Source organism: Amphibalanus amphitrite, unplaced genomic scaffold (assembly GCF_019059575.1).
Source record: "Amphibalanus amphitrite isolate SeventyFive unplaced genomic scaffold, NRLGWU_Aamphi_draft 000991F_arrow, whole genome shotgun sequence".
In the NCBI taxonomy this organism is placed as follows: Eukaryota; Metazoa; Arthropoda; class Thecostraca; order Balanomorpha; family Balanidae; genus Amphibalanus; species Amphibalanus amphitrite.
Window position 1 is genome coordinate 137,723 of NW_024882485.1, and position 71,127 is coordinate 208,849.

At 46.8% G+C, this 71,127-nt stretch overlaps 4 protein-coding genes across 11 annotated transcripts in view; 3 read left to right on the plus strand and 1 right to left on the minus strand.

The window, feature by feature from the left end:
* The first annotated feature begins 378 nt into the window (after positions 1-378).
* LOC122368938 (organic cation transporter protein-like) lies at positions 379-29,286 on the plus strand. Of its 2 annotated transcripts, none has more exons than XM_043343265.1 (12): positions 379-531; positions 21,693-21,847; positions 22,169-22,409; positions 22,688-22,791; positions 23,148-23,302; positions 23,963-24,131; positions 25,448-25,577; positions 25,907-26,013; positions 27,094-27,314; positions 27,606-27,787; positions 28,110-28,246; positions 28,540-29,286. In XM_043343265.1, the coding sequence occupies exons 2-12, from the start codon at positions 21,702-21,704 to the stop codon at positions 28,643-28,645; spliced, it is 1,698 nt and encodes a 565-aa protein (XP_043199200.1). In that variant the 5' UTR covers positions 379-531; positions 21,693-21,701; the 3' UTR covers positions 28,646-29,286. The 2 variants fall into 2 exon arrangements, with proteins under 2 accessions (XP_043199200.1, XP_043199199.1); XM_043343264.1 differs by lacking the exon at positions 379-531 and adding an exon at positions 4,380-4,966.
* A 5,247-nt stretch (positions 29,287-34,533) lies between these two features.
* Positions 34,534-59,145, plus strand: LOC122368939 (organic cation transporter-like protein). The gene is made up of 12 exons (XM_043343266.1): positions 34,534-34,912; positions 45,007-45,163; positions 46,185-46,425; positions 46,979-47,082; positions 50,795-50,949; positions 51,289-51,457; positions 51,830-51,959; positions 53,085-53,200; positions 54,288-54,511; positions 56,786-56,970; positions 57,279-57,415; positions 57,912-59,145. The coding sequence occupies exons 2-12, from the start codon at positions 45,018-45,020 to the stop codon at positions 57,997-57,999; spliced, it is 1,695 nt and encodes a 564-aa protein (XP_043199201.1). The 5' UTR covers positions 34,534-34,912; positions 45,007-45,017; the 3' UTR covers positions 58,000-59,145.
* Positions 59,146-60,733: 1,588 nt separating this feature from the next.
* On the minus strand, positions 60,734-68,805 carry LOC122368942 (pyruvate kinase-like). Of its 3 annotated transcripts, none has more exons than XM_043343268.1 (3): positions 68,644-68,805; positions 62,534-63,839; positions 60,734-62,113 (listed from the first exon to the last, which is right to left on the minus strand). In XM_043343268.1, exons 2-3 carry the CDS (start codon positions 63,817-63,819, stop codon positions 61,849-61,851), a joined length of 1,551 nt encoding a protein of 516 aa, XP_043199203.1. In that variant the 5' UTR covers positions 63,820-63,839; positions 68,644-68,805; the 3' UTR covers positions 60,734-61,848. The 3 variants fall into 3 exon arrangements, with proteins under 3 accessions (XP_043199203.1, XP_043199202.1, XP_043199204.1); XM_043343267.1 differs by lacking the exon at positions 68,644-68,805 and adding an exon at positions 68,137-68,312; XM_043343269.1 differs by lacking the exon at positions 68,644-68,805 and adding an exon at positions 67,982-68,107.
* A 611-nt stretch (positions 68,806-69,416) lies between these two features.
* LOC122368943 (annexin-B12-like) overlaps positions 69,417-71,127 on the plus strand; it is a 15,868-nt gene continuing 14,157 nt past the window's right edge. For 2 of the 5 annotated variants that reach the window (XM_043343270.1, XM_043343273.1), the window contains exon 1: positions 69,422-69,577. The gene's annotated coding sequence lies outside the window, so the exon portion shown is untranslated. The other 3 variants (XM_043343274.1, XM_043343272.1, XM_043343275.1) reach the window with 3 other exon arrangements.

A 71,127-nucleotide genomic window follows, 5' to 3' on the forward strand; every position in this document is an offset into this window, starting at 1 on the left:
ATCTTTTTATAACTCGAAGGTCTTTCACACGATGTGACCTCAGTACATCGAATATCGATGACAACCGTTGATGTCAGAATAAAAGGTCAATTGGTGTCGGCCGTGCTAGATTCAACATTCTCTTGTAGTCATTGTGACGTTGATATGATTTGGAGAGTAAAGCATGTGTTATTGCCTTCAATGAGAAAGTGCGTACTGCGTACGTATGCTTTTGTGTGTTTGTGACGTGTTTGTGTGTGTGTGGGGAGGGGGGGGGGCACTTCTCACTTCTCAGATATCTCCTCTCCACTAGACCGTCACGTGACCGCCATTAGTAGCCCGACACCGACCGCGTGTGATATCACGTGACCGGTCGGTATCTGAGAGGTGAGAGCCGCCAGTCTCAGTTGGGCCGACTCCGAGAGAGGATAGGGCGGCCGCCTCTCGGTCCGAGCGAGGTCTGGGCACCTCTGACAGTGTTGTGCATCACTGTGAGAGCTGAGAGGACTCCCGGCGAGACATTGGTTTTGGAGGTTCGTCGAACTGAAACGAGTAAGTACGAGATATGGGGCCGTATTCACGTCGACTTCGTAAGTCGATTTTCTTTCGTAAGTATAATTTGGTATTCACGTCGACACTTCTAAAGTTTTTATCGACGGAATTCACGTGAATAAAAAAATTACTTAAGAAGTAGGTCAAACTTAAGAAAATTCTTACGAAAATGATCGACATGAATACGGCCCATGGTGCCCTATTATTAGCTATGGTGTTCAGTGCTAAGATCGAAAGATAGTTAATGTTAAATGAAACCTTCAATGCTATGTGGCTGTAACTTGTGAATGTGTTGAGTTTGGCCTTAGTTTGACGGACGGATCATGTAAGGTTTATAACTGGAATGGTTATTGGATGCACTTGGGTGGGGAGCAGGTATTCCCCAACATTTAAACCAATAAAAAAGTAGCGAATTTCGCTTCCGTACATAATGCATAACATGTGGCTTTCTGTACTTACATTTCATTTTTTTTTTTCTCAAATAATACTATTTGCGAAGAAATGCCAACTACGAATAAACGCACTAAAAGAATGAATGAATGAATGAACGCACCATGAATCTCAAGGCACTGTACGGTGTACACTTTTTCAACAGTCCAGAGTTCCAGACCGATCACCGGGTCATTCCGTTGCACGATGCTCGAGTCCCATTAACGGAAAATTCCGTCAGCTTTTATCCCCCTAACCTACGACAGGATGCAAGATTCCCGCACACCGTGTCCCATCCTATCCCTGGCTGAAATGAAGTGCAGCGCGCTGCGCAGCTTCGGAGCGGATCAATACACTGCTGACTACCGGCCCGGCCGGTCTCGACACGGCGACCCGCCTCTGGAAACGGGAGAAATTTCCAGGAAGGAAGTCCTCTGCTCAGTGCACCTTATAAGGGTCGAGGTCTCTTACGGTACGGGTAGTGACCTGTATCTAATAAAACGCAGGAAATCCACTCTTGCTCGTCTCCAATTTCTTGGTGGTTTTGACATGGCGTCACTGTCTACAAGCTGATTATAGAAAACAGGGCCTATTTTAACATGTTAACTGGGGGGGGGGGGGCAAATGCCCCCGCACTCAACAGAATTGCCCCCCTAGTCGTCGAGATTTGCCCACTATAAAAATGGGCATAAAGGAACAGGGTGACAAACATACTACGTAACTACTGTGACTTGTTTTGCAATGGATGTCAAATGAGTCAGTCTGTACCTAAGTAATGACCAGTGGTGTATCTAAGGGTGGGTCATATGGGTCATGACCCCCCACCCTCTTGGGGCCCGGGGACACCACAGGCCTGCCAGGGGCACCACCGGCCTGTCAGGGGCACCACAGGCCTGTTGGGAGCACCATCAACCTAGCAAGAGCACCATAGGTCTACCAGGGGCACCACAGACCTGCCAGGGGTCCCACCGGCCTCGCAGGGGCACCACCTTGGGCCTGTCAGGGGTACCACCACAGGCCCGCCAGGGGCACCATAGGCCTGCCAGAGGCACCATAGGCCTAGCAAGGGCGCCACGGACCTGTCAGGGGCACCAGAGTCCTAGTATGGACACCACATGCCTGGCAGGGACACCACCGGCCTCGCAGGGACTGGGACACCTTGGGCCTGTTAGTGGCACCACGTGCCTGTCGGGGACACTCCAGGCTTGTCAGGAGCACCACAGTCCTGTCAGGGCCCAGGGGCACCACCGGCCTCACGTGGACACCACTGGCCTCGCAAAGGCATCATGGGCCTGTCAGGGGCACCACGGGCCTGTCGTTGGAACTTCAGGCTTGTCAGGGGCACCACAGTTCTTTCAGATGCACCGGCGGCCTAGCACCATGGCACCATGTTTGGCCGAGGTCGCGATTCGGCGTATGTCGCCTCGCATTAGCCGCGCGTTTGCAGTCTTTTCGTGGTTTCAAACGTTCAAACATGGGATATGATGTAGCTCCCATGCATTAGGGTGGGTGTCAAGATCACCGGAAGGTCAGGTCAGATCATTTACCTTTGATGACCTCGGTTCACATTTTCGAGTTTTATATGTTTCTACTTTCTAGGCTAGTTTTTGGAGCTGAATTCGAATTAAGCAACCATTTGACCATTTACGAAGTAGTTCTGGTGCCTTCGTAACATGTTACGAAGCTGTCAGAGGCGGTTGCCACCTACTACGAATACCCGGCAAAACCCTTACTGGTTGACCTGACCTGACCTGACCTGGCCTAAATGCATGAAGACATCATCTATGATCATAACTAACATGATATTCGTGATCAGCACCCCGAAAAACCATAGCAGCCACTCTTTACGACGCTCTAACAGGTCCCGATTTTCCCGACTTTTGGTTCAATGACCTGACCTGGAAGGTCAACCGATGACCTAGGACCTTAAAATTAGGTATAATCGGCTTCCTTTTATCACGGGCAACACGGTCGTTTTTTCCGCGAAGCTCTAGCTCGATCAGGGGCGAAACGGCAAGGGGGAGGGTCCAACGGACCCCCCCCCCCTATACGCTCGCTACTGGAAACACCAATACGGGCGAGGGTTAATGGATTATTAAAGACAATTTTCCAGGTTGCCCCCCCAGTCAAATTCCCTTAAAATAGGCTCTGATAGAAAACCATGCTTACCAGCTGATGATAAGCAACTGAACATATGGCAAGTCTTGGATCGCCAGCTACGTCAGAGGAAAATAGTCTGAAGACTTGATATTTATCCGAAAGTAAGACAAATTACAAAACATTATAAGACGAAATGAATATAGGTAACATATAATATGTAGAAATAGAATGATAAGAAATATAAATATAAGAGAAAAGAATAAGAAATATAATAGAATACATAAATAGAAAGGTGTTCATTTGAAATTGGAAACATGAAACTCAATGTGGAGATAAGCGAGCCACTGAATATTGACTGGACGAAACCGGTAGGCGGTAGCCGTGGTCGGTTAGGACTAGGAGTAGAACGTGCAATATCAGCAGTTTGTCGGCCGGTGCGATCCGAGATTCGACTGGAGAGAACCACCTCGGGTCCAGGTGGAACAGAACCGCCTGTGATAGAGCCGAACGAACCGTCTCCGATAGACCGGAAAGATTTGCCATCGGAGTCAAACTGGAAAGAACCACCTCCGGGAAACTGGGAGAGAACCAAGGACGGAATAAAAAATAGAACAAACCACCGTCAGGGTTCAAAACAGCGTCACTGTAGTCCATAGCCTACACATGGATTAGGAATCCTTCATCCATGGTCATTATACATAGTCGCACCATCTATGAAACCGGCCGCGGCACTGACTGTCCTTGCCTATAATATTTAGTTTCGTTTAGTTTAGTTTATTTCACAAATCATCCACAGGCACAAACCCAGTTACGGTATTTTGGCGTCCCTGAAGTGCTCGTTAAAAACGTTCCTGAATGGGTCTTTTAGTTTCCCCTAGTTTTGTCATATTATGGTACACACGATTCTGTGCACGTTTTTGGTGCGGCAGCGACCAGGCAGCCCGGAACGCGCATGTCGCTTGCACCAGTGGAAACTGACCCAATACCTCACCAGGTCAGCCATGTTAAGTCCTCCCTGCCCGGCCGGTTCGAGGAAATGTCACACTTGTAAGGCGAGGCAGCCCCGCCTCACATCTGGCCCGGCTCACAAGTTTGATATGTTCGGCAGTCGCGCCTCCTCGCGATCAATCGTATTTCGATATTTGCATGATGTTTCATTGTGTAGGTATATTCCGTAAATGTTGACGCGCATTTGAATGATTGTACGCCTTGATTGATCTTATTCAACGAGTGTCATATCAACCTCCCTATAGAGCCATATCAAATGATGCACGTGTTTGTAAGTACCTATTCCGTGTGAATTGGCTTTGTTACGCCTCATAATTGGCTATTCTTATTCTGATGACGATGCAATATCGAAATACATTCTGTTGATTTTCATTATATCCATTTTGCAACCTATAAGAGGAGTAAAAGGTTGTTCATTCTCCCTACCTTGCTAACCATGCTCAAAAGACAATAGGTACCAGAGCTTATCCCAAAGCAGATGCTGAATGGTGTAGGATCCATATACTTGTATGCATCGTGGCTTTTACATCAAAAACCAAATAATTTGCTGAAGAACAATATTCACGTTAAATTCACGTTGCTAGACATGACGTTAACACGTGGTGGTCTTGATGGTGAGATTAGGTAATAAAATGCATCACCTGTGTGACTGCAGCGCCTTTCCTCAGTTCCGTCACTCCTGACAGTAAAAGTAATTAGCAATGGAATTTGAATGTTTCCATTTGAAACGACTTAACTCATATGGTTTTGACAGTTTGAGTAATATATTTTATTGACTGTTTGAAAGTGACGGTCAACACAAGAAGCAAACAATATTGCTCCACAAAATATTCCGCGAAGAAAAACACCCAGAAATAGGACAGGAAGGATGATGATGGAAGTACTTGCGTCACAAGGGGTATGTTGAATTTGATTTACAAGAAGTCATAAGTTGCTAAGCTAGCTTTGAAAAGCTTACATAGATCATAGACGGATGTTTTTTTTCTAAGTTTTAATCGCACCCGTAACTTAACATATCCAAGCATGGATCTTACATGCTTTTTAAGCAAAGTTTCAAGTGACGGGATATAGTTCTGAATATGCTGTCGAAATATTAGTATCTTGTTACTTGTATCGTGTTTCCCCGTGTCCTATCATAATAGGAACGTTTGTGTTTGTTATAGCATTTGCCACTAGTGCGCCATTTATTGTAACGTCGCTAGCATTAGGTACAGTCTGCTGCAATTCATAGTAATGCCATTCAAATTCAAATAATGTTCGGCTGCTATCATGCCAATTGCCAGGTGCCGTGCATGGCACCTGAAAACTATTTACCTACTTTTTTGTGAACTCATGTTTGCGGTGTATCCCTCTTTTACGGTAAATGCTAGTTTTGGCTATAATCCTTAAACGTCATCCCCGATCAAAAGTTATCTTTAATGCAGTATGTTGTGCATGTGCTTTCGTCCTCTTATCAATATTTGAAGTGTTATTTGACGACTAATTAGGTCAGGGCCTCGTTTCATAAAGCGAGTCCGTAATTTACGCTAGTTTTTGGTATTGTGTTGCAAGTGCATGTGAAGCGATAAACTTATTTTCCCCTTCTCCCTTCTGTTCTAACTTGCAAGATAACTAAATTCAACGATCCAAGCTATCGTCATCACTTCACATGCACTTGCAATACAAGACCAAAAACCGGCGGGTGCAGTTATTTTTTTACATCTTAGTTTTTGTTTACGCGTTTTTAGACGTTTTTCGGCGCACTGTTGTTGAAGTTATACAAGCCTATTTTACAGCTATTTTCGACTCGCAAAACTGCTGCAGTTTTTATAACCTTGTCTTTGCATATTGACATTTTGATGGAATTGGAATGCATAAAAAGATGTTTATTCTTAAAATCTGGAATGCCAATATAATTACAAGGTGAATCGAGCCACGTTCGTAGCGAAATATTACGAATCAATGATAATAACAGTAACCGGCAGAAAATATGTAGTTACCGCGATTGTATAAGATAATACTGGATATTCCGCGTAAAATTGACAGGAGATATCATAAGAATAATAGCTGAAACAAATATTCAAATAACTGAAAGCTCATAATACCCACTTAGCACTGCTAACGCTGACCATTTTCTTCAAACATTAAATGCTTACCATAACATACCATCTAAAGATAATGAACTTGAACCTCGAAAAGCGAGTTGTCCGGTTTCAGTCTCACTTCTCAGTTTGTGGGGTACTGGCCACTGGGATGCATGCATTATCAGTGAATCAAATAAAAATTGTTCGGGGCATCATGCTGTGATTATATGAACCAGTTAATATGTACGAAATCTAGTCATTGGCCAAACGTAACGGCCACGGACCGTAGGTTGACGACGACCCCGACATTTAGCAAATGAAGTGTAGGTTCAAGAATAGAGACCTTATATCATTAGCGTCGCAAGCGGGGCAGCTTGCCCCCCCAACCTCGGACCGGGCACCCCCTGAGATCGATACAGATCCGATGAGATTTTGGAGTCGGGGAAAAATGGGGGTACCTTTCTGAGAATGCCTGTGAGGTCAGACTCTGTTGGAGCCAAGGCTATAGAACTCCTAGGCTATAGGTTGGAGCGTGCGCGCAGTTCAAACCAAAGTCGGAGTCGCAGTCGCCAAAATCTTCAAGACTCCGACTCCAGACTCGGAAATGTCAATGCCATGATTCATGCCATGTTCCTAGTTGGTTCTTTATTACATTTTGTAGCTGATTTTCATAAATTTTGGAGTGCTGACACATAATTTTCGTTCAAAGCGTGACACGAAATCTTCGGGGCCTTTCTCAACTCTCGTCAAATGTCTGCGACAGGCACAAGTACCGTTCAAGTGCCGCAGGGCTCATGAGCCTGCTTTTCACACAGGCTCCTAAGGAGCTCCATTTAGCTCTAAGAAGCTTTCGGAGGGCCCAAACCGGCCTCTGAGAGTCCCACTGGTGTCCATGTTCTCTAGAGGGCCCATACAGGGATCTTTGAGGACATTATACATACGTAGACCTCTGAAGGGCCACACGAATCTTTGAGGATGCCTTCGAAAATTTCTGAAAACCTCAACTGGCCTATGATAGTTCAGCCGAACTTTTGAGGGGACAGACTTTACTAACCCCAACCCGGCATCTGAGGGGTCACAACTCACGTGTCCCTCTGAGGGTCGCAACACATGTTTCTTATGTCCCTACCAACGTAGGGTCCTTAAGGATTAGACACAGACCCCGACGGTTCACACTGTTGTTCGAGGGCTCCAGGCTCACCCTGGGCCTAGTCTCTTTCCGCCCGCCGCCCACACTGGCTTCTGAAAGCTCGTGTGCCCTAAAGGGCTTTCCGGGCCCACCTTAGGCTCGGAAAGCCCTAAAGCACCACATACCTACACGTAAATATTTGGGGTGACCCACGCCGATCTCCGGGATCCTAAGCAGGCTTCTGAGAGTCCACACTGACCCTGAGTGGCCTGAAATGGCCTGGAAGTCGCAATCCTATCTCTAAGGGATCCCTTGCCGCTATGCCGTGCGTAACTTTTGGTTCCGTTAAATATTTTTGGTCTCGTTTGCAGCGCTTCCCTTCACTCGAAAAACCAGAAACTTTTTGTTCACACTCGAGTGAACAAAACACTTCTTCTCACTGCAGCAAGGATGAATGATGTACTTCCGATTCACACTTCCGACATTCTCTCTCAGTCTCCGCTGAATGCCCAATTCTTAGCTACAATCGGCGGCTGGGATAAGCCCTATGCATTTCACGTAAAGCCTCGGCATGCATGCGTGAATGGAGGTTTTAGCGAGGTGATCCGATTCAAATGGAGCGTTTTTCACCTGCTTCTGGGTAATGATCATGACTTGAGCGACGAGAGTCTGCACAGGGGCCCTCTGCAGTGCGTCGGCAATCGCAGCCACTGTAATTAACGGTCATTTTTGTTTGGTTTTTGTCCAGAAATTTCAAAATTTTGATTTTTTTTGTAAAAAAATACATGCTATAGCTAGAAGGAAAACTTTGTCACCATCGGATTCCTCGCACCATTGCGCGTCGAATGATATGTAAAACGAGTGAGTAACGGCTGGGGAAAGGCAAGATTTAACACAAAACTTGATTTTGCCCCCCCAACCGAAAATGTCTGGCGACGCCTATGCCTTATATATGTTGCAGGCACTTTAGAAAATCAGTCATTTTGTAAAATGCCTAGGCATTTTGCAAAATGCCTGAATTTTCAGGCTTTTTGCAAAAAGCCTAGGCATTTTACAAAATGACTGACTCTCCAGTCATTTTGCAAAATGCCTAGGCATTTTACAAAATACCTAGCCATTTTACAAAATGACTGAGCAGCGTGTTGTAGATACGAGTACCTAATTATATACGTTTTGGTAGCGTGTAGGTGGACCGAGGAGTCCAGCATTATGACCAGAGGAGTCCAGCAGTGGGAAGTCCATACCTACCTCTATTTTGAGAAATGCAGGCCCGCGACATTTCCAACCCCCACGTCAGCGACGCTTCTGGATTTAAAATGATCGATCTGGAGCGTCAACAAACGACTGGCCCTATGCCGGCCTGTATCTGTAAAACTATTAGAGGTCGCGAGGATTCGATCCCACACACTTACATAGGCGTTAGTGTCTTCTGAAACCAACGCTCTCGTCCTACGCCAAGCGACCTGATGATTCTCCCGATGTGGAGCTTGATATTTTTAACTGGGATCATGCAAGTAGGTACTCAAAGCTGTTGCCACAGAACAAAATTAATCGTGTTTTGTTAATTATTGCTTTAACATTCATTGTGATCAGAGAGCTTTTTTATTCCAAAGAAAAGTTAGGAAGAAAACCTGAACAATAATACTGTAAACAATTGTGTGGACTAGGCCTAGGGTAGACTTGTTGAAGTTCCTTAGAGCCAATGAGCGCTGTCCAGTCAACTGAGGAGGGGAGGGGTGGTCCACACTGGGCTTCTTTGTTGATCCGTGGGCTGTGAGTGAGCGTCCGTGCGTCAACCTGGTCGTTACTCAGCATTGTCGTCATCACAGAGCTTCAAATCGATCAGCTACAGGCTGAACACGTACCTATAGGGTATAGGAAGACGTCCAAAAACTGTTGGCCATAGTATCTGTAGTGGGATCTACGTTCCATGCTGGTCAGGCATTTTGCAAAATGCCTAGTCATTTTGTAAAATGGCTAGCCATTTTGAAAAAAGCCTGGTTGCGTTCAGTCATTTTTCAAACAGCCGTCTTTTTGTAAAATGCCTAGGCATTTTACAAAATGACTGATTTTCTAAAGTGCCTGCAACATATACATAGCCCATATGACCCATAGAGATCTTATATGTATATAAGATCTCTATGGGTTCAAGCAGTTCAGATAATGCTGGTGCGTGGAGATTAATAGTGATGTAAATGTGCTCACAGCCTACAAACACGGTAACAAATATCGATTGCGCTTCGCTCAACCAGAGCCATGCTCGTTCTTGCTCATGAAACAGTGCATCCCCATAAAATGGAAAGTCTGAACGAATGCATTCGGGTTCCTACCACTGAATCACCTTATATTGAGATCCGTTTCTTAACAGGAACACAAACGCCGCCCATCAATTTGTCAGCACTAAGGCAACAGCGTCTGACAACGCATCAAATGGCCAACTTCTGACACTATCTACCAATACGGTATCGGCAATAAAATTGCATTGCAAAATGCAAAAAATGCACCATTTTCAAGCGCAGCTATTGACAACCAAGTCCGACCATTTAGTGTCTCGAGACACATTCCAACTGCATAGGTACCGCAGTAACCCATTAGGGGCGAAAGGAAACATATGACTCGTGTACGACCAGCGTTCTGCCAGCGTACGACGCATAAAGCAAACTGCTCAAACAACTGCGATCCCGAACAACACAACACAGAGCTCCGAAACGAATGGTTTACAAAAGTCTACGACTGACGACATCGAAACAGTACGTTCATCGGGACTAGTCACATGACTCGCTCAACCCAGCTGGGTTAGACTCACCTGTTAGACTCACCTGTTAGGTTTCCACGTCCCGTCCAATGCATGGGGATGGGAAGGAAACCAAGAATGGCAGAGACGCGCCAATACTCCCACGGTAAGATGGAGTAAGGTACACGTGAGAGCTGGAATAGTGCGTCTGCTAACAGATATTCGGGAATGTGACACAGGATTTAATTGAGACATTGCTCGTTGTCTGCCTGGACTCGATGAGCTTCACATGGTGGACTACTTGCTTGAAGCTTCCACCGTGACGCCCTCATGCGTCATATTCAAACAGTCGGCTGCCTAGAGCTTCTGCCAGGCTTGTCTTGAATTCGGATATGGATTCCGAGTTAACGACCTGATTGGGTAGAGAGTTCCATTCGCTGACAACTCTCTCCGAGAAGAAACGCGCCCTGGTATCGAGCTGACAGCGACGAGTCTTGATCTTGTACATGTTGCCTCGGGTGCGATGGTCGGTTGCAATGTCCCAGAGATCTGCCGGTTTTATCGGACAGCGTCCTCTGAATATTTTCCAGCATTTTATCAGATCTGCCCGCAGTAGGCGTCCCTTGACAGAGTACAGGTTGAGTGATCTGAGCCGCTCTTCGTAGGTCTTGTCCTTCAGGTCCCTGACGTGACGAGTCCAGAGTCTTTGCACTGCCTCGAGTCTCTTAGAGTCTTCAACAAAACCAGTGTTCCACACCACCGACGCGTACTCAAGGACAGGGCGAATATGTGTACTGAGGACATGAACCATGAAGTCCGGCTCTCTACAGAGGGTAGCTCTCAGAAAGTTGTGGGCAACTCCACCCGCCTTCCTTGCTGCACCTCTTGCTTGCCCATGGAACTTCAGGTCGTCATCGACAGTGACTCCCAGATCCACATGGGAGTGTGTCCAGGGAAGCAGTTCGTCCTGCAAGAAGTAGGTGGGTCTCAGCGGCGCATGGAATCGTCTCTGGAACCTCATGACGGCGCATTTCTTCAGGTTCATGGTCAGGCCCCATGATGATGCGGTTGTGTGCAGTACGTCGACATCAGACTGAAAATTCGACATGTCGATCTCAGGTTTGGTGATGCACATGTATACCTTCAAGTCGTCCGCAAAAATCTTGTACTGACACCTGAGCTGGGTCGCTAGATGGTTTATATAGATAAGGAAGAGCGCTGGTCCCAGGATGGAGCCTTGCGGCACGCCACTGCGCACACTTCTTGGGGTGCTCAGGGTGCTCTTCACCACCACCCGCATGGTACGGTCCGTGAGGAATTCTTGCAGCCATGTCAGAATGGTTCCTCGAAGACCGATGCACCTGAGCTTCTCGATGAGGACGACATGGCTCACTGTGTCAAAGGCCTTGGAGAAATCATAGAGAATCAGGTCTACAATGTGCCCGTCATCCCACTGCTTTGATATATAGTCATAAGTGAGAAGAAGCTGGTCTTCGGTTGATCGTCCCGACCTGAATCCGAACTGTTCGTCTGCAAGAATTGAGTTTTCTGTCAGGAAATCGCGCAGTTCACGATAGATCAGACGTTCCAGGCACTTGGATGGTACTGATAGGAGGCTCACTGGGCGATAGTTAAGGGGGTCGAGACGACACCCCTTCTTGTAGATGGGCACAACGTGTGACAGTTTCCAGAGAGCAGGCAAGACTCCCTCTGACAGTGACAGCTTGAAGATCCGGTGCAGTGGTTGTGCTAGCTTCGAAGCGCAAGCCTTTAGCAGGTGAGGGTGAAGACCATCCGGCCCCATGGCGGAGTTGACGCACAGTTGGGAGAGTATTGTCCTGACGTCTTCTACTGTGAACTCAACATGTTCAAGTATCGCGTCACATGACTGGTGAGAAGCTGGGTTGGGTAGATCCTGATTGGAGAACGTTTCAGCAAACGCCTCAACAAAAACATCTGCCATCGACTTCGGGTCGTCGATGATCGATCCCGAAGGCGCCTTCAGCGGTCCGACTGATGACCTGCATTGTTTCTTGTGGCGCAGATAGGCATGGAGCAGTTTCGGGCTTTCTTTCAACTTAGACAAGAGAGTCTTCTCGTAGTCGATCTGCGAGCGAACGGCAAAGTTGCGGAGTTGTTTATTTACGCCTAAGAAATCATTCAGTCGTGATCGGGTTGTTGGCGCTTGCTTGCCGTAGGATGCTCGGGCTTGTTTGTATGCTGACCAGGTGGATGCTCGTCGACGTTTGAGCGAAGAAGGTGGGTTGGTTTTCCATGGGACCCGGCGAGCCTTTCCTTGCTTGGCAGTTGGTATCAGTTGAGATATCAGTGGGCACAAGATGTCCATCAATCTCTTGAGTGCTTCTTGCGCAGTGAGGAATTGGAATTCGAAAACCCAGTCTATGTCTGCCAAGATGGCATTCATGTCTCCATATCTCCCTCTTTCCCATAAGAGGTGATGGAGCGAGGTGTGTTGCAATGCGATTTCAACATCAAAGAAGTACTGACAGTGGATGCTGCAGTGGTCACAGCCAGGAGGAGGAGCTTGGACCGACACCAGCCCCATTCGATCGTTCTCGTTTGTTAAGATCAAGTCAAGAATGTTCCCCGAGCGTGGGAATGTGGGCTCCGTGACCCACTGCGTCAAGCCGAGCAGATCGAACAAGTTGCTGAATCGGGTGTCAGATGCTGAGGCGTGTCTCGTCGGGTCGTCAGGTGAGCTCCAATCTATAGTAGGGAGATTGAAATCGCCTAGGAGCACGGCTTCCTTGTCGATGCAGCTACTTGTGAGAAATGATTGGAGGCAGTCATTGTCAGCAGCTGAGTATGAAGGGGGCCTGTACACCACGTAAATGTATGTGTCGAACCTGGTCATGCGGAATGACAAGACATTGCGGAATGAAGCGTTGACATTGTCGATTTGAAGATGTTCAGCCACATAGCCGCCACTCCGTGAGCTTTGGTCGTTCCGCTGTCATTTCGCATGAGCTTGTACCCCGGAATTTGAATTGCTGCGTCGGAAACCTCCGCTGTAAGATGCGTCTCAGAAACCAGGAAGATGTCCGTTGAAGAATCAAGCTGAAGTGTGTCTTGGAGAGAAGCTATCTTGCTGCAGAGCCCGTTCACGTTACAATGTACAATGCTAATGGGGTACGTGTGCGACGTTTTTCCATTCTGCCTCAGTTTCCCAGCTGAGCGCGATCAGAGGGAGCGTCGGGTGGGCTTTCGCCCTGTGCGGGTCCGTTCAGTGGAGGATCAGAACCTGTGACATTGTCCCTGGCCGAGATGTTAGGGCCGGCGGACGTGGAGACGGCATCAGAGTCGGCATCGGTCGTAGGGTGGTCATCTCGCGGCTGTGAAGGAGCTTCTGCCGAAGGTTCCGTTGGTCGTTCTGTGGTGGGCGGGGTGGGTTCCAATGGGTACTAAGTGCGCTTCAAATTGACCTCTGACAGCCATTTACGCTAGTTTGATGCATAAAACTGTACATTGAAACTCAAGCGGCAGCACATAGATCTCCATCAAGGTGGTTATATACAACAGAGCACCTCGCTAAAACCGCACGCTAAAACCGCGCTAAACCGCGAGCCGCACTGTCACACTGACAGTTGACACTGAGCTGCGAGTCGTGACAGTCGCACTGCGTCATATGCACGCAGATGTCGCACTCACGGCACCGTTGCTGGCACTGCGCTGCGGGTGGACACGCGCGGTGCAGTAACTAGCTCCACGGTGTGCGGCTCACCGGAGGGATTACCAGTCTCCGACCGGACAGTCCAGGCGGGAAGTGCGGTGTCTTCAATCATGACCACCGTCCCCGTCTCCGCGGAGTGCCGCACGGCGGCGACGCGGCGGCGTCGGATCTTGAGCTGGTGGACACTGGACTCCTGCCACAGCTGCCAGCTTCAGCCCTTCAGCATCCTGTCATCAGCAAACTCCAGCAGAGCCCCAATGCAACTGGGAAAATAAAATGTATGCTGTTAAGTGTTAAGCCAAATCATGCAAAACATTTCCTTGCACAGGATTCTCTTTGGCAGTTGAGCAAAATCTTCAGTGATATCCATGGCCATGACAAGAGGACTTGATGCCATTGTAAAAAATATAAGCTCATTGGTTCTCATTTACCCACATCGAGACTCTATAGGTACCATTCATTTGTATATCATCAAGTATGTTAACTACACAATATAATTATGCAATAGACTGACATGAAATATGTAGGAATTTCAATAAAAAAAATTGGAAGTTCAATATATAATGAAATACCCAGCTCAACAGAGGCAAATATAATAATGACAGCATGTAAGCAAAGTAAAAATAGAATTAAAGATTTCTTCTACAGAAAAAACACTTGTAATTTTACTCTATCACTTACCAGGTATTTGAATTATCAGTCATCACCAGACTTGCACAAAACTTTCTAGATATTATGCCACAAAATATAAACAAAGTATCTCAAATTGCACAACATAAGCACCAGCCACTTGCACTGGAGCAGTATGGGGTCTCGTAACTTGCACGTTCAGTCTGTAAGAGCATGCCTGACTTGACTTAACGGCTTTGAGGCATCACCTTTGCAGAAGCTCCTTCTATTCTTTTTTAACATAAACTTTAACTATTATTACCATGCTATGATGATGAGGTGGCTGGTTTCGGGCGCATGACAAGTAGCAACCCTTCTTTCATTCTATTTCTTAGTTTTCAAATGCTGCACAAAATGTTTTTTCTTCCACGTTCCTTCTGTCATTATAAAAAATAATAGGTATCACAATTGCTTCACTTCTTCTTTATATTCCAAGTATCACTGCAACAATCCAACACATCTCCCGTTAGTAAACCTCGAGTAAACCCAGTAAACCATTGCCCTATGCCCGCTAAAGTAAACAAGTGGAATGCGCCAGAAATTGTAAAAATCGCGCCAAAATAGCAAACTAAGATGTGAAAAAATAACCGCACCCAAACCGGCGTACCTAAGTTACGGACTCGCTTTATGGAACGAGGCGCAGAACTCAGAAGCGCCCACCAACAACGGCAGAACTCCACTTCAGTCGGTATCAAAGTAGGTAGGTACTGGGAAGATAAACAGTTGCGACTAGGAGCATGCTTTCCTCTTAGCGCCTCTTTGTCTTTGATTACGCAAATTGCAATCACTGCTTCAATATCGCGTTGTTTCGAAAGTCTCTTGGAGTAATCTAAATCGGTTATCGGATTATCTGCACTTGTCTGTGCGCCTGACCAATGAGCATCTTCAACAGAGATAATAATGGAACAGCGCCGTTAGGCATAAGATAAAGATAGAGCAAGGTCGTTTGGTTTGAACAGAATTAAATTTATCTACAAAGATTGCAGTTTTAAAGACTTTTTTAAGCTGTGGAAGCATATTCTCTCTGAAAGGTTTAATTTTCGACATCATGAGGCACCTATAACCTATCTGATGTTTCAATTTTTTTTTTTTTTTTTTTTTTGCTAAATTGAGGTAAGAATTATTTTGAACCAAATGTTTCAGATGTCTTGATTGGCATTGTTTACCGGTTGTGATAGTTCAGACAAGTAAAAGCACCGAACAATGAAGCCAAAAATTTGGTCTAAACTAGGTAACTTATTGGCTTTAGTGAATCCCGAAAAGAAAAAGTTAACATAATCATTTAGCTTGGGGTATATGAATTAACACTTCTTTAACATACGATAAAGTATCTGGTCTTTGCTACTTATGAAGCACAGCCACACACAGAAAGTGTGAAAAATGAAGTTATACAATATACAGCTTCATCGCCAAAAAATATTGCTTGTTTTACTGATGACGGTAAATTTTTGCCTGATGGCACACCACATAAAAACATGTCATTTTTTAACGAATTACTCGCTCTAACCATTTCAATCATTGCTGCAAGCTACTTGTTTTCTCTGGCCGATTTTAGCATCGATCGCACCGAGCAGTTTACAGCATCGACGCACTCCCAGTTACTCAAGCGTCGTTTTTACTCGGCCGGGACGATCGACACACAGCTGTGGTGACGTGGCAGACCGCTCTCCCCCTCGGGACACCTGTGATAACCGGATACAGGGTCTGCCATTGGGTCTACACCTGTGTCGCATTTGTCATGTGTCAGTGAATAGATGACAAACGTCCTGTGTGTCAAACTACCCATCTGAAATCGCAAAAGACACAAATGAGCTTCGTGAAACGCGTGAAATAGGCGCGTCATGTAATATATACTTACAAATAATTGACGACACGTCAATTGAACCACAGAGTGGTAATATAAAAGGGCGGGGAGAAATTGTTTAGGCAAGAGCTCACGCACATTTTACTCCATTCGTGCAAAGATCTCTGGTCTCTGTATTTAAGTTTTCATGTCAATTAAAGCATGTATTGCGTGACGTCGGAATTAGGTATCTCAAGTTTTCAAAAGCTATACAGGAATAAGGAATTAAAACGCCACTTGAAATATCGTATCTTAGAGTGTCTTTATCAGTGACGAAGCTAAACACGTAAAGCCCCTATCAAGTGGATGGATGAATGAATAGGCGCTTTGTACGCACATGTCGCATGGCAGCACGCTTCTGCTAAGCGGTCCCAGGGACACGAGGGCGACATCTGTTCAGAGCACTGCGTAGTTATTGAAGGGACAGAATGAGTGCATCAAACATTTAACAAAAAGTTTATGTGGATATAGCCTAACTGAGAGTGCTCGGTCAGTCAAACTGAGTGTGAAGTCGGATCGAAACCATGTTATACCTATTACACGCATCAATATGTGAGAGGTTTTATGATAGCTCTTTACGGCATCAAGTATCTACCTATATATGAGTACTGAGTAGTATCATGCCAAAAAAGAAATAAATGTTAAAAACAATGTGCATACTACAAACTAATAACAATGACCGTCTCGTAGTTGTAGCTTGTCTGGAAATGCAAAGCTCTGTTTCCATCTTCTATCTCTTTCTCTTTCTCTCTCTCTCTCTCTCTCTCTCTCTCTCTCTCTCTCTCTCTCTCTCTCTCTCTCTCTCTCTCTCTCTCTCTCTCTCTCTCTCTCTCTCTCTCTCTCTCTCTCTCTCTCTCTCTCCGTCTCTCTATCTTTCTCTACCTGTCTGGCATCTCTCAGCAGATATGCCTAATTCAGATAGAGATCTGAGTTTAGACCGTGCCGTGTGCTGACTTATTGATGTAACCGAAGATTTGCGTTCAGTAGTCAAAACACTATTCGTTAGAATTGTGTTTTCCCATTAAAAAACAAATCTGAGTTCCCTGGCAATTTTCAAAAGAATGATCTGCGGACTTAATTGTTGAAAAATGACAAAATCACAGGAATTGGCCAAGATCACCAACAAATATGTTTGTAGCACAGGACAATATTGCTTATTGCATTAGATCCTGCAAGTCAAAGTAAATGCCAAGGAATTTGAACATCATCTGGACAGTTTTTAGTTACCGATCTCGCAAGGTAATTGGTCGTTCTTGTTGATGAAGCAGTTCCTCATCAACTATGCGTTGGCTAGACATTTTCATTTCCTTGAGTCAACAAGTCATAGCACCTCGACTCCGAAGTTAACTTTACTTGCGCATCGATTTGTTCGTCGTGAGTACAGGTGTTTCACAATGACCACCATACTGCAATCACTGCCACATTAAAATTGTGCAGACAATCAGACCTTGGGGCAGAAATTATACGGAGCGAGCCGCACTTTACTTTTAAAGTCACAGAGAACAGAGAAAACAGGTCATTTGCCCCCGAAAGCCCGTGCCGATAACAAGTCGACGCAAGAGTGTGCCGTAGGGTTTTAAAGATCGTGTGAAGTGGCATCGTGCAAGTGGACAGTCAGAGGCTTGGAAGATCACCTACGTTTTAGGAACAAACGGTGCAGAAGTATCGTCTTGAAGAGGGAGGTGTTCGGGTCGCCTGGCCACATCACCTGGTCATCTAGTGTCAGCTTTCATTTACAGAGCTGAACATCGAATATGGTTCCGCGATTCTTGTCGCGATGTTTGTTTTTCACTGCGAGTCTTTTGGCAGCGAGATCCGTTAATGGATTGGAAGCCGTGGTACACGTTATATCATCTGAAACCTCTACATCTCCCCCAGCGCAGTCAACTTCAGCTCCGTCATCGCCGGCACCTTCCACGACCACTACGTCATCTCCGGGGATTCCGTCATCCACCATCGCCAGCCTCCCTCCGCAAACTGAAGGAAGCTGGTGTCGCTCTTCGGAGACCGGTTCTGACTTACTATGGCTTCGACACAACCTCAGCCGAATGCAGTGCGCCGCGGCTGCATCGCGTTACGACGCACAGCTCTTCACCTGGGGAGACAGCTGTGAGCTCTTCGCGGCGATAGTCTCCGCGCCGAATGACAGTGCGACAGCAGGAAATGTGGAGTTCACTGCGTCTCGCTGCTCGCTGCCAGGTAATGTAAATGAGGCACGTAGTGTATCGTCGACGACGGAAGTGGCTGGAATATTGACAACAGAAGAAGCGTCTACAATCAGCGAGGCAATGACATCAGCCAGCATCACGAATCCCGAGAATGTCGGACAGACGTCTGAAACGGCTGGCCAGAGGGAGTCCTCGACGGCAACGTCTTCAGCTGTCGGAGATGCTTACCAACTAGGTGCGACAGCATCAGCGGAACACCTCGCTACGTCAGCGAACGAAGCAACGCAGACCGCCCTCACAAACGCAGGAACAAGCGGAACAGGCGCTGCGTCGGATTCAACGACGGTGGCACAATATTCAACAAATTTGTCGACAAGAACTCCCACTGAAATGTCGACATCTGGTAATCCAGAAGAGCAGTCTTCATCCACTACGACCGAAAGCTTGACCTCGCAGACAGAGACGACCATTGCAAGTAGCACAAGCTCTGTCACGATCTCTGCCAGCATTCCAGAAACCAGCTCTACTGAAGGCGTGACCAGTCAGCTATTCAGCACTTCTGAAGCCGACAGATCAAGCACAGTCAGCTCAGCACCACACAGCGGAGCTTCTACATCAATTACAAGCCCTCGTGGAGACCAGCAGACTTCAACTTTCACCACCGGACCAACCCAAAGCACGAGTCTGGGATCCAGTGTAACAACTACGGGCGCACAGTCGACGTATGTGGTGACGCCAACTACAGATGCAGCATCTTCACCGTCAAACAGCATGTCGACCTCAACGATGCCCGGCGTACCCTCAATAACTACCGCTGCTGCAATCGTAGGATCCACCTCAACATCTATACCGAGTGTTACCACGTCGATCGATTCTACAACCACTACCGCGATTTCAACACGATCAACCGCATCAACAGTATCATCCCTGTCCTCGGCTGTCACTTCAGGCACTACTCTCTCCGTAGCATCCTCTATAACTTTTACAACTGTTTCACCCGTCAGCACAGCTTCTCCTACATCCCCGGCTGAAACTTCGACTACAACCACAACAGCAACACCTTCAGCCGCAGCTCCAACAACGACCACAGCTCCAACATCAACTTTAAGTTCAACAGCAGCCTCAGGAGAAACTTCAACGACAACTGCCGCCTCAACACCCAACTTTGCATCACCCAGTATAACCACTACCACAGCAGTAAGCCCCTCGAATACTACGCCAATACCACCAACTTCGAGTACGTTTACATCTCTACTTACGACAACCACGACCACTTCAGCATTAACGACATCAACAGCAACAACATCGACGACGTCAACAACAATCCCGATCCCAACAACAACAACGACAACAACAACGCCGCCGACGACAACCACCACCACCCCCACGACGACCACCACCCCAACCACCACCCCCACGACGACGACGACCATCACGACCACCCCTACGACGACGACAACCACCACCCCTAGCACCCCCACCCCCACCACCACCACGACGACCACCGCCACCACCACGACCACCCCTACGACGACGACGACGACGACGACGACGACGACGACGACGACGACGGCGACGACGACAACGACGACAACGACCACCCCCACGACGACCACCACGCCCACTACCACCACCACCCCCACCACCACCCCCACGACGACAACGACGACGACCACCACCACGCAGCCACCGCCAACGGCAACCGTTCCGTCGTCCGTTTCCTGTAGTGGACGGTACTGGGGCGTTCTGAACCACTGTTTCTGCGTATCCACAGAGCTCTCTGACTCGATGTCAGCAGCCAGTCTGACCTGTTTTTCAATGGGGTCTAGTTGCGATGGAGGCTTTGGCACATATCCAGACATTGCCACTGTGCTGAGCGCTGAAGAACAGCTTGGAATTGAGCAGCGCCTTCCAGCCAAAGCTGGTACTGAGGGACATATTCTGCTGGGCGGTTATAAAATGCTAAGTTCGTGGCAATGGTGGGGCAATACTGACTTCGTGTATTCGAATTTCGGAGGCAATCGTGTTGGATTGAATACGGGCAGGCAGGAATTCATTCTGTTGAATCTTTCGGATGGCAAGTGGGATGTCAGTAATGATGATTCGAAGAGGTACAGAGTGTTGTGCAAGTATAAACCCGGCTTTCATTAGATTTGGTCGAAAATGTGTCTGCATCATTCAGGATAAATCGCATTAGATTGTTGGGCTTTGAGTGTTTCCGGACCAGTGCACTTGAGATGGCGTGATCTCGGATCCGGATTCGTAAATTACTGTTATAGCCTTTACGGATACGCTGGTCTATTATACACGTACGGGGACCCGCAGTTGCTTCTGTACACGAACCCCAACTCTAGCCGTCTGTCCTGTCCAGTAACAACCGATAACATTGATATCGACTGCCGGTCCCTGTACAAGAGCAGCTGAGGTTTTCTGTGCGTGCTCTCTGACAGCTTATCGTTTTTCCCTGTGAGGGTGCTTGGACAATTTACTCAAGGTCGCTGTACAGTAGCAACTGCGGGTCCCCGTACCTACTAATGATCTCCTTTGTAATTGGCAACAGTTTTCCCTGTATACACAGTGTATAAGCTACAACGATTTTGAGTGAATTCTTGATTTAGGTTGGTATGTGTCATTTTTATTTGCTCGATCGTGCTAAATATAAAAAAATGCTCGTATGCTAATAAAAAGGCAATGTCTTGAAAATGCACTTTTGAGTTTTGTTCTGTGCGCAATTTGCATTTAACAAGGAACAGGAAACCCTGTTTGATTAGCAAAACACAGGAAGACATAATATTTGATTTACAGAAGCTGCGGTTAATTGCGTCAGACAATTTGACAAGGTCAAACAGCAAATAATATGGCCAGATTCTGACCAGCGCGAGAGGGGTCACTGGTCAGGTCAAATAACAAACCAATTTGGCTGAGGCAACCGATACTCATAGTGACTTTGTTAATTAGGGTTGGTTCTTCAAACACCTAGAACATGTTAGACGGTGGGTGTCATATGGTTTTATTTCATTTGTTTTGCTTATGTATAGCAACTCACATATTCGAAGTCGTTTTCTGTCGGAACGGAATTGCTACATTTCATTTAGTTTTATATCAACACCATATTCATACGTTCAATTGCTTCGTTGCACATTAACAGAAGTCAGCTACCCTCGCCGTTCCCCGAAACACGGTAACCTCTTCAGTGAGTCTACAAGCTTACACAGCTTATCGTAATTTCTGCCTCCACCCAGCTAACGGTAACCTCTGCCCAGGCCCATCGCAGCCTCCACTCAGCCAGCCGTAGCCTCTACCCAGCTGACGGTAGCCTCTGCGCAGGTGGCCACAATGCTGGACGTGGACGGCATCCTGGAGGAGATCGGGGGCTGGGGCCTGTACCAGAAGAGGATGTACCTGATCCTGTGTCTGCCGTCCATTGTGGCCGGGGCGGCGGTGGTCAGCCTCTCCTGGACTGGATATGTGATGGAGCATAGGTAAGAGACGGAACTGGCGCAAGATTACTTTGATTTGGCGTATCCAAGAATGGTGTGCGAGGGTCAATGTGCACTGCATTGTGCAATGTGCATTAGCGATTTTTTGGAGAGATGTGCCGTTTTATTTACTCCTTATTTGACCTAGCTAATGTGCACCAGTAGGTATGATGTCATCGAAAGAAGCGCAGTTTTTTATGTTCTCCTTATTCCACCTGACCTGTGGACTGGTCACCAAAACACAAGCCCGAAATAAATGTTGCATTCATTTTGCCACTCTTATCAATCGACAATCGCTTGAGGTTTCAAATATCCGGTTTTCAGGTGTTTGGTACCATCCTGCGAGAACGCCACCAGCGCCACCTATAACGCATGGTTCCTCAACTTCACCACACCACGTGATGCTGACCAGACTGACCCAGCTTTTCCGTGGAGCGAGTGCCAAACATTTCAGTCCTCGGTGAAGGGGCAGTGTAACGCCAGCGCGTTTGACGAAGAAAAGACAGAGGGCTGCACCCAATGGGTGTATGATAAGTCAATTATGGAAAACACTATCGTCTCAGAGGTAAGGTCATGTTTGGGTCGTGCTTTCTACGGTGTACTTTGCATTGCCTTTTCCCTCTAAATACTAAAGGCCATGAGAATACGGCTTCATAGTTCCTTTATATGACCCAACCTTCAGTTAGAATTCCAAAACAGGAATAAACTCATTCAAAATGATGCTGCCGTAAGATCCTTATCCAAAACCATCTAGGGCCTGTTGGATATAATTTTGATGAACACTTCCAAGTTCCATGTAGTTGGGAGTTGCGGGGCGTCACATTTTCCCCGTTTATATTCCAGTTTGACCTCAGCTGTGGCGAAGATTGGCTGGTGGACCTCGCCAATAGTCTGTACATGGTCGGCATGCTGCTGGGATCTCTGGGCTTCGGCTACATTTCAGACAGGTAACGGACATGAGTGCCAGCGTTCAGCAATAGGAGGGCTGAAGCACGCAACCCGACCGACTCCCTGGGCTTAAGCCAAGTTATTCTTAGTCATATAAGAACACCTTGCCGGTATCGGCATGCAACGCATTGTTATTCGAAAGGTTTGCTGAGGGATTAGGTGGGTTAGGTATGGATAGCTCACGTGTCTATCCCATAGACGAATACCCCTAAGTGATAAGACTACAAGAGTTTCATCACACGTAATGGGAAGCAGATGGTTCAGGACTCAGGAGTAACCGGAAGGCTAGATGCCATCACTGTAATCTGCCCGTAAAAGGCATCGTATTACTATTTTCTGTACGTTTGTTCTACAGGTTCGGTCGTAAGATAGCCCTGATGTCTGCGCTCCTTCTGTTCGGTACTGCCTCCACCATCACTGCGTTCGCTCCGAACTACGGCACGTTTGCGGCCATGCGTCTCTTCACCGGCATCGGCGGACTGGGCACGTTCATGATCACCTTCGTACTTAGTAAGTAAAAATGGATACTGTGTGAATTGTATGGCATTCACATTGATATTGCTGCTCAAGGTAAGTGCTAATTGGTGACCATATAATCACTACCTGGTGCATTCATTACCTAGCTATTGTCATTACCAGCACCAAGTGTAATTCCTCATCAACTTTGTCTTGTTTTTCGGTTTATCATTTAAAGAAATGACCTTATGTTGTTATAAAGGCAGACTTGTTTTGCAAAATGTAATTCAATTCAACTTGGTGCATCCGGGATTTGTATGCACATTGCACGCCTACAGGCCAGGTCAACATTGGCCCGATGCTAATAAGTGGTCTGAGTTCCGCAGCAATCCAATCCGTCTTGACATTGCGTATACCTACATTGCTAATTTGCTACTAGACATTGCTACTAAGCATCGAAATTAAAACTTGGAAATCGAGCTAGAACTAGCAGTGGGAGTGGCAGGACGAAACATATTAACATAACAGTAATCATTCGCCCTGTCTGATGCTCACACGTATTCCTTTTTCTCTTGTTTTTTTTCTCTCTCTCTCTCTCTCTCTCTCTCTCTCTCTCTCTCTCTCTCTCTCTCTCTCTCTCTCTCTCTCTCTCTCTCTCTCTCTCTCTCTCTCTCTCTCTCTCTCTCTCTCTCTCTCCCTCTCCCTCACCCACAGGTGTTGAAATGGTCTCCAACGACGTGCGAACGTTCTGCGGCTTTGCCATCGAGCTGTTCTTCTCCTTTGGCGAGTGCTTGGTGGGCGTGCTGGCACTCTGGATCAAGGACTGGTGGATCCTGCAGCTGACCATCGCGCTGCCCATCTTCGTCTTCGTCTCCTACTGGCTGTAAATAGAACGTGAGGCACGCGCCCGTGCACGGGGAGGGCAGACGATTTCTTTAGGGAATGTTGTTTTGAGATAGGCTTTTGTTTGACACATGGGTTATGGTAGGTGTAAGTAGGTGTAGGATACAGGGAAGAGGGGGGGGGGGGAGAGCGAAACTTACTTCAGAAATGAAGCTACCGTAATACAAATCCGTAATTGGGGACAACCAGATTTTGGCGCAAAATTTTACGCACCTTAGCATTGAATTACGATGGCAAGCTAATGGGGTAGCAAGTAGATAAATTGGAAGTTTCCAAACAATATTGTGAATTTTGTCATTCGTTTTTTTTTTGCACTACATTAGTATCATATTTTAACCCGGCAGTTGCTGGGGTATTTCGCCACCCACCGTTTGCTGGGGGGGGGCGTTAAACGCCCCCAGCCGATAACTCGAGAACCAATAGGCGCAGCGAAACGCACGAGGCGGCAAACGAAAGAACGCGACGAGACGCTTCAGATGAGTACTTTAAAGTTGAATTTTGAGGTCACAGGTGGGGTCAAGGTCAGGTCAAACACCTGAAATCGGGCTTTCAGTAGCATGGACTTCAGGACTTCGCAATTGGCACCTCTCGTCATAAACTCTGTCAAAACGGTGCACAATCCATCATATAAGGCCTACAAGAGTGTCAGCTCCATGTAAAGGTCAGTCAAGCATAGGTCAGGGTCAAGGTCAGGTCAACCGGGTAGGCAAATATCCCCGAAAATCAAAACTGGTATTCGCAGCCTGTGACACATGTTTTATGGGTAATTTGAGGCGTAGAACACGATGGTGACATTCATTTTATCATATGTGTACGTGTTTGGCTCAAAAAGTTAAATTTAAAAAATGCATGTATCATGGTGGTGAAGTAGTCACGAGAAATTGCCGAGATTCAGTTCAAGATTTTGGAAAATGCGGAACGATAATCAATAATCGAAGATAGCCATTTGATTGTTCATGGTATTGGCAGTCTAATGGCGTTTACGGCATGTCTGTATGTCTATTCTGTGATTTTATATGATTTTTTGAACATATGCCGTTTTTGGTCGAAAACTCAGAAATCATGACGTCACTAAAACCTCGATATCTCTAAAATTTTCCAATCGATTTTTTTGAAACTTTGTCACAATAAACTTCAATCAATTCTCTACAGGTACCCAAAATTTGGCGCGCCTACGGCGCGACGTTTTTATGCTATGGCCCGGCGAAAAAAGTGGGGGCGTTTAACGCCCCCCCCAGCAACTCGCGGGTTAAAACAGAATGTCAATATTTGATCACGTGTATTTTCTCCGCCCAGTTTCGTTCCGGAATCGATCCGGTGGCTGGCGGCGGAGGGCAGGGACGCCCAGGCCGAGAAGATCCTCAGACACGTAGCGGAGGTGAACGGAAAACCGTTCCCCGGACGGATGCTGCAGCAGTTGGATAAGGTAAACGCGAACGCTCTCAAACCCATGACAGTTAGGGCTTACATGCGTCTGGCTGCTGGGGAAAGACGATCAAAGTAGCCTTGCCACTTTCTGGCTCCGCATTTAAAGAAGATATCTATGCTACGATATTGACAATATTGAATATCTACAAAACCATTCCAGGCCCAATTAGATAAAAAAAAAATATTTGTTGACCTGAAGAGCGAGCTAGATCGTGAAATTACAGGAATGAAAATGATGTTGAGACTTGAGGGTAAGATATTGCATTATATAAGATGTGTTGCCCTCGCTCCAAACAGTGCTCAGTACCTATAATCCTGTTTTGTCAGAGTCAGGCATCTGAAGAGAAGGCCGAAGAGGTCGCCGCCGCTACTGTTTCCGATCTGTTCAGATCACCGGCGCTCCGGTGGAGGACCCTCATCGTGCTCTACCAATGGTAACTATAATGGTTGTTATAGTTGTTATAGTTATGCTTGTTATAGTTGTTATACTTGTTGGACTTATCTCATTCAGCATGTTCGTTGTCGGTATATGCAAATCAATTATTATGTAACGAGTGATTTCGAACCGGTAATGACAATACCGACGCCTGAGCAGAGCCCATAATGCCAATGCCAACAATTGTGCTAACTGCTATCAGTGGCCCGTCGTGGTTGTCCTGGTAGCATTGTGTAGAATGCAGTCAGTCCGTTCACTCCCCAGTCCAAGAAGTTGTCAGAAGCCCGGTGTAATAAGAGCTGTCGGCTCGTATTCCGATTCACCCGATGGGATAGCTCGGCAGGCGGCGCCAGACCGACGAAATACGAGTCACTGGGGCGACTGAATGGGTTGTGGGGTGGTGTAACATGACGAATGATGATTCCATGTAATGTGAGGAACAGGAAATGCTAGACGGCATTTCAGGCTTGACCAACGGTCAGCCGAAAGCAATAACTGTGATGTGGTTTCCATCTGTAGTGTTATAGGCAGGCAATACAATTATGTATTGCCTGCCTATAACACTACAGATGGAAACCACATCACAGTGTTATAGGCAATAGATTTTTTCATATAAATTTAGTCCGAACCTTTTGATGGGAAGGATTCACAAGGACAGAGCCACCGCTAAGCGAGGCTTGTTGCGATGACCCTGCCCTCTACCCTCCGATCGCGCAATTCCGATTCTATGGCAGAATTTAGAGTCCAAAGTTTAACGTGCGCACAAAGCCGCGCACGGCCGGTCCCCTCGCTGACTTCGCCTGGCTACGGCCTGCCACCAACCGCAACCATACCTGTCAGGAGGCCCATAAATGTCGAGCGCCCGTCGCGCTTCGAACCCGGACTGTCATAACCGGGAACGCGTGCTCTCACCACGCGGAGTCCAACGCTCTAACCAACTGAGCTACGGGACCGGCTGAATGATGAATAAATAAACAAATATAAGCACAGCAACTGCCTTATAATATAACTGCCACATTAGCCTACGATCGCTTTATCAATCCACCCCTCAGCCCTCTGACGTCACCATCCTTCCCAGGTTTGTCACCGCCATGGTCTACTTCGGGCTGGCCATGAACTCGACGAACCTGGGCGGCAACGTCTACCTCGACTTCATCCTGGTGCAGCTGGTCGACTGGCCTTCCATCATCCTCTGCATCGTGGTGTTGGACCCGTGGGGACGCAAGTTCTGTAGCAGCCTCTGCTTCCTGCTGGCTGGAGCTGGCAGTATAGCCAGCGGTCTCTGCTCGGGAAATGAAGGTGGGTCAGACGTGGCGCTGGCGTCGCTGGGCGCTGGGCGATGTTGCTTTACTGGCGCTAGTGGCTTAGCGAGCAGCCTCGTGAAGACAGCGAAACGAAGTCTGGTCTAAGAGGGCGCTAGTTGCCAGCCGGCGGCGAAGGTAGCTCTTAGATGCCGCTGACCTGGTTCGCGAGCGGTGGATAGCCCACCATCTCAGTCTCAGTTTCTCTTCGGAGCTCAAAATGATCATTGTGGGTCAACACTCTCTCTCTCTCTCTTACTCCCAGTAACTCTTCCGTCTCTCCCTGCAGGTCTGGAGATGGCCACGGTCGGGTTCGCGCTTCTGGGCAAGTTCGGCGCCGCCGGGATGTTCGCCATCGTCTTCGTCTACGGCGCAGAGTTGTTCCCCACCGACGTCCGTAACACAGGCATCGGGATGTCTTCGGCGGCAGGCAGAATCGGCTCCATCCTGGCACCGTTCATCGCTGGACTGGTGAGTGGTGTTCGAATCGAACGTCTGGTCAGCTGAGGGATCACGACTTACGAGTAGCTTGTTTTGTTGGTTTTGTAGGGTTAGGCCCTTTTGGCCTGACAAGACCTCTTCAGGGTCGTCTTACCCACGAGTAGGTACAATGTACTGCATATAGCAACTATTACCATCTGTATGAACAACACGAAACGGAACTCTTTTTTTCGCACATTCGCTGTCACCACTTACATAAGCATTCGCTGTCACCACTTACATAAGAAGCGCTGACGCTTGCCTGACTGCTTGACTCGCAGCAAACTAAGATGCTGTTCTTTTCTGACCACAGGGCAAGGACAGCCAGGTGCTGCCCATGTCCATATTTGGCGTGCTCTCGCTGGTTGCCGGCGTTGTGACTCTGAAGCTGCCGGAGACGTATGGGGAGAACCTGCCGGAGACCCTGGAGGAGGCGGAGAACTTCGGCAGGTATGAGAAATTGAGCAACACACAACAGCATTGGTCAATAGGGAACCAGAAGTACAGTACCTGATAGGATACCTGGATGGGAGGTAGGATGCTCTACGGTACGGTCTTGGTAGGTAGAAAAATCGAACTCAAGCCATCACGAACTCTTGCATGCTTCAATTGTGCCATATTACAAACCCTCGCAATGTACTCGGGCTACATAAATGCACTTTCAGTGATCGTCTAACCTCTTTTGAGCGCCATCATCATCATTCGCCCATTTACTCTTATGTTGACGTCTATTTCGTTGACAGGAACCAGGGGCTCTGCTTCATCCCATGCCTGGTGGCCCGGAGACGAAGGAAAGTGGAAAACATGAATGCGGGCGGAACTAGCGCAGCGCAGGGATGCTCATCATGATTGTACCATAGCGGTAGGATGTCCTGTTGATGCTGTCCTGAGGACGTCCTGTCTGATGGTGCCAATGATTATGCACTGATGGTGAGCTGAGTAGAATGATGTGGTGACGTGTTCTGATGGGCTACCACTGATGTAAGTGGTATTGATGTTACTTGTCTGACTTGTGAATACCGAGTATTCACTTGTCAGTCGTTTAGTATCTAATGTAAGTAAAGTGTGATTGTAAAGTGAAGATCATGTCAGAAAAGTGTAATTAGTTTGCTGTCTCTGCACAAATCATCACCAGATGTAGCCACCTAACTAAATGAGATACCAATGAAGTCCAAATGAAAGAAAGACCCTCCTGTTATACGGAAGGTTTGTTGAAACATCGTACTTAACGATGAAGTGAACGTGGTCTACTATGTATATGTGATAATACATGACATCACTTAGGTATTATCAAATGAAAGTGGTGTCAGACGCCAGTTTAAGCTGGCTGATGTAAATAGGAAGAATGCTAGGAATATCGACTCAACTAGCATGTACTCATAAAATGCGTGGACTTGGATTGTGGTGAATTGTGTTGTATCCATTGTTGTGTGAAATTTATTTCACAATCACACCATAAAATAATCCAGAAATACAATCAATGAAACAAAGTTTGAGTGTGGTTACATACGCTGCATAACTACCGAATGACAAACAATCACATTTCAGGTCAGGCTAACGGTCAGCATCAAATGTTTCAAGATCAGCAAGGTGTTGGAACTGGGCCAGAATGCGTCTAGACTAGGAAGAAAGTTCCTATTTTCGAAACACCACACAGTCCATGGTCTACTATCCCCAAACAAATGAGTGGGATAAATCAAACATTGACGATCTCTGGGCTAAGCCCTTGTCCGATGATGTATGTACTATGAGTTTTTGAGCCCATTTCGCGCAGGTTACTTGAGCCATTTTTTCGTCCAGTTCCGTACGTCCGTCAACTTCTTTCGTTTCTTGAGGGGCCAAAGCCAGAGCCCTGAACAGTCCAACAGACTGGCGCGGAGAGTCAACTATTCCTTTTATTTCTTGTAGGATCACAGTCCTGCACAATCCAAATCCAACGAAGGAACCAAGAGCCCTCCAAGGCTCAGTCACTGAGCCAATCCATCCCAATCGCTGACTCATCTTTATCGTTGTTACGCATTTTTCCGTATTTTTTATTGACGATTCTCGTTGTCCGTTGATCGACCGCTCACCTAAAAATCGCTTTACACGATGAATTACCTGCACGGAACGGAACCCCTAGTGCTGAGCCTTCTGGTGACATTTCTAACAACTCTTCCATGTACCATCGTTGGCGTCACGGCACAATGGGTAGCCTGAACCCCAGCGGCCCGTCACGATGTGACACCACGGGTTGAAGCGTGCTAATTGGTGATTTTTCTAGACATAATGTAATCAAGCATTGTCGCCGATGTAAATTAGTTAACACGCAGATGTTCTTCGTGACAGTAATTGGCCACAGGTGCCACTCACCCGAGGTCGGTTCGCGACCCGAAAACTAACGGGCAAGACACTTTAGGGAGCAACTTATAGTTGACCTAAAGGGCACACAAGAAATTTACAACTAGAGACACTATAAACATTTATGCTCAGGACTTTAACCCGCGCCCACTGAACTCTATAATGTGGAATGCGCATCGGCCGCCAGATGGTGTCCAACGGTGCCGCCATGTTGCGCAGACCAGGAAGCGGCCGCCGCGGCGGCCGCTTCCTGGTCAGCTATGTGGACACGGAACCCGGCATCTTACGCAGAATTGAGTGGAGAACAAGATGGAATCCTAAAAAATCCTCAGATACAAGGAACTAATACGTTAAACCCTTATAAGTCAATGGGGAAATATGAAAATTGTTATATTTGCGCCGAGAATGATCTGATACTATCTCAAGCATATAGAATCATGATTTCATGCACTCCTTGCAAGGTTCTATGCTTCATATTTGCATTGTTGCCCTTGCGTGACGTCATTTGTGACGTCACAAGTGTCACAATTTTTCTTCAATAACTCCCGATCAAATTGAGCTAGCGAGTCGGGAAAGCCACCAATGGACTCAGGAAGACCTGCCGAATCGAATGATATGCGACATGACCTCTTTCGACCAACTTCGTGACCTGGGGGTGCTGACCTGACCTTGACCTGAGGTCAACACCCTAAGTTGACCTGACCCGAATAAAAAGTATATCACTCGATGCGCCTGAGCTAGCTGAACACGATGGTGCCAAAACCGTGGCTCTACGGCCATTTTTGGCGAAGTTATTAACCAAAAACCAAACCCGTGCCTTAGATCACTTGACCTGACCTCAGAGGTCACCGGTTGACCTGAGACCTTTACAGCGGGTTCCTACCAGTCATTCTGCATTATACTTTGCCGCATACGACCACTTAACCGCTTAATTCTAGTTTAATTAGCGGCGCATTAGCGAGGTGGGTTCAATCAACCCCCTCGGCCGGGGCAAATGTAGGTCCGGCGAGTGAATTTGAGGAATTCTGAAGATACGATCGTGTTCCCAATTCAATTCTGCGTAAGATGCCGGGTTCTGTATCTACGTAACTTGAACGTAACGGATGCGGCGGCCGCAAACGTAAATCGAGGTCCCGAATTCCCTATTCCTCAACACAGGCGGCAGCCGGTTCCTGGTCTGCGCAATATGGCCGCCACCGTTAGACAATACGGCCAATAGGGTTGAAGCGGCAGTGCTCCCCTGTGCCCGCGCGCCAGTGGCGGTCTCGGCCAACTTCGCCCTAGTGGGGGGGGGGGGGGCATATGTTACCACCCACCTCTAACTCAAAAACTAAGAGGGCTTGAAAGACGCGATAAAAAGCAGTCGATAGCCCTCAATGCGTACGTTTGAAAGTATTTCAGTCATTTTTCACCTTAGAGCAATATTGGGGTACCAGAGGTCATCAAAGGTCAAAGTTTACCAATTGTCATTATATTTTTCAGAAAACATGCCGCTATCTCATGAACTATGGTAGCTAGAAAAACGCATGGAAGAGCAATCGATAGCTTTTGAACTCTTCTTTTGAAAAGGTCATATCAATATTGACCTCAGGTCAACGGTTTAGCCTCCAGAGGGCAAAAACTCCAAAAATAGCTGTTTTTACGAAAAGTGTTTTTCGACAATAACTTTCTACTACAAAAAGCCACGACATTTCTATTGCCAGAATCGTGTTCCCCTCGCCGAGACGCGTCGAATGAACTATAATTTGACCTTGAAAGGTCAACTTGAAAATTTGACCTCAGGTCAAGGTCATGACCTTACCGGAAAAGGTCATATTGCATATCATTCGATGCGTCTCAACAAGACAAACACAATGAGACCATCCCCAGCGTTCTATCTCTTTCCAATCGCGAGTTATTGGCAAAAAACTGTTTGTAGCCTCAAGTGACCTCGGATGACCTGTCTAGAGGCTATCAGCAAAAATGACACCTTGGTCATCACGAGTGGACTAAATCATTGTGATTCTGAAATATTTGGACTGTTCCGATGCGTACACACGGATCTAGAGGCATTTTCATTTTTCTCCATTGACTTGTAATGGAAAGGTCACGCCACTGACCTGACCTTAGGTCACGGATATAAAAAATCCGAGATATACAAATTGTAGGCGCCTATAACAGCATGCAATCCACCAAGTTTGAAATCTTTCTGACAAACACTGCAGGCTGGACATGATTGCAAACTTTTTTAGGCTTGGTCAGTTAACTTGACCTGGTGACCTGACCTGACATGACCTGGGGTCAAAAATTTCACACATTATCCAAAATTGATATACCAAAAGCTACCCCAAGCGGCGCGGCGCTACGCGCCGCGGTTTTTATTCACACGCAAAAAACGCGACAGGGTGGTAACATATGCCCCCCCCCGCACTGGGGCGAAGGTTAAGGCGTTGAATCCCAATAACCAAATGTTTATAATAGCATATATATAAGATCAAGGCCTATAGGTATTATCGAGATGAGATGGGAAAACAGATAGCCATTCACTGGGCGTGGGCAGAATTGATTATATCTCCCTTAGCCTGCGCCCCGTAGGGGGGGGGGGCCGAAACGGCCCCCCCCCCGGTCCTTTTCGGTCGATATCTCCTCAACGGCTGGAGATATCGCCACCAAACTTTCAGGACCCCTCCGGGCATCAATTTTACACATTGTGACCAAAAATTTTTCCAGAGGCTATGATAGGTTGGCCACAAATGACGTCAGAGTGACGTCATGTTCTGTCATTTTCGACCGAAAAAAGACCTTCGCGAGAAGACCTGTCAGGACTACAGCTTTGAAGATACAGAAAAATGATCAGACATAAAAGGTGTAGAATTGACAGGGCTACAAAACTGCTATCTCGAATTTTTGAAATTTTTGAGTTTTGACCCCCAAAAATAAAAAAGCATTTTTTTTATATATTCGCCAAAAAATCCAAAAAGTTTTTTGATTTTCGAAAAAACCGGAATATATGTGATAGTGCCTACCGTGTTCTATCTACATACCAAATTTCAGATCGATACCTCGTTTTTTGGCCAAGTTATAGCGAAAAAAACTGTTCAAAAATGATGACGTCAAATTTTCAAACTCAATTTTTGGCAATTTTAGAACTCGTAGAGCAAAACGAAGACCACCATTAGACTCCCCGTGACGAGTTGCATCGAATCGATCCCCATTTTATGCAAAAATATCAACTTTGAAATTTGACCTAATTTGACCTGACCTTGACCTGACCTTCACCAAAACGTGACCTAGGCTGGCCCCAAAGGCTGCCTAACCCACATAATCGCATTTGTCATGTAAAATGGACCATAAAACATGCATCACACGACACATTCATATTGTGACCCCCGGTGACCTGACCTCGCTGTGACCTGACCTGGCATCAGTGACCTCAGATAGCAAAGTATGTGTTTGACGAACAATGTGCCATCGATGGTTTTCAATAAATTACCAATTTACTCGCTTTCACAGCACATTTCTTGAATTGCCTGTGAACGGTGAAAATCTGACCTTTGACCTGACCTGTGACGTCATCGGTTTGACCTAGGTCAATGAAATTTGGTCACAAGGTAGTTCCCGGGTGGGGCTATCGAACACCGTTTGAATTTTGAAAATCAGCCGGTAACTTTCCGAGATCTTAGGGGGGGGCCGAAACGGCCCCCCCCCCCCCTACGGGTGGTGGGTCCGCCGGTATAGCCCTACGGGGCGCGGGTTAGGTAGGTATAACTATCTATATCGACTCAGAAATGAAACTTTTTATCTAACGACAGGTAGGTCGTGTTTATTTCAGTCCAGGCAGCACTTACTAAGTGGCTATTTGATCAGGAAACTCTTTGCAATTTAGGTATTGTCCATCTCTGCCTTTCCAGGGCTCATGCAAAATTGTATTGGCTACGCCTAGACGTTTAAACATATAATTACTAACACCACATTTATTGTTATGATATACTCGTATAGCACGCCATCACTAGCACTTGTCATGTTACCCCAATGCCTCCCCCTCCCCTCCCCTCCTCTCCCATGGCGTCCTCCCCTGCCACTCTCATGTTTCCCGAGTGTGTTTGTGAAGCGCATATACATCCGTAGTAACCTACAACACCTCCCCGACACACTTGGCACGACGCCAGACACGTGCGTAGACCACTCTGGCCGAATTTGCCCACCTTCAGTTGGCGTTCGACAAGCGTCGGTGACGGCGGGCGGTGTGTGCACGTCGTGTGTATGTGTGTATGTGTCGTGCACGAGGCGCGAGCCGCGGGGCCTCCTCGTTGAGCATTGCTGAAGTGTGGGACAGTGCTGCCCCTGGTGGCGATGAAGGGAACTTCGTAAGCTCTGCAGCGGTAAGCTTGTTGCACTGCGCTCGAGCTTCTGTGGGCAGTCGCCGACCGCTTGTGCGCGGGGTAGTCGGGGCGCTTCCTCTTCCTCTATCTCGGGCCCGGGAGAGACGAGCTTAGAAGAGTGATCTTCCTCGCTCTCTGGAGGTCGTCTCATCCTCGTGGAATCCTCCTCCTACTGCATCAAGACAATTTCTTCAGCATTTAACCACCTGAGGAATCCATCTTCTATCTTCAGTCCCTCCCTCCCATAAAAGCAAACTTACACACTCGTCCAGTCTTTCTCACTCTCCTATTCATCTACACCCCTTTACTGCTGGAGAGACAACTCAGCGGAGCCAGTGAGGCGATTGTGAAGAACTCAACTCCACTTCTCTACAAGGCGAAAACAGATTTTAACGACCGTCATAAGTTTCTGAAGGTAAGTTGTAAATGAAACGCAGACCTTTTTTTCTTCACCGTCTTCCTTTTTTCACTTCACCGTTCAGAGCTTTTTCAGCTGAAGTGCATTGACATGTGTGTGTGTGTAGCGGCATTGAGCTCAGCGGATCCCTGAGTATGATCAAAACGTACCACAATAATGCATGCGTCCGTACTCATGAGCAATTGTGCCATTATGTGCTTAGTATGTGCATTCCCAATTCTAAAACAAATGCACAAGGCTGATCTGATAGCGCTCGAAGGTGGTTCGCCGTTAGGAACCGGTCAGATGAGCGACCCGTTCAAACTTCAGACCTCTTTTTGCGCACGTGCGCGGAGTGTGTAGGCCATTTTTGCATCTTGATGACGGCTGGCAGTGGACCGATTACGCGCAAAGTAGGGACGCCGTAAATGACCCTTGGGAACATAGATCAGTGGCCAGCACAACTCAGTTGAAAAGAAGTTGTTGGCAATGGTATTGTCAATAGTTGGCAATGCACGTAAAAACGCACGTGAAGGACCCCCCACCCTCCCCCAGTAGGGCGCGTTATACGCAGACCCCAGTGCAGTGAAGCGCGAGTTACTTAGTTTAATTAACCCGCGCCCTGCTGGGGGGTGTTTGAACACCCCCCCCTTGTGGTTTTTCGCAAATATCTCAAAAACGGCGGCGCGGAGCGCCGCCGTTTTTGGTACACCTTATCATACATCCATTCTACACATGTTGTGAAAATTTCAGACCAAGGTCATTCAAGGTCAGGTCACCAGGTCACTTGAAGTGACCTCACCTCATAAAAAGTTTCAATGTCTGTCATAGCTACACCGAGTGCCCGATCGCTTTGAAACTTTTAGCGATTGCTAAGAGCAATGGCATGTACAAAATGTTTATCTCAGAATTTTGATATCGATGACCTAAGGTCAGGTCAATATTGCGACCTCCCCATTATAAGTCAATGGGAGAAAATTGAAATGCGCCTCTTTTGGACGAAACACATTATTAACACTCCCAAACACCGCATTACAAGTGGTTTAGACACACTGAACATGAAAATGGTGTCCGTGACCCTTGTTTGTGCCCTGAGGTCATCTTAGGTCACGAATGGTATCTAACAGTTTTTCGCAAATAACTTTTGATAGAGGCATGCTAGAGCGATGAAAACGCCTTATATGTGTTCAGCTCGACGATACGGATCGACTGATATGCAACATGACCCTTTCCGGTCAGGTCATGACCTTGACCTGAGGTCAAATTTTCAAGTTGACCTTTCAAGGTCAAGTTATAGTTCATTCGATGCGTCTTGACGAGAGGAACACGATGCCGGTGAAAGTAAGCTCGTACAAGGCTTGGGTCAAAAGTTATTGCAGAAAAACTGTTTCCGAAAAAATCGGCTATTTTTGCAGTTTTTGCCCCCTGCAGGCAAAACCGTTGACGTTAGGTCAAATCTGAGAGAATTACTCAGAAAGGGCGTTAATAGGGCTATCGAATGCACTTTTCCGCGGCGCTGTAGCTCTATTGGTTCCCTAGTTATGCGTTGGCTTCTTGGAAATTTTCGACATTCGACCTGGAAATCGGCGAAATTTTGCCTTCAATGACCTCTGGTGACCTCACCTTTGACCTGACCAAAAAATTGACCGAAGTGATTTCGTCATTATTTTTTACGCTCTTTCGAACGCCGCCTTCCGCGTATCGCTACGTGGCCCAGGAGCCGAGTTACAAGGGGGGGTGTTTGAACACCCCCCCCCCCCCCAGCAGCGCGTGGAAATCCAGGACCCCCAGCCGGGCGCGGGTTAAGGAGTATAATCTGATATGCTTGCCACCAGGGCCTCGTTTCATGAAGCGAGTCCGTAACTTACGCCGGTTTTTGGTCTTGTATTGCCAGTGCATGTGAAGCGATGACGATAATTTGCATCTTAAGTACTACAAGGCACCCATACCAATAGCTTTGCCAAGGTTAGTTGGATACAATCATGGAGCAAGCCGTGACTTGAAAATCCGCTGAAGACACTTCAGTTAAGCAAATACAGGAAGGAAGCATCTTCCAGATAGAATTATAAGAGATATACGGATTTTACCAGCCAGTTTCTCGCTACCTTAATCCCCGCCCTGCTGGGGGGGGGGGGTTTGAACACCCCCCTTGCGGTTTTTCGCGGATATCTCAAAAACGGCGCCGCGGAGCGCCGCCGTTTTTGGTACACCTTATCATACATCAATTCTACACATGTTGTAAAAATTTCAGACCAAGGTCATTCAAGGTCAGGTCACCAGGTAACTTTAAGTGACCTCACCTCATAAAAAGTTTCAATGTCTGTCATAGCTACACCGAGTGACCGATCGCTTTGAAACTTTCAGCGATTGCTAAGCGCAATAGCATGTACAAAATGTATATCTCAGAATTTTGATATCGATGACTTAACCCTCGCCGGCACAGGCCATTTTGAGTCCTTCGACGGCACAAGGGGGGGGGGGTTGGTACGACCCCCCCTCGCGTTTGGCCCCTGATCGAGCTAGAGCTTCGCGGAAAAAACGAGCGTGTTGCCCGTCACGAGAGGAAGCCGATGATATCCAATTTTAAGGTCCTAGGTCATCGAGTGACCTTCCAGGTCAGGTCAATGACCCGAAAACCGGGAAAATCGGGACCTGTTAGAAAGTCGTAAAGTGTGGCTGCTATGTGGTTTTCCGGGGTGCTGATCACGAATATCGTGTTAGTTTTGATCAGAAATGATGTCTTTAAGCATTTAGACCAGGTCGGGTCAGGTCAGGTCAACCGGTAGGGGTTGTGACGCCGTAGGGTGACCGGTTTTGCAAAAAGTTTCGAAAAGTTTTGCTCCCCAGGTCTAATCTAACGTATTTGGGGGTGCTGATCACGAATCCGGCGGAAAAAATATAAAATTCGAATTTTTTTTGACCGCCCCGGCTCTTTGATTATTTCCGGTTTTCTCAATTTTTGCATGTTTTTGAATAATATGATGAATGTAATGAAAAAATATTAACAATGTATCGCTAAATGCATGTACCAGTCGATTCGGCATACAGCGGCGTCGAAATCGGCACGCCGCCTGCTTCACCGGCCTCGCAGGAAAGCATAAGGCTCGGAAGGTTTGCGTTAGTTACCCGATTCTCTCCATAGATGGCGCTGGCGTAGCCGCCCGCCGGCCGGTCGTTGCCGTGCCGTTCACAGCCCCGGCGGTCACTTGCGACCGTCGTGGTCGTTATGCTACGTCTATCAAAGCACGACAGAAATGTTCACTTCATTAGACATATTTTAGACCTAATGTTGAATTGGATAAATGACTATCGTGAATTGGCGAAATAGTGGAGTGCGCTCGGGAGCCATTTACAATAGCGAGGATCGTAGGTGGATTGATCTGAGTAACATATGACACTGCGTTCACTGTTGATATGAAGTTTATTCACACTATGTAGTCGGGTGACATGAGAACAAAGTGACTAACATACCTTGTGTACGACACATGGATGAAGCTAATGCTACTTTTTCATTTTGTTTCGGTAGGCCCATTTGTTCAGAGCGTAGCCGTCCTGTCGGTCTGCGCCTGTTACAGCTGTGACTGATTCGGTGGTCAGCTTTACAGCCCTTTCGGTGGATTGGGTATGGCAGGGGACCCCCGTTTTGGAGTCTGTAGAAAGTCGCGCAACTCATCCTCGCTCATGTGTCGTACACAAGGGGGTTCAATGTCTCGGCCCTCGTCAACCGCTCGCTGCACGTTAACCAGTTCCATATAGTTGTTCGCTTGAACGTTAATTTCCGGCAGCCGGAAGTGCCGAATGGGCTGCTGCTGTGGCGGTGGGGGGTGGCAGCTTTGGCGGCGGTCGTGGCGGCGGTGCCGGCGGTGGTGGTGGTGGTGGTGGTGGTGGTGGTGGTGATGGCCGCCGCCGTTTCAGACGCCGCTGCTGCTGTTGTGGCGGCGGCGGCGGCGGCGGTGGCGGTGGTGGTGGTGGCGATGGCCGCCGCCTCTGTCGCCGCTGCTTCTGCTGTGGCGGGGGCGGGAACGGCGGCTGCTCCTGTCGCTGCCTTTTTTGACGAATGCTCTGGATTAATAATCCAAAACGAATGCTCTGGATTAATAATCCAGAGTATTCATCAAAAAAGGCAGCGACAGGAGCAGCCGCCGTTCCCGCCCCCGCCACAGCAGAAGCAGCGGCGACAGAGGCGGCGGCCACCGCCACCACCACCACCGCCACAACAGCAGCAGCGGCGTCTGAAACGGCGGCGGCCATCACCACCACCACCACCACCACCACCACCACCACCGCCGGCACCGCCGCCACGACCGCCGCCAAAGCTGCCACCCCCACCGCCACAGCAGCAGCCCATTCGGCACTTCCGGCTGCCGGAAATTAACGTTCAAGCGAACAACTATATGGAACTGGTTAACGTGCAGCGAGCGGTTGACGAGGGCCGAGACATTGAGCCCCCTTGTGTACGACACATGAGCGAGGATGAGTTGCGCGACTTTCTACAGACTCCAAAACGGGGGTCCCCTGCCATACCCAATCCACCGAAAGGGCTGTAAAGCTGACCACCGAATCAGTCACAGCTGTAACAGGCGCAGACCGACAGGACGGCTACGCTCTGAACAAATGGGCCTACCGAAACAAAATGAAAAAGTAGCATTAGCTTCATCCATGTGTCCGTTAGGCGGCACGGGCGGACATCGATAGCAGCGCCTCTATCGGTCACTTGGAAAAGCTGGGCTGTAGGCGACGAAATACCGGCTGAGTTGTCACACGTTGAATAGGTTTATAGCCATCCGTCTTGTGAAAAAGTTGAACTTTTGCCCTTAATATTTCTACAGGCAATTTTAGAAGTGTCTTCACATGGATTACAAAACCATTTAGATTATTGTATTCACTTCAAGCCTTTCCTATTGTTCTTGATGATGCGGGAACTATTTATAATTAGTGTTTCTAGCTTAGTAAAAGAACATACTGTGCAAACGATGAAAAAAGCATAAATGGAAGATTTTAAATGCAATTTTCTCTAACAATTAATGGTAAATTCTCTGCATATCAAGGAAAAGGTGCATGCTAACTGATAATTTAAAGTTCTTGGGGCCAGTTGTTTTCTTCTTTTCTTACGTCGCCCCAATGGCCGCGAATACACTTGTGATAACGCCTATCGCGTACACAAGGTATGTTAGTCACTTTGTTCTCATGTCACCCGACTACATAGTGTCAATAAACTTCACATCAACAGTGAACGCAGTGTCATATGTTACTCAGATCAATCCACCTACGTTCCTCGCTATTGTAAATGGCTCCCGAGCGCACTCCACTATTTCGCCAATTCACGATAGTCATTTATCCAATTCAACATTAGGTCTAAAATATGTCTGAAGTAACATAAAAATGAAGTGAACATTTCTGTCGTGCTTTGATAGACGTAGCATAACGACCACGACGGTCGCAAGTGACCGCCGGGGCTGTGAACGGCACGGCAATGACCGGCCGGCGGGCGGCTACGCCAGCGCCATCTATGGAGAGAATCGGGTAACTAACGCAAACCTTCCGAGCCTTATGCTTTCCTGCGAGGCCGGTGAAGCAGGCGGCGTGCCGATTTCGACGCCGCTGTATGCCGAATCGACTGGTACATGCATTTAGCGATACATTGTTAATATTTTTTCATTACATTCATCATATTATTCAAAAACATGCAAAAATTGAGAAAACCGGAAATAATCAAAGAGCCGGGGCGGTCAAAAAAAATTCGAATTTTATATTTTTTCCGCCGGATTCGTGATCAGCACCCCCAAATACGTTAGATTAGACCTGGGGAGCAAAACTTTTCGAAACTTTTTGCAAAACCGGTCACCCTATAATGTGACGGGTATTCGTAATACGTGTCAACCGCCTCGGACAGCTTCGTAACATGTTACGAAGGCACCAAAACTACTTCGTAAATGTTCAAATGGTTGCTAAATTCGAATTCAGCTCCAAAAACTAGCCTAGAAACATGTAAAACTCGAAAAAGTGAACCGAGGTCACCCGAGGTCACCAAAGGTCAATGACCTGACCTGACCTTCAGGTGACCTTGACACCCACCCTAATGCATGGGAGCAACATCAAATCACATGTTTGAACTTTGAAACCACGAAAAGCTTGCAAACGCGCGGCTAATGCGAGCCGACATGCGCCGAACCGCGATTTCGGCCAAACATGGTCACAGAAAAGAGGTCACAGGTCAAAGGTCATTGGGGTCAGGGTCATGAAATTTTCAGGGTAGGTGTAAAATTGATCAATGCGAGGGTACTGCAAGTTTCGTCGCGATCGGCTGCTTTTTACGCGAGTTATTCGCGAAAACCCTTAGGGGGGGGGGTTGCATCAACCCCCCCCCCCTGAGCCGGCGAGGGTTAAGGTCAGGTCAATTTTGCGACCTCCCCATTATAAGTCAATGGGAGAAAATTGAAATGCGCCTACTTTGGACGAAAGACATTATAAACACTCCCAAACACTGAATTACAAGTGGTTTAGACACACTGAACATGAAAATGGTGTCCGTGACCCCTGTTTATGCCCTGAGGTCATCTTAGGTCACGAATGGTATCTAACAGTTTTTCGCAAATAACTTTTGATAGAGGCATGCTAGAGCGATGAAAACGCCTTAGATGTGTTCAGCTCGACGATACGGATCGACTGATATGCAGCATGACCCTTTCCGGTCAGGTCTGACCTGAGGTCAACCTTGACCTGAGGTCAAATTTTCAAGTTGACCTTTCAAGGTCAATTTATTGTTCATTCGATGCGTCTTGACGAGAGGAACACGATGCCGGTAAGAGTGAGCTCGTACAAGGCTTGGGTCAAAAGTTATTGCAGAAAAACTGTTTCCGAAAAAATCGGCTATTTTTGCAGTTTTTGCCCCCTGCAGTCAAAACCGTTGACGTTAGGTTAAATCTGAGAGAAGCATTCAGAAAGGGCGTTAATAGGGCTATCGAATGCGCTTTTCCGCGGCGCTGTAGCTCTATTGGTTCCCGAGTTATGCGTTGGCTTCTTGGAAATTGTCGACATTCGACCTGGAAATCGGCGAAATTTTGCCTTCAATGACCTCTGGTGACCTGACCTTTGACCTGACCAAAAAATTGACCGAAGTGATTTCGTCATTATTTTTGACGCTCTTTCGAACGCCGCCTTCCGCGTATCGCTACGTGGCCTAGGAGCCGAGTTAGAAGGGGGGGGGGTGTTCAAACACCCCCCCCCCCCCAGCAGGGCGTGGAAATCCAGGACCCCCAGCCGGGCGCGGGTTAACCCTCGCCGGGCCTATTGGTTTTCTACATACGCGCCGGCCGAGGGGGTGGGGGGGGGCGGGTACGACCCCCCCCCCTGTGTTCGCCTTGCTCAGGCGCGTCGAATGATATACTTTTTGTTCGGGTTAGGTCAACTTAGGGTGTTTACCTCAGGTCAAGGTCAGGTCAGCACCCCCAGGTCACGAAGCTGGTCGAAAGAGGTCATGTCGCATATCATTCTATTCGGCAGGTCTTCCTGAGTCCATTGGTGACTTTTCCGACTCGCTAGCTCAATTTGATCAAGAGTTTTTGACGAAAAAATAATGTGACCTTTTGACGTCATAAATGACGTCCCGCAAGATCAACATTGCAAAAGTGACACATCTAACCTTGCAAGGAGTGCATTAAATCACTATTCTGTGTGCTTGAGATAGTTGGAGATCGTTCCCGGCGCCAGAATAGCAGTTTTCATTTTTCCCCATTGCATTGACTTATAATGGTGAGGTCACGAAAATGACCTGACCTCATATGACCTGTTGGAAAAATCCGAGATATGCAAATTGTGATACTCATAATGGATACTAGATCCTGCAAGTTTCATTTCCCTGTGACATCTCCTCTGGCAGTGAATGCGTTGCGAAGTCGCGACATCTGAAGACCGTGCAGAGATTCACTTATGACGTCATAGGTCAGTGACCTGACCTGACCCAAAAATGCGGTTGGTGTCAAAAGATCCGGCTTGAATCAAAGGTCAGGTATGCCAAGTTTCAGCTCTCTATCGCCAGCGTGTTCGGAGCTATCGCGAAAAAAAACCTATGGGGGGCGGCACCCGCCCCCCCCCCCTCGGCCGGCGAGGGTTATTGCTTCTTTTGGTCAACTGAGGATAAGCTTAATTTGTTTTGAACATGATAAATGCTTACATCGACATCAGTCATCAGCTAAACCAGTTTTTAATTTGCCGTGTACCTAATGAACTGTGTAGAACGTTTAACATTCGAAGTCAACACATACATATTTGCTTCCTGAGTCCTGAACAGTGTTCAAACCCCCACACTGTTAACAAAATATTTAATGCAACAGTGTACATTGCATTTAATTGTTTTTTAGCAAAAAATTGTGTGCAAGCCAACACCCTTAGGTATATAACTAAGTTAAATATAGTCTACTTAGTCATATGTATGAAAGCTGTCAATAAATTCTCATTCATTCATCAATATATGATCATCTATCTTCATGTCATATAAAAATAAAATAATTCTAGCAATAATTGAAGACACCAGCTCCTACCGGTGCGTAAGTGCCCAACAGCCCACGCTCGGCCTGCCCGCTACTGATAAAAATGGTCCTGTAGCGGCCGGTCCCAACCAGACATGAAGCAATGTCCTTCACTTTTCCGGTTAAATTAATAGCTTCTAACCGGTTTTCATGTTGCACCACGACCTCCACTTCACTGCCACGGCCAGACGCATCTATATTTAGAATAAGTTTTCCACATACTGAGTGTAGTGCACTGCTGTAATGAAGGATTGATATTGAATCCTTTGGCGTAATCTTTGCTATGTGATCGAAGAAAGAGAACGGGAGAGAGAGAAAGAATGAAAAAAGAGGAAAAGAGGTAGAGGAACAATAATACGAGAGAGAGAGAGAGAGAGAGAGAGAGAGAGAGAGAGAGAGAGAGAGAGAGAGAGAGAGAGAGAGAGAGAGAGAGAGAGAGAGAGAGAGAGGGAGAGAGAGAGAGAGAGAGAGAGAGAGAGAGAGAGAGAGAGAGAGAGAGAGAGAGAGAGAGAGAGAGAGAGAGAGAGAGAGAGAGAGAGAGAGAGAGAGAGAGAGAGAGAGAGAGAGAGAGAGAGAGAGAGGAAGCAAGAACGAGTAAGATACAGCGATTGGGCTCTGGGGTGATAAGACTATAGATCTTCAAGAAATCATCTTGACTAGGCACTGAGCACTGGACGGCCTTCACTACGATGTTTGCAAACACCAGCGTTTCGACGCCACACTTCCACTGAGTCTGAAAGATCATTGTACAGGAAGACGTCAGCCAAATGACCTTCGTGGTTGCATTCCTGCGTCTGCAGCCGGCCAGTGTAATGGTTTTGTGCGTTACATTTCCGGCTCTTGTTATCATTGGAGAATGACGCGGGACTAGCTGCGAAAATAAACACACTGCAGAGGAGTACAACTACAGACGCTAGACGCAGACGGCACAGACACCGGTGCTTATGCGAAACACGCTTGCAACGACGATGATGTCCAAAACACAAGACATGCAAGTTGCAATGTTGAGAGTGAATAGTCGGTACTGTTCCCGACTGGCCTAGCATAACAAGGTTTGACTGTTGTTAGGTCTGGGCCGGTAGGTAGTTATGTTTCTCGCCTCGCGTTCGATTTGACACCTGACAGAGTCACAAGGAGCGGTGCCGTTATACCAACAGGTTAGCCGATCAATACCAAATCGCCAAGTCGCAGCACTTGTTCAGCCGGGCAAATAGGTTTTTACTGCGATCGATTTGCTGTGCTGCTGTGTCGCTAACTCACACCTGTGTACACTTTCCTGAGGCAGATGAGCAGACTTTGAAATGCGCCACATATCCAAGGTTAAAAAAGGGGAATGACACCTGCGGGGCTGGTCAAAAGTGCCGATCCAGTGATGTTATCAGAGCAAAGCTCAAGTATTCGTTTTGTTTTGTCGGGAGCAAGCTCTTTCGGTCTGAGGTCATTGCAGAGCATGGTATACCTAATAGGTCAGGCATTACTCAAGAAAATAGCGATTTGAATACCTGTCGTCTTCTTGCATTATATTCCATTTGCAATTCATAAGATATTTTCTGAATAACCCCAGACACTTCTCTCCTGTTTCAGAGTCCGTCACCATGCTGGACGTCGACGCTACGTTTGTGGAGATCAACGGCTGGGGCCGGTACCAGAAGCTGATGTACCTGCTGCTCTGCCTACCAACCAGCATCGCAGGGGCGGCCGTCATCAGCCTATCATGGACCGGCTTCAACATGAAGTACAGGTTAGTAACGGGAGTCAACTTAAACTAAAAGTCAGTGAAGGACTGTCATTTTGTGCATGTGAGTGCGTATTTTTCGCGATGCTTGGTCAAAGGCCGTTAGGATGTAGTTTTGTTTATGTTGTTTGTTTTGTCCTCAGACCTCAACAATTCCGCCGTAAGCGAAATCTGAATAAAAGTTACGTTTGTGAGACACTAAACAACGCTGAGGTGTGGAGTAGCATTCGCAGCCTGTCAGCCTTGTAAGTTTCCAATTTTTTGTTGAACATCGTTGGGAAACGGGGTCTAGGACAAACAAACAATACAAACTTTGCCAAATTTTGACGCAATTACACTCATAAAAACGACCTTGTTTTATTTTGGAATACCAGTCTCAGTATCATGTCAAACATGTCACTTTCTCCAGAATCAAAAGTCACGCACACATCTCTCAACAGTTGATAAAATAAGCCGACCTCAACATTTTCTGCGTCACACCAAACGCACAAAGCGCGCTCGGTCTCACCTAGAACAGAGCACCTTTCAGTTTCATGGCCGAGTGAGTCGGCAGGGTATTTTGGCCCCGCGCAGTCGGTTCGTACCCTCCCGGGTACCTAATTTTGGGCCGCACGCCCGAACCACGAGAGAGGCGTGACCTTTGGCACCGAGCCAACAGCCAACAGTTTGACATTCACACACGTGGGCGCTTCGTGAGCGATAGTGGGAGGGGAGGGGAGGGGACAGCTGGGGAGAGCTTCTGAACGTGCGAGCAGGCTTAGAAACATTTCTTTTTTAAAACCGTGGAAGGCAAACGATCAATGTTTACGTGTGAACTTTATTCAATCGTGTTTTTTTTCATCATGGTGCCAAAAATGACCTTATGCTCAATAATTGCTCATGGTTCGATAGTGAGGATTGAATTAATAGTGCAAAGACAAATAAATATCACCAATATATTTCGACTTGCGTCGTCTTCGCTTTTTCACATGTATCAAAACAATGTACCTACCATTTTTCTGTTTACTCATTTTCTATTTCGTTTCAGGTGTTTGGTGCCTGCTTGCGAGAACGCCACTAGCGCCACCTATGACGCGTGGTTCCTCAACTTTACCACACCACGAGACGCTGACCCAAGTGACCCGGCTTTTCCATGGAGCGAGTGTCAAACATTCCAGCCCATGGTGCAGGGACAGTGTAACGCTGGAGCGTTTAATGAGACTGTGACTCAGGAGTGTAGTCAGTGGGTGTACGATACGTCTATCATGGAGTACACCATCGTGTCAGAGGTGAGTCGGAGGTCAGCAGGGTCACGAGGTCGGGCAGCGGGGTCATAAGGTCTGGCAGAGCAGAGGGGTCACGAGTTCAGACATCGTGGTCATGAGGTCAGGTAAATGGGCCACGATTCGCGACAGTATTGAGTTAAATGATTAAAAGGAAGGCGAAAGAGTAATTAAATTGATATAAATCGGGATCATGAGGTAATGCCAATATCAATAAATCATTGCTTTTTGGTGTTTTCATGCAAGCTGCCTAGAGCATTTACGTTTAATCCTACGCTGTCGTTCGATGAATTTCTTACGCTCCCTACGTATCTTCATTCTACGACAACTGAATGACATCGGAGAAAGGTTTATATTTGCAACACATGTTGACAATCGTTTTCATATGTTTGCTTGTTTATTTATTTGGTTATGTTGCTTAGTTGCTTAGGGCACGCCAACTGCAATGAGTATGTTGCTTCCATAATACTTTCCAGAACTTTTACCCAGCCTGACATATAACTTGGCGTATCCCCTGTGTTGCGTTATTTCAATAGCTCCATTCATTTGTTGTTCCCAGTACCAACTGAGCTGCGGGCGCGCCTGGCTCATCTCTCTGGCGAACAGTCTCTACATGGTGGGCATGTTTGTCGGATCGCTCGTACTCGGATACATCTCAGACAGGTGAGGATCTGCTGAGAATGTGCTACATTTCCTGATTTTATCAGTTATCCAATGAATCGTCGATTACATTCTGTGCTTCCTAAAACATACATTACAATTTAGGTGGCTTTTTGCTGTTTATATTACATGTTATGTACCTATTGATATAATATGTCACTTTAACTGTTTATTCAAACTTAATTGTTCGCTACATGGGATAAAGAGGCAATTATCTACATCGTTACATGACTAACTATTCTAACCTAATGACAGACACGAGGAGAATATCGAAAAGAACTTATCACAGTCTCTCACTCACGTGTGGCGAGATATTCTCTCCCGTGTGGCTGATTAGTGAAGTGTGAGGCCGTATTGTTACGCACGCGTATCTAATCACTCCACTTCAAGTCCACTAACTTCAGTGGTTATAGCGATAATTTAAGTGCGATAATTGGGGTGACGAGAGACCTTAGAGGTTGCCGGATATAATCTCGAAATGAATCTGATATCGATGATAGGTTAGGCATGCGGAATATGTAGTCTGTGATATGGTAAGCTAACGTTCCACAACAACATATGTGTGACCATTTTCTATAATCGTCTTTATGGTAAGGCATCTCGAAGCAGGGCGTTTGAAAGCGACTGATCCATCCTCATTTCTCGCATTGCTCCAGACAAATGCACTCATCACTTAGAACTATGTTCACGGTTCACACGAGCGAAGAGGTCAAGAGGATGATAATTGAGTGTTTCCACATTCAAGGAAGTCATCTTTGTGATCTTTGACCACATATAAGAGATAGAAAGCGTGGCACTGATGATAACACTAGGACTCTACCTACTCCGTTTCCAGCGGTAACGCTTTTGATAGGCACGTTTTGATTCGCGGAAAGGCAAAGGTTCAGATTTGTCTGCACTAAGATGACATTGAGTTCCCAAAATGCTCATGAAACGGCATTTTCACAAGATATTTCAACATGGGTCAACCCTATTCCGGGCGGGCTCTGAAAGGTTTGGAATCGGGCGGGGGCCTTTCCGGCTCCCCCTTCCGATCTCGAAAACCACGAATCGAAGCGACAAACGGTAAACGGCATATTATAGGTCGTTGAAAGACTAAAAAAAAAATATAAAAAAACGTGTTTGGGTCAGGGCAATATTAAGGTCACCAGAGGTCATCAGAAATAAGATGTTTTTAACAGGTATTTGCATGACCATTATTGGTCAACATCAAAATTTGACCTAGGAAGGTCATGCTGGGTACCAATCAACGCGTCATGACCAGACAAACAGATTAGTACCATTTACAAGTATTTACCACCATCATATCGTGATTTATTGGCCAAAAACTATTGATGACGTCACATGACCTTAGATGACCCTTCCCGGTGCCCCTGTCAGTAAATGGCACCTGGATCATTACAAATCAGATAATCTGTCACAATCCTGAAAGAATTGGGCAGTTTTGACTCGTTTACTCGAAGCAGGACACATTTCAATATTTCCCCATAGGCTTGAAATGTAAATATCACGACTCTGACCTGACCTCAGGTCAGATATAAAAATCATGAGATAAAAAATTGCACATACTGGTACTTCAATGAAGACCTGATGAGAGGAAATAGCTCCGTAAAAAAGCTCTAGCTCTGACGTAATTGCAAACTTTTCTGAGATTGGATCAACAAATCCGCTCTGGTGACCTGAACTGACCTGACCCGGCAATTTTTTTTTTGCTGGAATGTGCGCAATGAATATCTAGGAAAAGTCCCCAAGTATGAGCTGAATATCTTGCGGTGTTTGGCAGTGGCTAAAGAAAAGCCTGAAGGGGGGGGGGCGAAAAGGTCCCCCTCCCGCCCGGAATAGGATTAACTTGTTGAATCAAATGTGATTATTGGTCTTGTGTCATGATACTGTGTTTTCAATAGGTATGCAATAAAGTGTGATTTAGAAAAAGTTGTTGAATCAAACGATCGCGGGGCATCCTTAGAGCAAATAAAGTGGCTAATTCTAGTTTACGAAAATTAAATAACCTCTCAGGTGTTACGTATACTGCGAAAAGGTAGGAGTCGTTACGTCCTTTCGGTAGCTCCATCGAAACGAGTATTTCCGAGTACTTATCTGCTGATCGCTTGTTCGATCATGTCCCAACCCAGGACCATATCTCGTATGTTCGTTACTATCTGGAGATCACTGATGATTATGCAGACTCGGCACATTTGGCCTTCTTATTTTAGCATTGCTTGAGGCGTGCTGACACATGCGCACGGATCCCTCTTTCATCTCCCTCACATAAATATACATTTTCTGGTGCTGGCGTTTATATATTATGCTAGATAATACACTTGATACAGCCTATAAACATTAATTCGTGTTTAGACATCAATTACGGACGGGAATATTATGTTTTCGCTGATATGCTCCGGAGGTGTATGTCAAGAGTATCGCAATTAACACTTGTCTATGATGCAATGGAAGAGTAATGACCTATGGTAAGTTATCGTAATTGTGCAATCCCAAAATAAATGGTCCGCGACTTTACCACATCCGCTAGCTAGGACGAAACATTCTTGCGATTTTCGGCACGGTTAAGGTACGTATCCATTTACGAATATAACGAATATAACCAGTAAAACGCCTTTTGGGCGAAGAACGAGCGAGCGAGATAGTGAGCCCTTCACGTGCGGAAGGGCGAGAGGGTACTTCCAACGGACTTGTGCAAAGCACCCTTCTAACCTGTCGCTAGCGGTGTGCCAAATTTGAACGGAATCGGCCCAGCCGTTCTTGAGATCTGGAAGCGGCATTCTGCACGTGCGCGCGTGCAAACGGGGTCCAAAATGACTTTTGCACGGCACCCTACTAACCGGTCCCCAACCGTGTACCAAATTTGAGCGCAATCGGCCCAGCCGTTCTCAAGATCTGGAAACGCCCCCTGCACGTGCGCACGTGCAGTAGCACCCTAACCGCAACACATGGAAATGCATTGCCTGGTGGGTGCTTACCTGTATGCTAAGTTTCAGCGAAATCGCCCCAGTAATTACCGAGTTACTGAAATGGGAACAAATTTGGCACATCTTCTTTTTTATTTTGCACGTGCAGTGGGGGGTCACTCACATAGATCAAGAGTATCCGACCTTTGGTAGAAGGAATGCAGCTAGTAGCTACCCTATAAAAATTACCGCAAGACAATCGCTCAAGTCGCTGCTGAGATATGGGCCTCTCAAAATCATTATTTTTGCAAAACTGCTTGAACACCCTTGACTTTTCACGTGGCACGTGCCACGACGGTCACTGAGATGTATCAAAAGTAGTCAATTACGGGGTAGAAGGGATGGGGCTCCGGCTACCCAGCAAAAAAGACCGCAGGCCAATCGGTCCAGCGGTTGCTGAGATATAAGCCTTTCAAAAGCGTTACAGGCCGGGCCGGGCCGGGCCGCTCATACCTACTGAGATTTTTCCGTTATATTGAAAAGACTTCGCTTCGCTCGCTGCGCTCACTCGCTCGTAATAACACCTACCTACGTCTAACCTCGATAATACTAATAGACATATCAAACAAATCGAAATAAAAAATGCAGTATCTGGAATGTTTTCCGACTACATGTCATCTCCATTATTCCTATGTATACTGTCTACATGTAACTAACATGTCCTTTAAAACCAATAAGGTTTGCAATGTTGTTTCCGTCAACATCCCCATCATCACGAAGTACGAAGTGATTTCGTTCTTCTTCATCAGGTTCGGCCGAAAGGTGGCCATGCTGCTCTCGTTCTTCACGGTGGGAGTGGTTGGCACCACGATGGCGTTTGTTCCCAGTTTCGCTCTCTACGCACCCCTGCGCTTCCTCATTGGCGTGGGAGGCATGGGCATCTTCATGACCTGCTTCTTGCTGGGTAAGATCGTGTGTGAGACGCGCCGGCTAGTGAAGCGCGGTACCAACTGTTAAAAGTCGAAATTTTATTGATTGATCGGATTGAAATCAAAATCGTGTTGATCAAGAATGTCCTATTCTTTCTTCACAGGCTAGAACCAATGTTGTATCTTGCAGTTTGATGGGTACAAAGTCGAGCAAAATTTAACATCTCTATTTTTCTCAGCAAAAAAAGAACTTGCCATAAGGCGCACTACCGTTCAAGGATTGTTTCAAACGACGCGCTCACGCTGACCGAGCGGAACATCCCTGGCTTTCGTCTGACCGCGCATGAAGAATGAATATTTTCTTCCTCCGACAGGCGTCGAGACCGTCTCTAACGACGTGCGCACTCTTTGCGGCATGATCATCCACTTCTTCTTCCCGTTCGGTGAGGCCATGGTGGCCGTGTTCGCCATCTTCGTCAAGGACTGGCACAGTCTGCAGCTCATCATATCGGTGCCGGCCTTCATATTCATGTCGTATTACTTGTGAGTACTCAGTAGTCAGTAGGCACCTACTCGGTACTTCGTTCTCAGTGAAGTGCTTTCAAGCGAAAGCCGTTCGCGGTGACGTTGATGGAAGCTGCCTACGTTTCACCTTGGATGACAGGGTGCTAAGCACTTATCCCAAATCGGGTGCCTCATTTCGAGGATTCAGCAGTGATGGCAACCGTAATTTACACTGGCACCGCGTGACATTACACGAACAGCCAGTTGCAACGCTTGTTATTGCCTTGGGCTAGAGGTAGCAGCGTATTGACTCTGTAATGACCGATTAAATGCAGATCTACGTGAAAACATATCTTCAATATTTCAAAATGATAAACACGCATCTCATCTTTTTCACTTTACTCTTCCTAGCTTTGTTCCCGAGTCGCCTCGGTGGCTTGCGGCGGAGGGAAAATTTGAGCAGGCGGAGAGAAACCTTCGCACAGCTGCCAGATTCAACGGAGTCCAGTTTCCAGATCATCTTTTGAAGAAGCAGTCACTGGTAAGAAACGTGACAAATGTCCACGCAGTCTAACTCGAATCGGTCATGGGGCGGATATTGTTTGTCAATTTTGATTATCAATACGCACAATGCGCACTGTACCTACATACATAACTAACTAAAGGCACGAGTGGGTAATGGGTATGCCTTATCCATTTGCAGGGTAGGTACCTACCTAATTTGCAGTTATAATTTGCATATACAGTTATAACCTATAATTGCATAATTTGCAGCAATTTGCAATTATACGACAAAACTGCCGAGTTTCTCGAAGTTCACGTACAACTTAATTAAACGATCTCTTTCAATCCGTCTGCCATGCGATGCAATTTTAGGGATGCTGCGCAATGCGCATCCGTTGCAACATACGGATTACGGATGATTACTGATCACACCACTTGTTGGCTGCTTGAATTCGATGTTCTTCACTACACATAGGTACTGGCAGATAAATACCTACGCATCGCCAGACTCCGGTCCACAGACCAAAATTGAGTGACGAGTCCTCATCAACGTGTTTAGGCCGATTCCATTTGACGAAGCACTTGAGCTTCGCCACTGAGCATTGCGTTGTGCACAACAAAGACTCCTATGTGAGCTACAGTGCGTCGGACTGTAAGTTTATTGAGACGATGAAGAAACGACGCAAGCCCGACGTCCTTGATCACACAATAGCACATTGTGCCTTTTGATGTTCGAAGCATGTTCGGGACTCATAAGGAAAATGTCGCTGATAACACGAACGGAGTTTCATCAGTCTGAGCTAGCAACAGTTGTCAGTTGCTGCTGTTGCAATCACCGGAGTTCTGATCATGGGGTGCTCATCTTGTCAGGATGACTACAAGGTCTGCCTTAACCGGTCAAATTTACCTGCAACAGCGAACTTGGGACCATACGTATGACTTTTGTGGGAAGTGCATTTGCAATGCCTTTGCATTATCACTTCGTGCTAAAATGCCCGCTTAAAAATATGAAACTACCAGTTACAACCACTGATCTTAGCTGCATCTATCAATAACCGTCAGAAACACCTTCTCCATCTATTTGAGACAAAGATAGCACCCTGCAGCTGTGCAATGTGCATGCTTATTACGCATCATCCCCTTTTCCTGTGTCTGTCCGCAGAAAACGTCCAACTCAGAGACGCCTATTCTGCTGGACGATCCGCCTCAGATGTCCGTATTGGATCTGTTCAGAACGCCGGCGCTGCGGTGGCGCACACTCATCATTCTCTATCAATGGTAATGTTGTATGTATGTAACGTATGTATGTATGCATATATGTATGTGTATGTATGTATGTATGTATGCATGCATGTATGTATGTGTGTGTGTTTACACACGACTTTGTAACTATTTAACGATCATGAGCGATCTACATATCGCATGGGTTTGGTTATGACAATATTCACTGACTGAAAGTTTATTGAGTCGATGAACAAACGACGCCTAAAACCTGAAACACTCCATAATCCATTTATCGTTCTCTAATAGTGTTAAAAAGAGTTGACTTAGACAATATTCGCTGAACGAACAAATCGTCATAAGCTTTATCGGAAATTTAATAGAGTTTCATCAGTAAATGAGCTAATGAGCGTAAATCAAAACCAGCCAGAAGCCGAAAGTTTTTAGCGGAGATGTGATAGGGAGGTACTCTAATTTATTTATGTGTGTTTGGTGGCACGTTGATGTGAACAGTAAAACGTTGGGATGCCCCGTTCCTCTTGGCCTTTGAACCCAGTAAGGTTTTAAACATAACAAACCTAAAATCAAGGAGTGGGTATAAATAAGTCCCGGGACATTATTAGGTGCCAGCTTCACAGACCATCAGGTGGCTACCAGAATGTATAGGTAATGGTTTATCGGACAGTTTGCATCGCCATCTTAGATAAATATCACAGAGTGTAAGTCAATGATTGATTTTCAACAGCTTGTCACCAGACCACGATAATTACAAATAAAGCTGTGAGATTAATAGTGCGAAGACATACGGCAAATGTTAATGGGTATAATGTTGAGGTTGTCTGCGCTCCAGTGCAAGCTGGTTTATACCAGCTAGATGCGCTGGAAACTAGTTTATTGGTACTGGAAACGATGATAAATTGTTCTAACCTTCTGAAGAATACAGAATTAATATACACTGGGAACGCTGGGAATCATCGAAATTAGCACTCATGAAAAGCAACCTACACCAAAATCGGCACATTTTGTAGGCTAGGCATGCCAATGCCATCTTGTTTTGAGTAACCATTCATGAACCATCAAATGGTTCCAGTTTAGTACCTAACTTATCGAATATGTACATCACGATTTTTCCCCGCTATCGAAGGTTCGTCACTGCCATGGTCTACTACGGCTTGGGCATGAACGCTACCCAGCTGGGAAGCAGCGTCTACGTCAACTTCATCCTGGTGCAGCTGATCGAGATCCCAGCGGCCATCTCCTGTATATTCGTGCTCGATCCGTGGGGCCGCAAGCTGAGCCTGGCGTTGTTCTTCGCGCTGAGCGGGATTGGAAGTATCGTCAGCGGGGTGTGCTCCAGCGGAAGATCTGGTGAGTGGGAAAGGTCAAGTCCGAGTGAGGAGTGTCGAGTGAGTGAGGAGTGCCTGGTGAGTTGTTTGGGATGTCGAGTAAGTGGCGAATGTCGAATGGGTGAGGAATGTCGAGTGACTTTGAAATGTCAAGTGAGTTAACCCGCGCCCGGCTGGGGGTCCTGGATTTCCACGCCCTGCTGGGGGGGGGGGGGTGTTAGAACACCCCCCTTCTAACTCGGCTCCTGGGCCACGTAGCGATACGCGGAAGGCGGCGTTCGAAAGAGCGTCAAAAATAATGAGGAAAACACTTCGGTCAATTTTTTGGTCAGGTCAAAGGTCAGGTCACCAGAGGTCATTGAAGGCAAAATTTCGCCGATTTCCAGGTCGAATGTCGACAATTTCCAAGAAGCCAACGCATAACTCGGGAACCAATAAAGCTGCAGCGCCGCGGAAAAGCGCATTCGATAGCCCTATTAACGCCCTTTCTGAGTATTTTCTCAGATTTGACCTAACGTCAACGGTTTTGCCTGCAGGGGGCAAAAACTGCAAAAATAGCCGATTTTTTCGGAAACAGTTTTTCTGCAATAACTTTTGACCCAAGCCTTGTACGAGCTTACTTTTACCGGCATCGTGTTCCTCTCTTCAAGACGCATCGAATGAACTATAACTTGACCTTGAAAGGTCAACTTGAAAATTTGACCTCAGGTCAAGGTCATGACCTGACCGGAAAGGGTCATGTTGCATATCAGTCGATCCGTATCGTCGAGCTGAACACAGCTAAGGCGTTTTCATCGCTCTAGCATGCCTCTATCGAAAGTTATTTGCGAAAAACTGTTAGATACCATTCGTGACCTAAGATGACCTCAGGGCATAAACAGGGGTCACGGACACCATTTTCATGTTGAGTGTGTCTAAACCACTTGTAATTCAGTGTTTGGGAGTGTTTATAATGTCTTTCGTCCAAAAGAGGCGCATTTCAATTTTCTCCCATTGACTTATAATGGGGAGGTCGCAAAATTGACCTGACCTTAGGTCATCGATATCAAAATTCTGAGATATACATTTTGTACATGCTATTGCTCTTAGCAATCGCTGAAAGTTTCAAAGCGATCGGTCACTCGGTGTAGCTATGACAGACATTAAAACTTTTTATGAGGTGAGGTCACTTCAAGTGACCTGGTGACCTGACCTTAGATGACCTTGGTCTGAAATTTTCAAAACATGTGTAGAATTGATGTATGATAAGGTATACCAAAAACGGCGGCGCTCCGCGCCGCCGTTTTTGAAATATTCGCGAAAAACCACAAGGGGGGATGTTCAAACACCCCCCCAGCAGGGCGCGGGTTAAGAATGTTGAGTGAGTGGGGAAGGTCGGGTCCGAGTGAGGGTTCGAGTGAGTGAGGAGTGTCCGAGGAGTGGGATATCCCGTTCCCCTTGCCCCATGTTCATAACAAATATCCGGTGAGGGGAGGTAGGGCATGAAGGAACCGTCGGAGCAGGTTCGGTAAGATAGGTCCAGGGAGACATACGGCTCTAGTGAGCTGTGAGTGAGGCAGACGAAGGCCAGATGAGGGAAGCAGGTCCAGTGAGCGATCTAGATCACATGAGTCAGGAATGTCGTATAAGTGAAGCACGTCCGTGATAAAACTCGATGAGTGGGGCAGCTCCAGAGAGGCAGGCCAGGTGGGAGTCCGGTGAGGCAGGTTCAATGAGGCAGGTCCAGTGAGGCATCAGACAGGTCCGGTGAGGTAGGTCCGGAATTCGTGAAGGTCTGGTGAGGCAGGTCCGGTACGAGGCGTGCTAATTGTAAGTGCGTGCCTCTTGTCATATCCCTTCACTTCGAACTTTCATCCCACATTGCCCATGCCTTCGATGGCAGGTTTCCTGTAAGTCGTGACGCCCAAGTTACAATGTCCTAGTCGAGCTCTCAGGTACCTATACTGATATGGGAATCCTTCAAATGCTGATTCAGCGCAGATCAGCGAAAACGGACCAGCCAACAGCTCCAACCGGTAAAATCCGGTTATAACCGTTCAGGCTCGATCTCAATAGGTCGGTTTGGACCCGTGTAGGAAACTTTCAAAGTCCTTTGGTCTGTAGCGATATACATGCATTTATCCAAGAATGAGTAGTGAAAGTCTTGGTGTATGATTTTATGCTACTAATGAGCTCCGACTACTGAAATGCCCTACGTTCGTATTTCATAGCGTGAAAGGTCAAACAACTTCCCCGAATCATCACAAGTGAAGGAAACATACCAACAACATATAAAACGTCTTCTGTCTTCTTCCAGCCGCCATGGAGACAATCACAGTCGCAATGGCCGTGCTCGGCAAATACGGCTCATCGGCGACATTCGCCATCGTCTTCGTCTACGGTGCCGAGTTGTTCCCTACTGATCTGAGGAACAGCGGCATCGGGATGTCGTCAGCGGCCGGCAGAGTCGGATCCATCATTGCACCCTTCATCATTAGCCTGGTATGTATGTTGGGGGCGTTATTGGTGGTGAGAGTGGCGTCATGTAAGGTCATTATTCCCGGTTGTGTCTCGAGAGGATAGTAGACCTCTGACGTTCTTGGTTCAAGGTTCAACTAAATTTGGATCCAGGCTACCATCAAATAAATTTTATGGAGTTGTTGAACACTGATTAGTATCACTTACAATGTTCCATGTTACTTGTTAGGCTTTTCGCCATAGCTTTCGGAGCCCAGTGGTGCTCTCATGTTTCGAAGAGAGCACAATGGAAGTAAAACGCGCGTTTTTACACTATCAATCTGTCTCGACAGGGAGGTTCAAGCCAGGTGCTCCCGATGACCATATTTGGCGTGCTGTCGCTCATTGGGGCATTCATCACCGTGTTCCTACCAGAAACCTACGGAGAGAACCTTCCAGACACCATCGAGGAGACCGAGAGCTTCGGGAAGTGAGTGGCTGTCAGAAACGATCGACGGTGTGCAATGATGTGGGTGTCTAGTGCCATCTGGTAACGCCAGAGGAACTATTAGTACGTAAGGACACAGGTGGCGGTGCCATCGCTGCCAGCCCGCCCATAAGTGTTTGGTGGAACTGGGATCCGTATACCTCCCATACCACTCATCTATACTCATTTACCTCCCTTTCCCATGTATGCCTGATGGTCATAGGTACGTAATGAATGTGAAACGAATAAGATTTGTCAGTGAAATTCCAAATAAGTGGGTGCCTAATGCCTCATAAAACCAGAACAGATGCTTACTTTCTTGATAACAGTCATCACTTGTTCCCTTTCACCAACAGCTTTGCGTGATGCCTGGAATTGCGTCAAGGAATAACCCTGCCGATGCCAGTAGCAGTAAACAGCCTCTACAACATATCACGTTTCCCCCGACAAGTTTCCACCCACCGCTGACCGTCACTAACTCGCTGTGTGCCTTCCACAGGGACCAATCACTGTGCTTCATTCCGTGCCTGAACCGCCGCCGAGCCCGCAAGATAGAGCCCTCGCCGCGGTCAGCAAGTCTGACATGAAGAATCGACTCTCTTCAGTTCGCTGTCGACAGTTGATGCGCCAGGGGCAGCGATTTGATTGGTTGGAAGTTTCTCTTTGGATTGCCATGGAGACTGAAGGCATGTGTTTGTGTGATTTGTGAATGTCTGAACGATACTCTATTGTGACTTTTGTATGGCCTGCACTGCAGACGTGCATACTGCAAATGTCTGCTTGCAATGTAAGGCGACATAGTGGTCGGTTGCGTCAAGATGAGGTATTTTGTGTGCAGGAATTGAAAGTTGGCGAAACTTTGTAGGCTTTTCACCACCGAGTGCCTTATTACACTGGCTTGAGCTCTGCAACGGGCGTGGTGCCATCGTAACGTTCTCTTCTTATGTAGTTCGCTTTATCCGTGAGCAACATTCGTTCCTACTGACGGCAAGTGCTAACAGAATGGTGCTGCTCAGTGGGCATTCGCGTTGCATTTGGACAAATGGAAATTCGGAAAAGGTTTCTTACGCTGCCCTGTATGCTATAAGGGTTTCTTTGTGAACTGACTGAACCTAATTGAGGCATGCTGAATGATGTCAATTGGAAACGCGCTGTGAAGTATTGCCATCATGGGGTAAGATGGGTGTTGCAAGAAGGCCGTATTGTCATCTTAGATGTTATTTACTCGCTGTTAGTTCTCCCATTTTGTCATGGGGGATGCCTCGGGCGTAAATGACCTAGTGTGGTTGACGCGCCCGCAACTCTAAGTAACTAACATGGGTGATAGTTGTAGCCTCCCATCAGGTTGTTATCTTATCCAACTGCTTTATGGTTTCTTGTACTACTGAATGAGCGCCGCGGTGCACCCTTTACACGATGGAAATATCCCTGCATGAATGAATTATGTACACTAACTACTTCACGAAGTAATCATGACTATCAATGACTTGAAGTGTGAATCTGAAACCACTTCAACTGACATAATCCATGACTTACAAGTGTGGGCTCTAAGAGCTCACGTCAATCGGTCAATGGTTCAACTAACAATAAGCTTGTGTAGTGTGTAGCATAATCATGTTTAATCGAACTTAGAAGCTCGTTATTAATCGCCCAGCCAACAATTATCCTGTGCAGCATAACTGTTCATAGATAAATACCAAACATGTTCGTAGGCAATAACCAATCATCTTAATTAGGGGAGAGTGGGGCAAAGCGGCCACCCTAACGCTTCTCACGATGCAAACGCTTGATTTTTAAACTTGGAAATATTCTTTCTATAGGTACCAATGTGATCCCTATCAAGTTGCCTTTAATTTCAACTGCGTTTTATTTCCAAAGGCGTTCACATATGAAAGATATTGACAAAACTTTAAACCTATGCATATTGGCCACTTTGCCCCATACCCTGGGGCAAAGCGGCCACCGGCGTCTTCTCAAGTCCCGATATGAGAAACAAAATAGTTGCCTCGTGTACGACTAGGGTATTTGATGGTGACAAGGTTAAGCGAGGATGGATGTTTACTTTATCATCTTCCACCTGTAGGTAAACAAAGAAAGGATTTTCATGAAAAAACATTTAATTGCATTATTTGGTAACTCGTGCAACTGACAAGTGGCCAAGATGAATGCATGACGACACATTTGAATAAAAATAATGTTTTTTATCCAGATGGAAACAACTTATGGCCAATTGGGGGGTGGCCACTTTGCCCCGGCCACTTTGCCCCGCGCATACCGTCCGAGACAAAAGTATTCCAGCTTAGCTATTAGTGGGGTAAAAAACATTAAAATTGGTAGAATACATGTACGATAACCAAGCAATGCATGGACAAGAACGCCTATAAAAATTCCAAACGGTTATGGAATAACATAACATTTAAAAATTGTAAACATAGTTGGTAACCTGGCAAGAAATGCTTTTCCGTGTTTCATAGAACACTGGTGATGGGCCTGAAACCCCGGTGTGGCTTATTCGAACGACCGTGAAGAGAAGTATAATTGGAAACCATTAATTGGAACTGACGCCAGCTATGAAGGGCTAAAACGATGGGTGGCCGCTTTGCCCCGGGTGGCCGCTTTGCCCCACTCTCCCCTACTCAGTGGAAAGGCCACTAAAGCCCAGAACATATAGCTGCTGGCGCTGCCTGTTACCCACTACCCTCGTCACCTAGCAAAACAAGCTGTTTCATTGAGCCTCGAGAAACATCCACTTTGGGAAAATAAAGGGTCTGCTATTTTGGAATGATAGGCCATTGTCACGCAGCAATTATCAGTGCGGCATTCTTGTTGAATAGGCACATTGTTTTCGCTCAGTGAATCATTTCTATCTGCAAGTGACATGAGTGCTGTGGCATTAACTGTCGGTTGGGATGTCAAAGCATAGCTGATGAAACTTGGAAAATAGTAACTTGTATTCCCACTTGTCCTGAATATCGGCGATGCACGAATCATGTTTTGAAACGATGTTGGAACCAACTTTGCACGGGTAGATATGTAGACGATATACCGTTTCTATATTGCAATGTTGTTTCGTATGACGGGCAAGCATGGCATGAGAATAAAATATCGCGATTTTCAAATGCACCTTGTTTTGATGGCACATCGGGAAAACCTCAAATGGTTGAAAAACTTCGTGTCGGAAAATAACCTGATGTGCGTTTAAACCATGTAATTAACTGTAAAACTAGTATGCTGCTAAACCCTACAAGAGAAAGACAAGTTGCGAGTAAGCCTTTCCTCTCGCACAAATCCCCCGCCCAAATAGTACCCTTAACAGGCGGATGACAGAGAAGAGGGTGTATTATCCAGCTAGGAGCAGCACATCACAACTTGGACCATACAGCAGGACAGCGGAGCTCACAAATCGGACTACAATGGTGACGGGCGGACCCAGCCTGCCCAGCGGCGATAAATCGCATATTTCTGCAAAACTGATCCCATAATGAAAACAAAGCGTAACAAATCATTGTGGCTTACTACCGAGAAAATAGGGAATCGATACCCCAATTTTTCGGCGCACCTTTTAAAAAAACGTAGTCCAAGAAATTATACGAAACTCCAAAGTCGATAAACAATATTCGCACAGCGCCGTTTGGTACGAATAACATACGCAATTGAGTCAACTTTCAATCCCGCAAGCAATACATACGACAAGAGCGAGAGAGAAATAACATCCATCAAATAAAGTTACGAATTTTGTATTATGACAAATAACAGGAAAAGTTTTGATATCACTTGTTGGACTAGTTATAGGCCTTTCATTGAAATGTCGCAACTTCAATCACTAGCAACGCATTACACGTCCGAAATCAAATGCACAGGATTGCTTGTTTACACTGCAACACCAATGCCCCTCCCCCCCCCCCCCAAGAAACATGGGATAGAATATTCTACGAATTCGGGGTAGCACGCCTGTGCAAGATTTTTTTGTCCGACAATGCGAGGCCACGGCGAACCATCCAGACATCGAAGTTCGCCACTACATCAAAAATAATAAACCTGTGGCCGTGCGAGCGCTTTGGTTGCGCGTCAACACTGGCGTCTAGCACTAGGGTGGGCCCTAGGCGACTGTGCATAATGGCGGTGGGTGTCGAGGGGGTGCGGGGATGGCGGGGCCTGTCCGAAAGATGGATTGGGCGAGCGCGGGGAAAAATTATCTCCATCAATCGAAGAAGCACTGGTCTCATATTACTCTGGCCTTCCATCAACAGAGTGATATTCATGATGAAACTCCCACAAGGACGAATTTCAATGAGGCTATCACCAAGCAGACTTCATGCATCACCCTCTTTCACTAACCTTCACGAATCTCACACCCACTATCGTCCTAACCTGGTAACCCCACCAACGCCCACACCCACCAGACACCTACGCACCTGCGCCAATCCTCGTGACCTCTAGGCGTAGATCACGCGCATGGTATTGGTGAAGCCCGACCCCGACTGCCATCCAGTGATGATGACGACCGGGTCTCCAGTGTTGATGAAGCGCTGTCCCTTTCCGTAGCCGATGGCAGACTGGACGCGAGCCTCGACGTCCTGTAGCCAGTCAGGCACACGCTCCGGGGTGTGGATCAACGGGAAGATACCGCGGTACAGGTGGCACTGGCGAGCCACCTGAGGGAAACGCGTCACCGCCACGATCGGGCAGCGCGGGCGGTACCTGCCGGGGAGAGGAAGGGTGTTAGCTGAGCTGGTAGTTTGAATGTTTTGGACTCGTTTTCGAACGTCGATACGAAACGAACTTTGTACGTGAAATACAAATGAGAGGTCAAATTTAAATGAGGTTGTAAGATCTTAATAAAATCATTGATCTGATGAAACATTCAATAGATTGACGCAACTGTTAACCTGATTGAACTGGACAAAATTGAATAATATTACATCAGCCAATGCCAAGTTGTTTAACACCCACACTTAACACAGTAAATACATTTAATCTTGTCAGTAAGTGAAGAAGTGAGTGAAGGCGACTGAAAAAAGATAACGCCTACAAATGAAAGCACAACCACTCACTGGGAGTGATAGTCCACCCTGATCCCCAGAGCCCGCCTTGTTTATGGAGCTTTTCTCACATACTCACTTTGAGAGCAGGTGGGCCGTCTTTCCAGACGTGGTCAGCACAATGATGGCAGCCGCGTGCAGTTTGATGGCCGCCCCGACGGCCGCCAGCGACACGGAGTGCGTGTGGTCCGCCTTGCCCACCAGCCTCGCCTGGTCGTCGTAGAAGCTCTGGTGCCAGACAGCAGCCTCCGCCTCCCGGCAGACGCGGTCCATCATGGAGACGCACTGCATCGGGTAGTCTCCCTTTGCCGTCTCACCGCTGAGCATGACACAGTCAGAGCCATCCAGAACTGCGTTGGCGACGTCAGAAACCTCAGCGCGGGTCGGGCGGGGCTTCTTCACCATGGACTCCAGCATCTGGGTGGCGCAGATGACCGGCTTGCCGGCCATGTTGCAGCGAGAGATAAGCGCCTTCTGGGCGACGAACACCTTCTCAGCGGGGATCTCAATACCCATGTCACCACGGGCAACCATGACACCGTCGGACTCGGCAATGATCTCGTCCATGTTGACGATGCCCTGGTGGTTCTCAATCTTGGAAATGATGAGGATCTTCTTTCCCTTTTCGCCGAGGACCTTGCGGATCTCACGCACGCCGGCTGCGTCACGGATGAACGAGGCGAAGACCATGTCGACGCCCTGCTCGACTCCGAGGAGCAGATCACCACGGTCCTTCTCAGAGACGGCCGGCAGGTCGACCGGCGTACCGGGCAGGTTGACGCCCTTCTTGGAGCCCAGCATGCCGCCGTTCTCGATCTCGCACATGACGAAGTCAGGTCCGATGTCACGCGCGATCAGGGAGATGAGGCCGTCGTCGACGTACACCCTGCTACCCAGCTTCAGCACTTTCGTAATGTTGACGTAGTCAACAAACAGCACCTCCTTGCTACACTTCTCATAGAATGACTGGTCAGTGGTCAGCTTGATCTTCTCCCCAGTCACGAGCTCCACCTCAGCCGAGGCGCCTCCCTCCAGCAGACCCGTGCGGATCTCGGGTCCCTTGGTATCCAGAGCAATGCCGACGACCGCAGGGCGTCCCGTCTTCTGGCTAAGGACTTCGGCAGCCTTCCGCACGTTGCCCATCGTCTCGGCATGGTATTCGTGAGTGCCGTGGGAGAAGTTCATGCGAGCGATGTTCATGCCAGTCTCCATCAGCTCGACCAGCTTCTCGACGGAGCGGGTGACGGGTCCGATGGTGCAGACGATGCCAGTCTTGCGGATGCTCTGCGGCGCCAGGTCCACATCGAGAGAGGCCGTGTGCTCCAGGAGCGTATTGGCCGACTCGACGGGCTTGATGTTAGACATGGTGGTAACCGATATTCAGTCTGCAACACAGTGCAAAGTTTGGGAAATAGTCAAATGTCCATCTGCATCATGCAGGGTGATATAGGGTATGATATACCAGAAGTCCTCAACATAACTAGGCCCAAGTTTGCACTTGTTGGAAAAATAACATAATAATGATATCTTCACCACTTGCATGCTTTGCATCCACATTGTAAATGCATGGTAAGCATGGCCCATATGGCCACATCCCAAAGATGCTACAGAGATTGCAGTAGACACAGAATTTGCAAAAAAAAATTAAGTGGGTAGGTACACTAGAACACTGCATCCTAACTTACACCACACTATCTTCACATTTTGGGGAACAAATAAGATAAACATGTAAAATCAAACCAGTTCTCATAGCCTTTAACCTCATCATTTCTTATGACTACAGTTCAAAAAATAAATGTACCTAACCACTGTGCAGCAAGTGTAAAAAATTGCATCACACAATAAGAATTTGGAAGGCAGAGAGAGATATGACGTATCTGGTACCCTTAAAGGTAGACTGCCACCTTTTTTCCATAAAACGGTTTTCACTAGAGCTGAGCCACCTATGTCCCAGACTGAAGTCGGTTTTCCGAAATTCGAACCCGTTTGCGAGAAATCGGAGACCAAAGTTCAGTTTGATGCCATTTTTTTAGTCCAAGAAAACCGACATCTCTACTGTTTATCGATAACTTTGAAACACGAATTTTCTTATCTTTTGGTAAATATATGTCAAAACTTTGATTGTTTCGAGATCAGAGAAGAATTTTGGAGTGTCAAAATAAAAGTTAAACTTATATATTCAGTAGTTCATTTTTTCCAAAAAAGTGTGGGAAATGGGGTTTAACATGGGCCAGACCCATTCCAAATGAGCCATGATTTTTAAAAATGTTTTACGAACTTAAATGCAAAATAAATTAAACATGGCCAATTTCTTATGAAATCATATATTAGTAAATCATAAAATACCTTACTTTTTCAAATAAAATGTAATAATCTTATGACCTTGAAGTCTAGTGATGTGTAAACATTGTCGCTAGACATTAACCGATTGATAATTGTATGATAATCGACATTTTTTTCGCGATTCACGTGATACTTTGTCAGGTGAATTCTAAAATTTTGTTTTGTCCAGGGAATAAATCATAGGCCGATCTGAGAAAACTTTTTGAAGGTGGCAGTCTTCCTTTAAGAATGTTCTCTTCTCAGAATCATATTTATTAAAGAAGAAAAACAGTAGGTATCAGGGATGCGGAGCCGGAGCCGGAGCCGGAGCCGGAGCCGCCGGAGCCGGCATATTTTGCCCGGAGCCGGAGCCGGAGCCGGAGCCGTGAAACAATGTAGCCCGGAGCCGGAGCCGGAGCCGGAGCCGTCAAAAAAGGGGGCGACTCCGGCTCCTTTTCTTTAGAGGAAACAATTATTTACCTAGTTCGGTTTGACAGTAGGGACCGTCGAGGTCCTGGTCAGTGTTCTCTACCTTCAGTGTTCGCATACACGGTTACACCTCGCCTCGCATTCAAAGCAATGCTGCCACCACCTTCAAGGCGTAAAACAATGTGGTATTCAAAATGTGGTATTCCACCCGTATTTAATTGATCGCATAGGGGATGTAGGGTAGGGTGAGGTAATTTGAACATGTGGGGCAATTTGAACATAGTGTGAATAACACAAAATTACGGAAAATCCATAAGTGGCATGACAATAAGACCAATGAGAGAAATTATCGTAACTAAAAGGGCTATCATATGAACGGGGTTTAAAGTTTCAGGGAATGAAGATGTTGACGCACAGTGTAAAAAATAATTTCGCAAGGATAAACGCCTAACAACACGTCATTGCAACTTCATTGTAGCGCAAAATCTTGCATTGCTAGTGCCTAATACGTAACAGCTTTTGTTGTACAATGACCTAATCAGTGTCTTCAATCCAAGAAATTTGCTTTTGAACCCTGTTTTTGAAAATGGCAAAATAACTTTTTGTGTGGGGTAATTTGAACATAGTGTGAGAATTTCAATGAAAACAGGGATAGCTCCGAAAAAACAGCTCTCCCAGTTTTTTTTTGCCAATATTTTCGACCCAAAGCAGTAGCAGATAAGTGATGCCAGTTTTCGAAAATTTACGTCTAATTTCCGTCTAATGCCCGGCATTTTCGTTGATTTTCCGTCCAAAAATGTTAAAGTCAACTATTTGTCCAAATATGTCCGAAAATTATGCAGCTATCAACACTCAAAACCGTCATTTATATTGCTTATCACGTAATTTTACCAGCCGAAAAGTGTTCATTACATTGAGAGCTTAACAAGCTTTCCATTCGCCAAGCAATGCTACGCACGATTACTTGATAAAAATGCTCAAGTGTGGCAGGCCATCGTCCAATGTTGTCCAGACTACTATACCTACCTTTGTGCAATCAATTCCGAATTGGACATAATAAAGAATCGGAACTCCGAATGTCCAGGTTCCGATTGGCACCACTATAACAGATGAAGTAAGGTTTGGTAGAGTTTTTATCGAACGGAGATGATAGACGTCCTGTTAATTGAAGAGAGGCGAATTCTTTCAACTGACCTGTGTGCAGCGTGCAGATATCGATACTCTGCAACTGTTATTTTTGTTGCTGTGTTGATTTTCAAATGAAGGTATGTTTAGAATTGCTCTACCTATTCGTTTATGGGTCAAACAATGCATCGGTGCTGGCGAGACTATCGTTTTTATGGCAGGTAAAGGCAGTGTGTTCAAATTGCCCCACCGTGGGGTAATTTGAACACACCGTGACTTGGTGGAGAAGTGATGCTATGCTATTCAAGGTATGCTCGGCTCGTCCAAAAATGAGGCTTGCATGGTAAAAGCAAGTGACACATGCGCTACTGAAACAGTTTTTCTTCATCCAGGGTTGAGCTGGAAGTTGGTACAAGGGAGAAGACGTAAAAATATGCTCAAATTACCCCACACTACCCTACTTGGTAGAAGCCGGAGCCGGAGCCGCCGGAGCCGGAGCCGCCGGAGCCGGATCATTTTACTCGGAGCCGGAGCCGGAGCCGGAGCCGCCATGACATTTCACCCGGAGCCGGAGCCGGAGCCGGAGCCGATTTTTTTCTCCGGAGCCGGAGCCGGAGTCGGAGCCGTCTGAAATTTCCACGGCTCCGCATCCCTGGTAGGTATGCTTGCTGTATTGAAATGCTAACTTGAATTAAAGACATTATCAAAGGTAGATATACATATTCCTATTAGACTGTCTCTATGCCCAGCTTATATCACCTTGCTGGTGTTAAAAATTAACCTAAGATACAGCTGTGTCACCAAACCTGAGCTGTCTCGTTTCCCTTCAATAACACCACCATAATGAAAAAGCAAAGCTATAGTCTGGCAAACCTAAGAAGAAATGGATTTTAAGTGTTGCAGTCATTGATGGATGTGCATCTATATTGTGAGAGCATAATTTCTCTCACAACTTTTCACACTACTTTCTCCAAGCCATACATTTCAAGTGCTCAAAACATGTGCAAAGTGATTCAGGCGCTTTAACTCTTACTCCGTTCTTTCTTAGGTTTGCCAGACTATATGTAACATAAAATCAGTGTAAGAAAACATCTACACCTTCATTCAAAGGCCATTTTTCGTCATTCAGCAAACAAACATCAATCATCAGATTTACCACCAGGAGGAAAAGATTGATGGACATCTAGCGCTAGACTGAAATTGAAATTGTCTTGTTTTGAAAAGAGAGCTAAAAATGGGCAATTCCCTACATTAAATTTAGGTGGCAATAGGTTATCAATCAGAACCAAATCAACTTCAACTTCTGTGCACAATAACCAAGCTCACATAGAAACTTGCAAGGAAATCTACTTTTACGAGAGCTTCTTTCCAACATACAAAAACAAGAAAATCCTCCAGTTTGATTTCCATACGGAGGAATATTCAGGGCTCTTAAAAACAAATCTGATGGTCATTATGAAAAAAAAATCCAATTGTAACAAGAGTCTTTCATAATTTGTTGAAAACCTTCTATCTCTTCTCTCGGTATCAGTATCTCTTCTCACAAAGCAGGTGGGTACCAAATGCAAGCCCAGAGATAGTATTAAAACAAAATTACATGTCCATAACTCACACAATAATCTAATATTGATCTAAGAGAGATAAAACATACCTATTTCAAAGACATAGAAGAAGTGCATCAATTTTCAAGCACCATTATTAGGCCAAAAAAAGAATCTGGACCAATGGCCATCTTCATAATCTTAACACAATACAACTCAGTGACCTATCACAACATGAATCATAAATTATGCAACTTCTACTCACCAAAAGAGGATGTTTAGAGTCAGGTCAACTGTCACCGACGGGGACGCGAGCCAAAAGGACGAATTGCGGAAAAGTACCACTTGACAACACGACCGGTTCACGTGAAGCGAAACAGCTGATGGTACATCATAGCAAAGGGATCGTCTACCGGAAACTGACGTTCAAACGTTTTCAGTAGAATGTATACTCAGTTACCCGTTGGCGCACGTCCAGTCAGCTGTTTATTTTTCGTCGCGTCTACTCTTCTGAGTAGACTTATATGAGGGCGACTGGTGACCATGAAGACATAAGCCGCCGCGTGGGGGTCACCTTCAAAACCACCGAAACGACGAGTAGGGATGCGCAAAGGAAATCCTGTTTCTTGAGATAGGGGCAGGATTGAATGAGGTATCTCCCGTCCCATTGACCTCCAATGCGATATACCAGTACCAAATCACACATTTAGGTGGGACCCGCACTCGTACTGGCAGGATCATCACTCAAACATGTACCCAGGGGCTCGCTTACCTGTTAGTTTCCGTGACTTTCTACTTCCGGTTTGGGTTATTCTGTACTCCAGGGGCGGGCAAAGTCCGGCCCGCGGGCCGGATGCGGCCCGCCAAGCTCCGGCGTCCGGCCCGTGGCCTGGATAGGCAGCCAGCATTGCAATCCGGCCCGCGAGACCTATGATTCCTAGTGTGTGTGTGTGTGTGTGTGCACTGTGCATTTTACATAAGCAGACTTGATTTTTAGTATGGTTGTCATGGGTCAAAAGTCATTCGTTTGTAAGTGTTACTATAAGTATTTGTCTCTGTCTGAGCCAGTCATTGCCCGTCGTTGGTCAGTCGCGTCATAGCAACATAGCATCCATTGACCATTTAAGTCATTGACAAACGAAACTCTGGCGAGCTTAGCACTCCGGCCCCCCAGTTGCTCACAAATGCAACACCCGGCCCGCGCTCCCAAAAGTTTGCCCGCCCCTGCTGTACTCAGATCAGCTAGAGGCAATCATCGGCATATCTTTTAATTTCGATTTGCGATTCAGCGAAGTCGCACTCAAATCCATCACATTTTCAAGGCTTCACCGTCTACCGGTGCTTATTTCGCGCTTATCTTGATAGGAAGTTTTGATTCCTTGGGTCAACATTTTGTGATGTATTTCTAGTGCTGTTATTACAAACGCACACCTCATTCAAAGAAATTCTCATAAAGCAGAAGTTTTCGCGCGATCACGAGGCTTGCGAATGCGAAGCAGTAAGCTCCTGCCATCTGGCGAAAGTTTCCGAGCTACTGCTTATTTCGGTTTCCGTCAGGGCCAGATTCGGGCAGTTGCTCGAGACTTGGACGGCCATCGGTGGGACCCGGTGATTGTTCTTAGCGCGGAAGTGCAATACTACGAGCTTCCGGCAAAATGGAGTGAACCAGCACCTTTGGTTCTTTTTGCAGTCTCAAATACAGCCAGGTATGTCAGTTCGGCCGTCGGCGGCAGCGCCCTCTCTACCGAGCGTCCGCTGACACGTAGTGCCTTTACTTGCTTGTTTATCTTGGCTATCAGCATTCTCGTGATTCCCGTTATCATGTCGTGCCCCGTGACTGTGGTAGCCATCGGAAGTGTTGAAGATTGGTGCAGAAACGAACGAGATTTTTGTGTCACCCTGCCTCTAATCCCGCCGTAAGTATGTAAAGCTCGCATCTCTCGACTCTCGAGGACCCGTATTTGCGCTATCAGCTGACTAGGGGGAGGGTGCGGGGAAGGCGTCGGGTCGGCAGGGTAGGGGGCGGGGCCCGCCCGGCTTACGCCGTCTGGCTTCCTACTAACATGTCTGTGGCTCGTAGTCGTGTCTGTCTGATAGCATTCAGGCCCGAAATGGCTGGTTTGTATGACATACCTACTCGCAAATCTCAATGGTGGAATAAACTTTCCTTTCCACGTAATTGTTACAACACAATAGTGCCCGATGCTCGACTATAAGGAGGCAGGAGGGTACAACGACGCATTACCTACGATTTCTCTGTTTTGATTTCATTATACGACGTCGGTTTCTGACGTCGCCAACGCAGTTCTGGACGGCTCTGACTGTGTCATGCTCAGCGGTGAGACGGCAAAGGGAGACTACCCGATACGTGATTAATTAGAACGCACTAGACAATCAAATTTTAGTCTTAGATATTTCAGTGACCTTCCCCAATCGCGTGCCTAGGTGCGCCTCTGGACTCCGCACCAGCCCTGTTTATCACGATTCGCGAGGCCACCTGTGCATATACGACGTTGATGCGGGTACCAGCGGGTGCCAGGAACGGGCTCACTTGCTCCAGCACTGAGGATCAGGAGTAGGTGATGTTAACCCGCGCCCGGCTGGGGGTCCTGGATTTCCACGCCCTGCTGGGGGGGGGGTGTTTGAACACCCCCCCCCCTTGTAACTCGGCTCCTGGGCCACGTAGCGATACGCGGAAGGCGGCGTTCGAAAGAGCGTCAAAAATAATGACGAAATCACTTCGGTCAATTTTTTGGTCAGGTCAAAGGTCAGGTCACCAGAGGTCATTGAAGGCAAAATTTCGCCGATTTCCAGGTCGAATGGCGAAAATTTCCAAGAAGCCAACGCATAACTCGGGAACCAATAGAGCTACAGCGCCGCGGAAAAGCGCATTCGATAGCCCTATTAACGCCCTTTCTGAGTAATACTCTCAGATTTGACCTAACGTCAACGGTTTTGCCTGCAGGGGGCAAAAACTGCAAAAATAGCCGATTTTTTTGGAAACAGTTTTTCTGCAATAACTTTTGACCCAAGCCCTGTACGAGCTTACTTTTACCGGCATCGTGTTCCTCTCGTCAAGACGCATCGAATGAACTATAACTTGACCTTGAAAGGTCAACTTGAAAATTTGACCTCAGGTCAAGGTCATGACCTGACCGGAAAGGGTCATGTTGCATATCAGTCGATCCGTATCGTCGAGCTGAACACATCTAAGGCGTTTTCATCGCTGTAGCATGCCTCTATCAAAAGTTATTTG

What these genes read in the sequence shown, in the direction of transcription:
- LOC122368942 (XM_043343268.1), bottom strand. Translation starts at nt 63,819, where the DNA reads ATGTCTAACATCAAGCCCGTCGAGTCGGCCAATACGCTCCTGGAGCAC. An exon ending in ACGGCCCACCTGCTCTCAAA is followed by an intron (nt 62,114 to 62,533) that starts GTGAGTATGTGA and finishes TCTCCCCGGCAG; the next exon opens with GTACCGCCCGCGCTGCCCGA.
- LOC122368939 (XM_043343266.1), top strand. Translation starts at nt 45,018, where the DNA reads ATGCTGGACGTCGACGCTACGTTTGTGGAGATCAACGGCTGGGGCCGG. An exon ending in CATGACCTGCTTCTTGCTGG is followed by an intron (nt 50,950 to 51,288) that starts GTAAGATCGTGT and finishes TTCCTCCGACAG; the next exon opens with GCGTCGAGACCGTCTCTAAC. An exon ending in TTTTGAAGAAGCAGTCACTG is followed by an intron (nt 51,960 to 53,084) that starts GTAAGAAACGTG and finishes GTCTGTCCGCAG; the next exon opens with AAAACGTCCAACTCAGAGAC.
- LOC122368938 (XM_043343264.1), top strand. Translation starts at nt 4,937, where the DNA reads ATGATGATGGAAGTACTTGCGTCACAAGGG. An exon ending in GGATATGTGATGGAGCATAG is followed by an intron (nt 21,848 to 22,168) that starts GTAAGAGACGGA and finishes TCCGGTTTTCAG; the next exon opens with GTGTTTGGTACCATCCTGCG. An exon ending in CACCGTTCATCGCTGGACTG is followed by an intron (nt 27,788 to 28,109) that starts GTGAGTGGTGTT and finishes TTCTGACCACAG; the next exon opens with GGCAAGGACAGCCAGGTGCT.